The sequence below is a fragment of the Canis lupus genome, chromosome 15, assembly GCF_003254725.2.
Source record: "Canis lupus dingo isolate Sandy chromosome 15, ASM325472v2, whole genome shotgun sequence".
Classification (NCBI taxonomy): Eukaryota; Metazoa; Chordata; class Mammalia; order Carnivora; family Canidae; genus Canis; species Canis lupus.
The window spans coordinates 4,931,017-4,989,378 of NC_064257.1; the positions used below are offsets into that span (position 1 = coordinate 4,931,017).

The 58,362-nt window shown below is 48.3% G+C and overlaps 3 protein-coding genes across 4 annotated transcripts; 2 read left to right on the top strand and 1 right to left on the bottom strand.

Annotated features, from left to right (window-relative positions):
* The first annotated feature begins 13,745 nt into the window (after nt 1–13,745).
* On the top strand, nt 13,746–38,649 carry GNL2 (G protein nucleolar 2). The gene is made up of 16 exons (XM_025419875.3): nt 13,746–13,951; nt 15,936–16,020; nt 16,991–17,085; nt 18,862–19,001; nt 21,548–21,732; nt 25,503–25,569; nt 26,682–26,840; nt 27,357–27,470; nt 30,550–30,678; nt 31,386–31,490; nt 32,261–32,419; nt 33,000–33,113; nt 36,422–36,882; nt 37,134–37,213; nt 37,731–37,816; nt 38,464–38,649. Exons 1-16 carry the CDS (start codon nt 13,888–13,890, stop codon nt 38,614–38,616), a joined length of 2,196 nt encoding a protein of 731 aa, XP_025275660.3. The 5' UTR covers nt 13,746–13,887; the 3' UTR covers nt 38,617–38,649.
* Nucleotides 38,650–40,163: 1,514 nt separating this feature from the next.
* On the bottom strand, nt 40,164–46,307 carry DNALI1 (dynein axonemal light intermediate chain 1). 2 transcript variants are annotated; one of them, XM_025419876.3, is made up of 6 exons: nt 46,149–46,307; nt 45,584–45,729; nt 43,636–43,805; nt 42,562–42,740; nt 42,083–42,247; nt 40,164–40,282 (listed from the first exon to the last, which is right to left on the bottom strand). In XM_025419876.3, the coding sequence occupies exons 1-6, from the start codon at nt 46,227–46,229 to the stop codon at nt 40,247–40,249; spliced, it is 777 nt and encodes a 258-aa protein (XP_025275661.2). In that variant the 5' UTR covers nt 46,230–46,307; the 3' UTR covers nt 40,164–40,246. The 2 variants fall into 2 exon arrangements, with proteins under 2 accessions (XP_025275661.2, XP_035555098.1); XM_035699205.2 differs by having other exon boundaries at nt 46,182–46,294.
* Nucleotides 46,308–47,292: 985 nt separating this feature from the next.
* On the top strand, nt 47,293–57,976 carry SNIP1 (Smad nuclear interacting protein 1). The gene is given in 5 exon segments (XM_025419877.3): nt 47,293–47,717; nt 47,720–47,819; nt 49,061–49,163; nt 55,004–55,602; nt 56,495–57,976. Coding segments are annotated over 5 exon segments (1,191 nt in total). The 5' UTR covers nt 47,293–47,593; the 3' UTR covers nt 56,760–57,976.
* Nucleotides 57,977–58,362: the final 386 nt, after the last annotated feature.

Below are 58,362 nucleotides of genomic sequence, written 5' to 3' on the forward strand. Positions count from 1 at the left end.
GGTGGTGCCGTAGGGGAACGGGGCACTCAGGCTGTCTGGGATGGTTGGGGGCCACTGGATCCAAAGGCAGGACAACAGATAGCATGACCCTTTGTGCCACATCTGAAGTGTCCACTGGTGGCCACACGTGCACCAGGCCCTGGGCTGCGTGGTTTGCCAGGGGGAGCCAGGCAAAGACCTTGCTGTCGTGGAATTAGAAGTTGGTAGAGGTGACAGGCATGAATCAGGTGATCGTTCCAATAAATGTGTCGCTGCAAACGGGTGGGGGTAGGGGGGGAAGGCCAGGCAACCCCTGGCACATACACAGAGCTATAAAAGTGAACCAAAATAAGGCTTTATCTCAGGGAACCTTTTCAGAGGAGGTGGCACTTGAGCCGAGCTCTGAAGGATGAGTAGGAGTCAAGACAGAGGGAACGATGTTCTAGACAAGTGCTGTCTGATAGAAATACCAGATGAGCCACTTATGTAATTTAAAATTTTTTTCTAGTTACATTTAACAGGTAAGAAGAAACAGGTGAAGTAAATTTTAATTATAGCTTTCATTAAACCACATGTGTGCTAAAATGTTATCTTTTTAACATGCAATCAATATAAAAAATTATTAACAACATCTATTACACTCCTTTTTATTTTTTTCCCTAGCTCTTTAGTTACATTCCAGGTATTTTTATGCTTCAGAGCATATCTTAATTTGGATACGAAATTGTCACCGGAAATGCTCATATTTAGATTTCATACAAACTGAAAAGTTTGCTTTCCACACACTGAATTCCTGCTTCAGGAATAGTTCACAGTTTTCCAACGATTGAATTGACTATGTGTTACATTTTATTTATTTATTTTTAAATATTTTATTTATTTATTTGACAGAGAGAGAGTGAGAGCATGAGCACAAGTAGGCCAAACAGCAGGCAGAGGGAGAGGGAGGAGCAGGTTCTCCTTTGAGCAGAGACCCTGATGCAGATGCAGGACTTGACTCCAGGACCCTGGGATCATGACCTGAGCCGATGGCAGACGCTTCACTGACTGAGCCATCCAGGCACCCCTTAAATTCTAAATTTAATAACTGAAATTAGGTAACATTAACGATTCGGTTCTTCGGTCGTACCAGCTGTGTTTCAAGCACTCACCGGCTACACATGGCTAGTGGTGACTGTGTTGGACAGAAGAGTTCTGTATAGTGAGCATTGCACATGCAAATGTCCTGTGGCAGAAAGGAGCACGGTATTTAAGAAACTGAAAGAAGGCCAATGCAGCTGGAAGGCCTGGAGGGCAAGAGAGGGGAGATGATTCTAGAAAGGTCTCCCGGAGTTGGGTCTTTATTCTCAGAGCCAGGGGAAACTGCTAAAGGCTTTTAAGCAGCAAGCCAACAGGGCCAGATTTGTATCATGCAAAGATCCTGGTGGCTGTTGTGTACAAAACACGTTGGAGAGAAGCTGCATAGGGGGCTGTTGCTGTCATCCAGGTGAGAAGTGTTGGAGACACGGATTGGAGTGAAAACGGAGAGAAGTGGATAAACACAAAAGGCATTCGGAGAATAAAGTTGGCAGAGTTGGGGGATAACCGGGATGTGGAAGATGGGGAGAGAGGGAGAGGAGGCGTCAAGGACAGAGTCCCCCCCCCCCCCCCCCCCCCCCCGTTTCTGGCTGGAACACCTGCAGGGTGATGGTGTAGTGTTCTGAGGCGGGGAGCGGGTGAGGAAGACCAGTCTGGAAGGACAAGGTTTGGTTCATGTGGAGCGCGAGGAGACTTTGGGACGTCCCGGGGACCGTGGCGAGGCGATGGCGCGTCGATGCAGATGCAGAGGTAGCGTGCGCAGGGCAGGTCTGAGCTGGAGCAGGAACTGGGTGTTAGAGAAGGTCGTTAAGGCTGTGGGTTCAGAAGAGAACAGGTTGGGGGGGGGCTCAGGACTCAGCGGGGTGGCCCTGCAGGCATGAAAGGTCGTGTAATGGGGATCAATGGGCAGGGGGTGCAGGACGGCAGCAGACAAGAGGGAGCCAGGGAGCCTCGAAGCAGGAGAGAGGTGATGAGCGAGGACCTGAGGGGCTCCAGCGGGGAGACGCCCGTGGGACTTACAACACCTGTGCCCTGGCAGCCTCGGCAGGAGCCACTCGCAGCCACTCAAGGGGACAGGGATCGGGGCCACAGTTGCTTCGGGAAGTTCAGCTGAGAAAAGCCAAGCAGCCCGATGGCACTGGAAAGAGACAGGGGCCGGAGAGGGCCTTTTTTCTCTTTTCTTCTCTCTCTCTCTAAGGTGGAAAAGGCTTGAAAATGTTTAAGCCCCCCGGGAAGTGTCCAGTTTAGAGAAAGAGGTTGAATCCGAGGGAGAGCAAAGGGGGAGATTAGTGCCGGGAGGTTCCCAGCCCAGGGAAGGGCCCGACGGGAGCCATGCAAGAGAGGCTGGAGCAGGGGAGGGAGGGCTGGGGCGTGGCAGGTGGGGGATCTCAGGTGTGTGCCCCTGACACGCGTGGGGCTCTTCCCACCCATGCCGGAGAGCCCCCTCACCGCCGGCCAGGACTTGGAGCCTGAGCTGGGGCCTGGGATGGGGGGTGGGGGGCTGGGGGGTCCAGCTGCCCCGGGCCTCCCGTCTCTGACCCCGGCGCTGTCTTTGACATCTCTCTGCTTCTCCGTCTTCCGTCTCTGGGTTGGGTCTCTGCCTCTGCCCCTCCCTGCATCTCTGGCTCAGTCCTCTGTCCCCCCTTTGGGTCACCGTGTCTTTCCCTTTTCCTGCCTTGGCCTCTGAGTCTAGGTGGGCACCCCGCTGTTTCTCTCTGCTCCTCTGCCTCTCCCCTGACCTGTCCGTGTCCCAGCTGTCTCCAGCTCAGCTTTGTCCTAATGTCCCAGATCCCCTTGGTCCTCGGCCCTCAGCGTGGGGCCGTGGGTCAGCAACCCCGGAGCCGAAACCTGCGGAATCCCACTCCCCTCCTAGACCTGAAGACTCCGAATCTGCCTTAGATTCCCAGATCACCGCGTGCGCATCCAACATTTGGGGTGCATTGCCTTTAGCTTTCCTGGAAAACAACATAAAAACAAAAATTGGGATCTTAGCAGCATGGAATGGTCTGAACCCTCCTGTATGTCACCTTGGTGTCACCCTGGTGGTGCCCTGAGGCATCCCGCTCCTCTGCATCCCCCCTTGGATGTGGCCTCCCTACAGCTGCTCCTGAAGCTCTCGGCCGCTATGGAAGGGAATATAATGTGGGTGTCCCTGGGTCCTGAGCTTCCACACCTGCAGAATTCCTGGTGGGAGGGAATTCTCCTGATACCAATATGCTGGGTTCTCCCAGGCGGGACCCCAGGTCCTCCTGGATGCCTCTCACACCTGTCTCACTCTTACCCTTTCAAGACTAAGAGTGGTTTTCTGAGCTGGTGGTGGGGTGTGTGGGTTTCACGACGGGGAGCAGTTACCTGCGCATGGCCCTAGGAGCAGCCCACCTGAGGCTGGAGACCGTGAGGACTGGCCAGACGTCCTGACACCTGGTGGCTTTCAGAGCGAGCAGGTGCTGGAGAGAGGAATCCTGGCAAGGTTCCTAACCCTCTCCCGGGTTCAGGCAAAAACAGCGCCTGATTTCCTTGTGGCTGTTAGGTGTGTCCACACTGTCATTTGGGAAGTGTTAGCTCTTCCCTCTACAGGGTCGAGGATGTGCCCAGACTAATACATGTCTGGCCACCTGACCCGGTGCCAGCCCTGGTATGTGTCAGCCCACGTCTCTAGAGAATGGATTTGTTTTCCACTTCAGTATTTTGAGTGATGGAGTTGTTTTCTGTTTTTTTTTTTTTTTTTTTTTTAAGTGGTTCTCCTCCTCTCTGGTTTGTTTGGTTTGGTTGGGTTTAGAAGCACTTGAGAGGGAATTTAGGAAAACGGTCAGCTTCCCGGGCCCTGTTTCAAGTCTTTGACCCGGGGCCAGTAATTGAGGTACTGGCTTTTATGCCTTGACGCCTCCAGTTGTAGTCCAGACCAGACTGAAATAGGCAGCAGGTGAAAACCCTAGTGAAAGGTGGTAAGGAAAGGGAAAAGCAACCAGTGAGCGCAAGTTCCATGTTGGAGGACTAAAGAGATCCGTTGCGAAGGGGTTGGAGGAGTACTGTCTGGCCAGGAAAAGTGAGCAGGAGCCAAAGCCTTGTTCTAGGGGGAATAGAGGAGATCTAAAGACTAGTTGCCTCTAGGGTTGCTGAGGCCGAGCATACCAGAGCTGGGTGCACCCGCTTTGGTGTGGTGTACCTCCTGGCTCTCCCAAGGGAAAGAACCCACATGGGGTGAAGAATAAACAGGTTTTGGCTGGAGGGTTGGTTGAAGCTCCTTCAGCATCACAGACACCCTGGACGTGCAGCCGCTGATGGGGATGGCAGGCGAGCCACGAAACCCCTTTCTCTGGCACCCCTAGCCTTCCAGGTTGGTGGTGAGAAGGGTAAGAGACCCGGGCCAGTGGCTAGGGAAGGTGGCTTGGGTCCTATCCTCGAGCCCTTCCAGAACTTAAGTAGGAAATTGCGAAACTGAGCTACATTTTGAAAGAGAAAGTATGTGAAATATGGCTCCTCCCTCGCCTGTTCGCTCTCCCGGAGCTTGGTGCAGGGAGGTGGGTGAGATGGATTCCTGGCCAGACTCGGGCTGGTGTGGGAAAGAGGGTAGAGCCAAGCCCCCTGAGGGCCCCTCAGGCCAGGCCACACCAGCTTCCAGCCTTTGATTATTGATTATGGTGATTGGGGATGTGCTTTTTCCATCTGTTGAGCATCAGCCTGGCCCAAGGAGAAGGCCAGCTCCTTCCTCTGGCCGAAAAGCCTGGCTTCTGAGGGCTCCCTCTGCAACCCAATATGTACCATGGGCTGCTGATTAAATACTTGGAATGTCTTCAGGTCGAGCCAGGCCTATCCATAAAATGGGAGGCATTTTGGCAGTTCCAAGGCCCCTGGCACCCAGTCTTGGCACTAGCCCGGCTGTCTTCTTCAAGGAGCTGGGGTGGGCTCCCCGCCAGCATGCTTCCCTGGGAAACATCGAAGTGAGTTAAAGTCAACAATGAGTTCATCTCCAAAAGGAATAAGCCGGCAGCCTTCAGGGCAGGGGAGCAGGAGGAGGGAGGAACAGGGGTTTGGGGGCAGTGGAGGGGGTTAAGTGATGCTGGAACAGCCAGACCAGATCCAAGCCTGTCAAACAAGCTGGCAGCTCCAGGAACAAAGAAAAGTGCTTTCCCAGGCCAGCCCTGGAAAGCTCACTTGGCAAAGGTGGTCACAAGAAGGATGTCACAATCGCAGGGACCATGGGAAGTGTCCTCTCAAGGACTGGGAGCTGGAGCGAGACACCAATGTAGAAAGAGGCTAGGGCGGCAGGGTTGGTGGATCCCTGGGCTCTGGCTCTGCTTGGCCCCAGGCCTGTCCTGTGGGCACATGGGGATGGACACTTGGGCAGTGGAGACGTTAGAGGATGGAAGCAGGAGGACCTAGGTGCCAAGGCCAAGTGAAGATCCGGCTCATGATTGCTGAACCCAGCATTTTAATCCGAATATCTCTATTACTCCACTTTTTTTTTAAGTAATTTTTTTAAGTGTTTTTTTTTTTTTTTTTAAATCTCTGAGGGCTTTGCATTTGGATAGTGGTTCCTGATTTGAGCCATTAGGGTCCCTTCTGTGCTCTGTACCTCCGGGGGCTTGAGGAAGCCACACCTTTAATGGCATCAGGCTGTTTCGGGCTCACTTGATCCAGTGGGGCCTGGGACTGGGGAGCCAGTTGGCAGAGCAAAGCCCAAAGTGAGCCACACTCTGGGGCTGGCCTGAAGCCGGAGCCACCTCACTCTGGGCTCTGAGCAGCATCACGGCCTGCCCGGCCACCCCAGAGCTGGGCTACGAGGGGAGGGCGGGAGCAGGGCCTTCTCATTTGGGACACAAAAGCCTGGTGATGGCCCAGCAGCCGCTGCACCAGCTGAGATACTAGAACCCATCCCAGTCAGACCCTGGATCCATCTCAGGGGCTGGGACACTGGCAACCACAGCCTCAAACATATACTCGATTTTTCTCCTGGGGGCAGGACCATGGCCAATAGAGCGATTTCTCTCCTGCCCTCACACTCGTCCTCACAAGGTACTTTATTGTACGAGGTATTTGCTTACCCCGCATACTTATAATTCTTTTCCTGCCACCAAACCAACAGAACGTCCACAGACATTGCATCTCGATTTCTCACAAGCACATTCTCTTCGCATTCCCATGGATTGCCCTTCTCCTAGTTCCTTCTAAAAAAAAAAAAAAAAAAAAAGGAATGGGATCCCTGGGTGGCTCAGTGGTTTAAGCACCTGCCTTTGGCCCACCGTGTGATCCTAGAGTCCTGGGATCGAGTCCCACTTTGGGTTCCTTGCATGAAGCCTGCTTCTCCCTCTGCCTGTGTTTCTGCCTCTCTGTGTCTCCCATGAATAAATAAATAAAATCTTAAAAAAAATTTAAAAAGGAAGAAAAAAAGAAACAAACCAAACAACCCGCTCATCCATCTGACCCTACTGATTCCTCTCCATGTAGGCCACTCTCCATGTGGGCACCTGTTCTTTCTATGTGCAGCCACGGGTCCTTCCCAGCTGTGGCTCGCCCCGTCCCTATTTCCCCTGTATATTTGTCCTCTGTGATGACAGCCTGGGTGTTTTTTGAATGAATGAATGAAAAAAAAGTGAATGAATGGAAAAGTTCCCCCTTGAGTCAGTTTGTTCTCCTATTATCCCCAGAGATCATCCTTGTTGACAGGGACTACTCTTCTTCTTTTTTTTTTTTTTCCTTCTGGGAGGAAAAATAAGGCAGGCATCCACATTCATTAGGATGCTGAACCAAAAAGCGACCTGACCTTGATCTTTGTCATTTGGCCACCAGCAGTGAGGACAACCCGGTGCTCTAGGTATCTCCAGCTACTCCCATCCCCCAGCTAGTCTACTTGTCCACTCAGAACTGCTCAGCGGTGCCCGAGACTAATGAACTTCCAGACAGTGTCTTTGTCTGCATTGTTCCCTCCCCACTAAAATGTGCTCCCCACCCCCCCATGCCCTTCTCTGTGGATCTTCTGCTTCTACGTCCTACCCAGCCCGAATAATTGTGCGAAGAAGCTCCCCTTACTGCTATCTACTTCCCTCTCTGTATTCCTATGTCTGTGTACCTTTACCATACCCGTGTCTATGTCCCCAGCCATATGCTAGCTCCTGAGAGCAGGGGCTGTGGGATTCATTGTTGCACCCTCTGCTCCTACCCACGTCCCACCAAGGTGTGGGTGCTGTTGGGAAGCATGCTAATAATAACCGTGGCAAATGCATATATAGCCCTTGGCCTTGCATCACCTCACTTAATCCTCAACACAGCCCCGAGAGGTGACTACTGTGTTAACGCCCACTTGGCAGATGAATTGGTGAAGGTATATGACCAAGGGTGCACAGCTAATGAATGGTGGAGCCAGGATTGGAACTTAGGAAGTTTGGCTACACTACCGCCCCCTCCCCAGGAAATTTGAACCTCTGTAGAGAGAACCTGCTAGTCCACTAACAACGTATCAGTTCTACTCAGGGGTACAGCTCACCCCCTCATTCGAATCCCCCAGGGCAGAAAGAAAAACACAATGTACCTCCCTATTGGGATGGACAGTGTTCACTCTCACAGGGCAGAGGCAACTGGCAGCCAGCTAGAGCCAGGTACATGCCTGGTCAGTGTATACAACATACACCAGAGCCCCAGGACCAGAATGGGCAAGCTTTCCCTATAAAGAGCCACAGAGCTACTCATCTCTACCTTTGCAGTGCAAAAGCAAGGCTAGATCACGTGTAAACAAATGGTGGGACCATGTTCCAATAAAACTTTATCAACACTGAAACTTGCATTTCATGTAATCTTCATGTGTCACAAAACATTATTATTACTATTATTAATATCATTATTATTTAAGTAGACTCTATACCCAGCTTGGAGCCCAACATGGGGCTCGAATTCATGACCCTAAGATCAAGACCTGAGCTGAGATCAAGAGTCAGATGCTTAATCGACTGAGCCACCAAGTTGCCCCAACAAAAAAAAATTTTTTTCTTTTCTTTTTTTTAAGATGTTATTTATTTATTGAGGAAGGACAGAGAGAGAGAGAGGCAGAGACACAGGTAGAGGGAGAAGTAGGCTCCCTGGTGGAGCCCAATGTGGGACTTGATCCCAGGACCCGGGATCATGCCCTGAGCCGAAGGCAGATGTTCAACCACTGATCTACACTGGTAACTCCCCCCCCCAAATATTCTTATTTTGATTCTTTCAAGCATTTAAAAATATAAAGATCATTCTTAGCTTGTGGGCCACAGGAAAGCAGGCAGCTGGTAGGGTTTGGTGGGCAGGCTGCAGTTTGCTCTTAGAGATGAGCCTACTTGGTTCAGGCCTGGTGCACCAGGTGGGACGGGATGGAGGGGACACAGCAGAAACCTGAGACCCCAGGGCCTGGGCACCATGTCCGGGCATCGTAGGGATTTGCTCAGCCCTGGCTGGAAGCAAAACGGATGACTCTAAAGTCTCCCAAAGAGACCTTTTAAAGGTCTTTAAGCATTCCTGCAACCTGCTTGCGCACTGAGTCCGAAGGATTGCCTCGCCCCAACCCTGCCTCGAGATGAGGGACTGGTAGGCATGTCACTTTCTAATCAAGCCTCTAAAAAGTTATATAAACCGAGATTTTGATCTGTTCTTCTGCTGCTGCTGCTCGAAAAGGTATCCATCTTAACTTTCCTCCACACCTCAGCCTTAGTCTCTACTTCGGGAGGCAGATTTTGTTTCCAGTCTAGACTAGACCAGACAAGGGGGCAGGCGGGATGCACCAGGCCAAGGAGAACCTTAGCATCCTGCTGGGCAGGAGCCGCCTCTAGGGCACCAGTGACCTTCTGACAGACAGAGCGCCCCCCCCCCCCCAAATGCTGGTTTCACGATTCGACTTTTCAGATTCTGTAACGTGACATTATTCTTCTGGAAGCAATCCAAGGGACCTGGTTAACATTTTTAAAAAGTGTTTTCCTAAGGAAAAGGGGGAGGCAGGCAGGAGAAGAGAGGGTAAAGATTACACACAGATTTAGTCTAACGGCTTAGAATCAAAAGGATCACTGGACAGATAGACATCAAGTGTAATAGGAAACACACTGATCCTGGGGAGATGACTTAATATGGACCGTACAGTCTCTTTGGAGCTTAAACAATTACCTACGACTTGGAATTATACTTTAAATTCCCACATCGGTGTGTGTTCTGGATCCATTTTTCAGGACGCGGCCAGCAATCTCGAGTTATCTAAACCAGGCTGAAAATTAGAAGCCATTAATAGCCTCTCATAAAATAGCTTCTCAGATTTTCATAAGCAGAATATGCTGAGGGCCACAGGGATTCAGAGCTAGGAAGGAGCAAACTGCCGCTAGTTATTTTTCTGAAGCTTAATCTAGGGATCTTTTTGAAGAGCTCCTTGCCTGGCGCTAAGATGAATGCCAAGACCAATACAGACCATGTTTTTACACTTAGAAGCAGTGACCAGATACATAGTTCACGTGGAGAAGCCTGTTGAGGTTCCTGGAGGTGAGCCTCTCAGCCACTTTTCATAGCCACTCAGCCCACTGGCTGGCTCTACCCTTGTCCCCAAACTTCCCAGGCATCCTAGTTTGAAAACAGAGGGCAATTTAACCCCACAAAACTCCCAGGTAGCACATCTTTTTTTTTTTTTAAGATTTTATTTATTTATTCATGAGAGACAGACAGACAGACACAGGCAGAGGGAGAAGCAGGTTCCCATGCAGGGAGCCCGATGTGGGACTTGATCCCAGGACTCTAGGATCACACCCTGGGCCAGAGGCCAACGCTCAACCACTGAGCCACCCAGGCGCCCCGGTAACACATCCCTTTTTCTTGTATTCCCTTCTAAACCGTCGAGATTGTACGTCCAAGGGGTCTCCCTTTTGTTTCTGTACCAAGGAAACAGAACAACAAAACCCTGAGAGTCTCTTCCGAGAGCCCCTCTGTTCTTGCAGGGTCAGAGCCTCTGCTCGGGGGCCAGTGACTATTGCACATGGAGCAGCACCAGCCAGGGGCCCAACTCTTGGCCCAGCCGGTGGGGGTCAGTCCATCACGGACTCGCCAGGAGAGAGACACAGGAGACAGAGTAGAGAAGCCTCATCTCTCAGTTCAACTGAGAAGGATAAACCAACAAGCTGGCACTAATTAAGAGCTAATGGCCTGACAATGGAGCGTTGCCAAAGGATAACGACCCTTGGGCTACGGCATAAATATCAAGACATTTGGGGCTGAGCCAAGACATATATTTTCAGAGTACATTAGACACCACCGTAGCCTTTCTCGCCCTTGCTCTGCGAGAAAAGAGGATTTAAGGTAGGTGGGGAAGGAGCCGGTTGTACTTGGGCTGCCCTCTGGTCAGCTGGTCGGAAAGCCTCACGGTGACTTTGGGGAAGGAAATTGCTTTTCAGATCTCTAACTTTTGCACACACCAGAATTACCTGAGGAGCTCATTAAAATTCATATCCTACCCCCGACCCCAGCCCTGCCCCAGTGGGTTTGATTTTCAGTAGCTCTGGGGCAAAGCCCAGGAGTCTGCATTTGTAATCAGTCCCCCCATGTGGTTCTTATGCTGGTGGTCTTCAGACTTTGAAAAATGCTACTGTAGAAGCTGTGGTTACTTACTTGCCCATTAGATCCCAAAGGAAAAAAAGTTTTTTTACAGAACGAAGAAGAACATGAGATCAAGCAAGATTCTCTGCTTCCTGTGAAAACATCCACCCTTTCCTATCAGAACTTGGCATGAGGCTGTTTCAAGCAAGGTGGCATCTCCAGCTGGTTCCTCTTGTGATCTTTCATTCAGACCAACCTGTGGTTAGGGGAGCACGATTCTAGGGACTGCGGATCGAAGCAGGGTTCTAGGGTCTAGAGGAAAAGAGCAAGCAGCCCATCTGTATGGCGTGTAGCATGCCTGCAAATGCTTTCATATACCATAATTCATATGACCACGTTGTAACCTTTCAGGATAGTTAAATAAATACATCTGTTTAAAAGCTGAGGAATGCTAGGCCTGGAGTTGCATCTTGCCTCCTCTGGTCACCATGACAGGAGGAAGGAAGGTGGAAAATAGTGTCTTACAACTGCAGGGAGCAGGGTAGGCAAACCAAACCAGTACCTTTGACCTGACCTTCCTAGATCAAACGTATCATTGGCTGGGTGAACTGAGGTTGGTTGTTGGGATCGGCACATACTTGTAAAAGGGTTGATGGATCAGATTATAAAAATAGACGGAAAGTTCGTACGATAAATGCAGCTGAGTCTGAGAACAGGAGAGAAACAACCTACCATATCATCTGGGAAAATGAAACTCCTTGGCAAGACTTCACAACAGCCGGATTCAAAATTTCATAATGAAATTATGTCTCTGATCAAAGCCTGAATGAGCTCATGGGCTGATTTTTGCCATTCGTGTTTATTCTGGTTCGAACCAAATTGAGGCATCAGAAACACATTATCCTAGTCTTTTCTTCAGGAATAGGCTGTTGTATCTGCGTTTGGGGGGCCAAAGGGACAGTGTGAGGAAGAAGGGGACATCTTTGGACCCTCACTGGGCATGAAGTTGTTTCTGACTGGCTCTCAGAGACTCCCTTGGGACACCGTGTCTGGGTCAGGGCCTTTGTGGCAAAGTTGTGCTTAATATCATGACACTCATCCTTGGGGTGATAAAAGTGAATCTCCAGGAAGAGGTCTTTCCCGCTTTTGTCCATGACACGACCTGCTTTTGCTCCAGAAAGCATGTTTTTTGGTTTGTTTCAGACTCAGAGAAATAGACTCAATCATCACCCCCTACCCCCAACAGTATTCACTTTATACCAAGTTGTTTGTTTTTAGGGAATAAGCCACACCACAGATGGGAATCCACCTTCCTCCTGCCTAACCACCTATTCTCTGGCCTATCCTCAAGGCACAGTGATGGATGGGCACTTCCTGACAACTTGAAGTGCCAAAAAGAGAGGGAGGGCCTCTTGGTTGAAACACAGGCGTCTAGAGACTTTCTGTATCTTGGCTGAAGAAATAGCAACATCTAGGCTTTACCTCATTCACCCTCAGGGCAAGAAGTATTCCCATCTGCTCCTGAATAATGTTTGTGTCCTCCTGAAATTCATCCACTGAAGCTCTAATTCCCAACTTAATGGTGTTTGGCCCGTGGGAGGTAAGTAGGTTTAGTTGTGGGCGTGAGGGTGGACCCCCTGTGGTAGGATTAGTGCCCTTATAAGAAGAGGGAGAGACCAGATTCTCCTTCCTTCTCCAACCTGTGAGGACACAGTGAGAAGACAGCTGTCTGCAAGCTCGAGAGAGAGCTCTAGAAACGCAACTATCGGGCACCCTGCCTTTGGACTTCCCAGCCTCCAGAACTGTGACAAATAAATGTGTGTTGTGGGCAGCCCCGGTGGCTTAGCAGTTTAGTGCTGCCTTCAGCCCAGGACATAATCCTGGAGACCCAGGATCGAGTCCCATGTCAGGCTCCCTGCGTGGAGGCTGCTTCTCCCTCTGCCTGTCTCTCTCTCTCTCTCTAATAAATAAATAAAAAATTTAAAAAATTTTTAAAAATGTGTGTTGTTTAAAGCACTTGGTCCATGGTGTTTTGTTACAACAGACTGAGCTAAAAACTCCATCTATCCATTCCTTCATTCAGTGAATATTTATTGAGTCCTTACTGTGTGTGTCAAGTGCTATTCTAAGATGTGGAGTTACAGTAGTGAACAAACTTACAAGGCCCCTCCTCTCAAGAAACGTATATTCTAGCTTTGGAGATGCTCAATAGACCTGTACATAACATAATTGCAGCTAGTGATAAATGCCATGAAGGAAATAAAACAGAATAACTGCAGAAGGGCAGTAGATGACTGATTTGGAAAGATCAGACAGGAAAGTCTTCTCCCAGTAGAAAATATTGCCAGATAAAAATCCCAGATGCCCAGTTAAATTTGCATTTCAGATAAACTATTAGGTTTTTTTTTTTAAGTGAAAGGACCACCCAAATATTGCATGGAACATACTTGCACTAAAAATTATCGTTTACCTGAAATGCAGTGCTCGCTTCGGCAGCACGTATATATGTTTATCTGAAATGCAAATTTAACCAGGTCTCATGTATTTTTATTTACGAAATCTTGCGACCCTACCAGTAGGTGACATCCGAGCTGAGAAGGGAAAGAGCAGAAGGAACCAGCTACGCAAGTGTTCAAGGAAGAGAGACTCAGGTGGAGGGATCTAGTGTAAATGTCAGAATCCGGGGAGGGAGGGAGGTGCAAATGAGGTGAAATAGGCAGGGGCCAGACCCTGCAGAATTCTGTAGGGATGGTAAGGGGTTGTGAGTTTCTTTCAATCTCTCTTTAAGAGGGAGGATGATGATGTGCTGTTGGAGGAGTTTTTTTTGGTGGTTTTTTTTTTTCGCTGTTGGAGTTTTAAGAAAAGTGAGAAGCCCCGACTGCTACTTTGCTGTATGGTCCTCGCCTTGTGTAAGAGTTAGAGGACAACCTCAGAAGACAGTGGAGCACAAGCTCGTGCGGCCGGCCGGCCTGGGCCTGGGCCCCCGGGAGCTCGCGCGGGGCCTGGTACCCAGGCGTCAGCTTGGCGGTTGCTAGGCAGCGAAGGGGGCGGGGTCTCCGCGGGACGGCCGCTAAAGGGGGCGGGGCTCCGCCGGGGCGGGGCCAAGGGCGCGGCGGCGCGCGCCGCGCGTTCGCAGGAAGTCGCGCGGGACGCGAGCGGAAGTGACGTCGCCCGCGCCCACGTGGTCCGGCGTGGTTGTGGAAGGGGGCGCTTCGGCGGGTCCTGCGGCGCTGCGGGCTTAGTTGACCGGTCAGGGCTCCCTCGGCCTAGCGCCCCGGTTCCCGTCGGGTCGGCAAGATGGTGAAGCCCAGGTACAAAGGACGGAGCACCATCAACCCCTCCAAGGCCAGCACCAACCCTGGTACGGGCGGCGGGGGCTCCGGAGGGGGGCTCGGAGGAGGCCGAGAGGGAGGAGGGGCGCCGGGGCCGGGGGATGCTGGGGCCGAGCCGGGACGAGGTGGTGCTTTCCTTTCGGGGGCCCTGACCTCTTGCACGGCTCTCAGGGCAGGGGGGGCGGGGGCAGTGAACGCTCAGGCCTGGCAGCCCTGGGGCATCTCCAGTTGCCCGAGGTCCTGTGTGGGGCATCAGCCTGTCCCCAGTGTATTTCAGCCCCGGAGGACTGCAGCTTTCCAGCCCAGGGAATTGCTAGAAGCAAATTAGATAAAGCCCCATTACAGGGTGGTTGGTGTAGGGCAGACCCGGCTGGCGCACCTGCCTGCCCCTCTGGCTGCCTTTGACCCTTTAAATGAGAAAGGGGGGTGGGGGATTCTACATTTGGCCTTTGGAGGCAAATCCCGCCTGTAAAGGGCACAGAAAACCCTACAGATGGATACCTGGTGATCATTCCAGTAAAGATTTATTTTTTTTATTTTTTTACTTATTTTTTATTTTTTTAAGGTTTTATTTATTTATTTATTCACGAGAGAGACACAGAGAGAGGCAGAGACACAGGCAGAGGGAGAAGCAGGCTCCATGCAGGGAGCCCGACGTGGGACTCCATCCTGGGACCTCAGGATCGCACCCTGAGCCAAAGCAGATGCTCAACCGCTGAGCCACCCAGGCGTCCCAAAGACTTTTTTTTTTTTTTAAGATTTTTATTTACTTATTCATGAGACACAGAGAGAGAGGCAGACACAGAGGCAGAGGGAGAAGCAGGCTCTGTGCAGGGAGCCCGATGGGGGAACTCGATCTCGGGACCCCGGGGTCACGCCCTGGGTTGAAGGTGGATGCTCACTGAGCCACCCAGACATCCCTAAATAAGGGTGTTTTTAGAGATGTTTAGTTCTACTGAGTTCCCACGTGCAGGATGAACAAGGTGGTTTGGGGGGTGGGGGGTAGGGGGGATCCCTTCTATTGGGTTTAGTTAATAAAACTTTGTTTTTAAAAAAAGTTTTTTGAGAACTTTAGTTCACGTCGAATGTTTTTCCTGGATTGCTGATAAATTATCTGATATGCGTAGACTGGAATCTTAGACTGTTAGACCCCGAAAAGGCCTTTTAGAGGTTATGATGTTACAGGGGGAAGAGATGGAGCCAAAATTGGGGAAGTCGCTAATCACCGTTGGTTGGTTGGTTGGTTGGTTGGCGCAGCTCGTGAGCAGCAGAGCGGCCAGTGCTGGGATGTCAGCCTGATTTCTACTCTATCACTTCAGGAGTAGACAGGTGACTTGACGTCATCCCCCAAAAGGAAAGCTGGGCTAGTGTTAGCAATGCTGATTTGTCCTTGTCTTTCTCTCTGAGCCGTAAAGCAAAAACTTCCACTTTCTTTGCTGTTTATCGAACTAAAACAGTAAGAAATGAAGAAACTGGTACGTAAGGAACACTTGAGTATCAAACTTGTAGTCTCCACGATGCCTTGCCTGTAGCAGGCACTCAATCTGTTCCAACTGAGACAGGTAAGAGCCCAGATGGTAATGTAATGCTTTTGTTCAAATTCTGGCTCTGCCACTTAGTAGCTGTGCGATTTGGGCAAGGTGATCTGGCCACCTGTACCTCAGTTTCTTAGCCTGCAGAATGAGGATAGTGTATCTCGTTATAGGATTATCATATGGCTTACACGAGGTGATGCCTGTAATGCGGATCGCACAGTGCCACAGTTAATGCTCAAAATTATTAACTCTTATCAAACGACAGTCATACTGAGGATCAAAGATCAGGTCAGCTTTGTCCTACCACGTAGCTTCCAGTGATAATAATTCCGTTGGAATGATAGAGGGAAAGAGAAAGAGATTTTGCAGCCAGGCCGCAGCTTGCCTACTTTGAGTGAACTAGTTGATGTGTTTGAGGCTCTGACTGTACTTAAGCTTGGTTATCAAATAGTTTGCGGTCGGCTTCTGTCTTTCCTAGATCGAGTGCAGGGAGCAGGGGGCCAAAACATGAGGGACCGGGCCACCATCCGGCGCCTGAATATGTACAGGCAAAAGGAGCGCAGGTGAGCATTACACATTGTCCTCCTCCCCTTTCCTTCATGCCCCGGACTTGTAGCTGAGACCTCGTAACCTTTGATATTCCCACTGCCACTTTCCCCAACTAGGAGTAGTATGTTTTCAAATATCATCTTATATGGGTGGTGTTATGATAAATGGCGGAGTTTTGGTTCAAGACGTGGGCAGCGGGTGGTGAAACAGTGATTGTGTCACAAGACTGTATGACCAGTGGAGGTTTTATTCCTCACAGCTTCAGCCTCCATGGATAGCACATTAAATCTCAAGTTAAATATCCTTCAGATAGAAATCTGGTTTTTCTTTAACAAATTATATAGGACTGTGGTTATGAAAGCAGCCAGAAAACTTGTTTTTTAATGCGGAACTTTAGATCACAACATTGTGGCACTTGGAAACTCATCACGACTGTGAGTTCTGCTGAGGCAGCCTCTACCATGGGGACTTGCTGAGCGTGGCATTTTGCTAGCTGGTCTTAATTTGTTTGGTAATTAGATTCTTCATCCGTTCTGAAAGATGTGTCTAAAACACAAACGTCAATGAACTTAATCTGCCTTAGTCACCTACTCTGCTGTTTGTTTAAGAATTTTGAGTTCCAGCATAAATCACCCTCTACTTAAAATTCATTTAAACCAGTCTTCAAATAATTACCAAAAAAAACTCAAGTATGTGGTTTTTTTTTTTAAGCAAATAAACAGTAAACAGATTTTTAAACATCAGCATTATTTGTTATTCATCCAGCAGAAATCATTACGTGCTCTGTTGCAAGAGGTTAAATGACTTTTGGACAATCTGTTTCAAATGTAGATGTACTTTTGTTTACTGAAGTCTGTATTTCATGATCATTTAAAACCAAAAAAAGAAAAAAGTTCCTTTTGATGGAACGGGTATTCTGGAAACCAAGCTTTGCTCTTGCCTCTCTTCTGTCATCAACCAGAATCTGTTATTTCCTCAATTTAGGAACAGTCGTGGTAAAGTGATTAAGCCTCTGCAGTATCAGTCCACGGTGGCTTCTGGCACGGTGGCGAGAGTGGAGCCAAATATTAAGTGGTTTGGTGAGTATCATCCTCTGTCACTTTGGTGTGCTGTGTGGAAAAGGGGAGGCTTAAAAGGTATATAAAAGGCAGAAGTTTTTGGGTAAATAGAACTGTCAAGGATTATATGAGAAAGGGCTCAGAAGTACCTGTAGTGGGAAAAGTGCTAAGAAAAGTAGTAGTGGTGGTGGATTCCATAGATAAGTTGTTTTTGTAAAGAGCTCATTATTTTTAGTTGTACATAAACCCTTTTAAACAGATAAAGCCATCCTTATTGACCAGCATTCACAGACCTGAGAACTCTCTCTTAATTTCTGGTGGCCTGGAGAGATGGCTATTTGAAAGGTGCCTTGCAGATGTGTTTCTGCCTTTAACTCGAAGTGTAAGTGCATTTACTGGCAGTTGCTTTGAAATCTTTCTTTCTTTTTTTTTTTTTTTCTTTAAGATTTATTTATTCACGAAAGACAGAGAGAGAGAGGCAGAGACATAGGCAGAGGGAGAAGCAGGCTCCCTGCGGGGAGCCTGATGTGGAACTCGATCCCGGAAATCCAGGATCATGCACCGCTGAGCCACCCAGGCATCCCTGAAACGTTTCTTAATGGGGATTTGCGCTTAGTTGCAGCAGAAGGATCTCTCATGGGTCGTTCCCGGGAGTGAATTGATGGGATCAGGGCTTCTTTCTTGGAAACTCCTATCTTTGTTTCAGTCTCAGGGCTTTCTTTCAGCTTTCCCCTTAGTCCCTGCTAGGTGCATGGGCCGATCAGATGGTCAGACCCCACTGTTTGCCTGGTACTTGACCTCTGTGCTTGGCGGCAGATGGCAGCTCCGTTCACTGTCTTATATTTTTCACAGGATACCCTCTAGGAAGCTGCAACTTGGGAAAGTGTCAAAGAAAACTTTTTAGAGGGGTGTCTAGCTTGGTGGCTGTATACTGTGACTCTAGGTCCAGACCATCTGGGTGTGAATCCTAGTCCGGCCATTTCTGTGGCCGTGGGCAAGGTATCACGACTCTCTGTTCGTTCATTTCCTGTCTCTAAAATGAGTATAAAAACAGTCTGTATCTTGTAGGACTGCTCTGAGGATTACGTGGGTGGCCACATGTGCGGTGCCTAGAGTCCGGGGCAGCAGTTGGTGAGCACAGTGTAAACGCTGCCGGTGTCCTCAGCACCGGCTTCATAACCCTAACCATCTTGGGATCTGCGTTTCTGCTGCAACACGCTGTCCCATTGAATGTGTGTTTCAGGCTCCCTCACCTACAAGGTGTTCTCCAGGTAGTGTTATATAGTTTTATTTTGCTCCCTTGCGTGGATTTACTGGCTCATTTCATAGTCCTTTCAAACCCTCATAAACGTAAAAAACGGTAGCTGTGACCCAGTTCTGTGCTTCAGGATTCCTTATGTGTATCGATAGGTCTGCTGTGATTGGCTCCAAATTTCTTTGCCAGATGGAGCAGGAAGTGTAGGACATTTGTCAAATCTCAGTTCCATTCACTGATGTTGATTTTTCAGTTTCATCCAGTCAGGAAATTGGGCTTGGAAAACTCTTGAAACCTTTTGTGTGTCTGGGTTGGTGGATTAGTTCACAGTGTATGAGTGCAGGAGAGGCAGTTTTTTTGTTTTTGTCCGCACCCCCCCCCCCCTTTTAAGTTTGAAAATGGTTCCATGGGATGGATGTATCGGGTGTTTGGGTAAGCCAGAGTAATTCAAAATCTTGCTTTTCCCTGTGTCGATGGGAAGAAGGATGTAGAAGCAAAAAGGAGTTATTATTATTAAATGGCAGCATTCTTCTGTAAACCAGGAAACACACGCGTGATTAAACAGTCATCATTACAAAAATTTCAAGAGGAAATGGGCGCAGTTATGAAGGATCCATACAAAGTTGTCATGAAGCAAAGCAAGTTACCCATGTCACTTCTCCACGATCGGATCCAGCCTCACGTAAGTTGGAGGATGTCCCTGGCAATGGAATTTCTTAGGCACAGTTCTCACCGACCCCTCTCCACCGTATTCGTTTCTTGTTTTTCTGTAGAGAAGAGTGGCTTTAATGCAGTACCAGTGAGGTTTTCCCTTTGTCAGGGCTCTCACCTTAGTAGGAACCACATTGTGTCAGGAAAGCACAGTATATAGTGGATCAGAGCACAGGCTTGGGAATCAGGCCTGACTTCATCTTTGCTGTGTCCTGGTTAGGTTTCTCCGTGAGCTTTCACTTCCATGGCTGTCAAGTCCAGAAAACTTGCCTCCTTGGGTGATTGGATGCAGATGAAGCATTTGGCACATAACACCTAGGGCGCTGCCTAAATAAGAGCTCAGTGGATCATAGCTATACTAATACCAGTTGTACGTTTTTTTGGTAGGCAAACTAGCTTAAGTGGTAACTGCATCAAACTTTGGGGGAAACGTAGAGTCAGGATTGGGTTAGCAGAAGGAAGCCGTGGGTGCTGTGTACTTTCAGCTTCTGTGAGACCCTTGGAATTCCTTCCAGGGAACGAAAGTGTTCTGGTCACATTGGCTCTAAATCACTGGACTTGAAGGGTAGCAAGGACTGAATCCAGCTTGAAGTGGAATGAGTTTCACACAGAACCAAAGAAATGGCCTAATGTTTGCACGTTTTTCCTTGCATTGAATAATAATTCCCAGAAACGTAGCCAGTACATAAGCCTCAGTTCCAATGTAAGGAGGGGAAGGAAGCATTGACATGCATACATGGATTAAACAGTTCAAAGAAAATTGTTTACTCGCAGAACAAAATAAAAACCAAGGCCTGGTTATTGCCTCAGGTTTTGTCAATTATGCTTTGTTTTATGATGGACTAGAAGAATGGCGCCTATTAGTGGAATGACTGTTTTCTTTCAGGGAAACACATGAGTGTAATTCATGAGCCACAGACAAGTTGCTCATTTCCCTTGTTCTCTTTGTCTGTTCTCCCTAAAGCCATCTTTTAACAAACTATTGAATCCTGTTTATGAGAACAGAGAGGTTTCATTATGGATTTATTGCTTTGTTGCCCATTCCAGTCGTTCAGTGCTTCTAAAATTCAGGCTTACACGGCTGACCTGTAGAGCCAAGGGTCTGTAGCTCCAGCAGTCAGCTAGTATTGCAGGCGGGTGCTCAAGAGTAAGGGATGAGTTTTCTCCCTTGGCCTTGAAAAACCCCGATTTTATTTTATCTACTGCTGGTTGTAAAACTTAATTCTGAGATGGCTGCACCGTGGGGAGTCAGATCAGATATGCTTTAACTCTTAGCGACATGCACATTATAGTGGCTGTAATTCTGTAGCAATACAGCAAAAATACTGTAACTTGTTTGATCTGTGTACTTTATTGCATACTGCCTATAACTGCCTGGTACTTGTTAATGTATAGGTTTTCACGCACACATCCCGGTGTACTGTACTTTATAGGTTATTCATGAGATTTCCAAGGATTAACTTTGATCACAATTTTCCCAGTGACATTAGCACCAAGTTCCCGTGTAAAATTTGTCCCTTCTGTTTGGGGATGTTGCCTTGTTGGAGGGTAGCAGGTAAAACTGAACTAAGAGATGAGTTAGAGGATCTGAAAAGGTGACCATAGCTTGAGGATCTTTGGGAATTGGAGGGGGGCTATCAAGGTCAGAAGCCACGGGGGTTGCTCTAGCATCCATGTTTAATGGCTGGTGCCTACAGAGGAGCTTTGTACTGAGGGGCAGAGGGCTTTTTTTTTTTTTTTTTTGAGGGTATGTTCTGCCGGCTGTTCACAGTCTGTTACGTGATAGATCCTAACTCAAACTTTGACTTTTATCCTGCTTCAAAAATTCCTATGCCCGTAACTCCTTTACAGGCACAGCAAGTTCTAGTTAGTATCAGGTTCCTTTTATCACATCTAAAGTATTATTTTGGACTTTTGCTAGATGTTTTTCATCTGAAGACTTTCCATGTGCATTTAATAAAAACGTTACCTAAATTAGGGAAAATGTTATCTGAAACTAAAATGCATCTTACAAAACAAGCAATTCCTTTTAGCCATGAAAGAAATTAACTTCCAAGAAAAAGTTGGCATTTACAGTTGGTTTTAAAAAAACACACAAATTTGAGTATGATTGTCCTTGACAAAATCTGTGAGTTTGGAGAATTTTATGCACTTGTTTGAAAGCTCAAAAAAAAAGGTCAGGAAAGATAAGTTAATGTTCATCATTGTAGCCTTAATTACATTTGACTGAAGTTTATGATAAATGAGATAAAGCAGAGTTTTTGGCAAGTCTCACACAACTATTCATACTTGCTGTGACTATTTGTATTACTTTTATATTTCTCCAAGGAGGCTTACAGAACTTCACAATTAGAGAACAGGGGCTTTTGCCCTTTTAGGTATGTGGATGCAGTAGCTTTTGGTATGGGTTGAGCCTTGGAAAAATGAAAGAAGAAAACCTTTCCCGGGTCGGGTTTTAACTTTTGCTCTTGCTTGGTACCTTCCTTAGCTTCATGCAGGATTCTCTTTTCTTTTTAGAACTCAAAGGTGCACATTCTTGATACTGAAAGCTTTGAAAATACATTTGGCCCAAAGTCACAGAGGAAGCGACCAAACTTACTTGCGAGCGATATGCAGTCTCTTCTAGAAAATGCAGAAATGTCCACTGAGAGCTATGATGAGGGCAAGGATCGTGACCTGGTCACTGAAGACACTGGTGTGAGGTACAGTTTGAATGTTCTTACTGCTCTCATTTGCTCTTCTTCAACAAAACATTGTCTTTACCTTTATTTTACCTACATGGAGCTCAGTGCTTTAACTCCTTTTTTTTTTTTTTTTTTAAGATTTTATTTATTTATTTGAGAGAGAGAGAGCACAAGCAGGGGAAGTGGCGGAGGGAGAGGGAGAAGCAGATTCCCCCCCGAACCAGGAGCCTGATGTAGGGCTCGATCCCAGGACCCTGGGGTCATGACCTGAGCTGAAGGTGGTTGCTCAACCCACTGAGCCACCGGGGCGCCCCAGTGCTTTAACTTGTAGATGGGGAGTGCTCTTTTTCCCTTTAACTAGAAAAAGTCATGAAGCTGGGGCCGGACTGAAAATAATTTGAGGTGGCTTGTTTTCTCTAGGTCTCTTTTCATCCCCAAAATAAAAATAAATAAATATTCTTTTCCTTTGTTGTAATAGCAGTAGAGTCTAGGATAGACAATTTAGAATATGTAGTTAAATTAGAACTGCAACACAAAGAAACTAAGAATCCTAATCCCACTGACCATGTCATTAAATTGTTAAAATTGTCAATGTCAGGGCTGCCTTAAACAGAGACTCTGGACCACTGGGGGTTCACAGATGGCCTTTGAGTTTCCTGGGATCCTCTGAAGATAATGTGGAAAGTGTATGTACGTGCATAAAGGTGGTGGTGGTTGTTGGTCTTATATTTGTTTTGGGGAGGGGAAAAGGGTTGATAGCTTTGTCATATTCTCACAAGGGTTTGTACCCAAAAGGTGGTCAAGAATCAGTCACTGTTGTATATATGAGTCTAGATCTTTTTTTACGCTCCGTGTTTGTTTATAAATATAATACCTATGACTGTATTTTAACTTGCCTTTTAATATATTTTTCTAAATGAATATGAATAGATTTCCATGTCAGTACTTAATTGACAATCCCACTGTGGAACATTTATGCTGTTTGTAGTTTTGTCCTGTAGTAAATAAGGCTTGGGTAAAACATCAATGTGACTGAATCCTCTTAACTATTCCCCACGGATGCTTTCTTATGGGGGAAATTACTGTGTCAGAGCACGCGTGTTTGTAGGCAGCTGCCGAGTGCCCTCGGAGGGAGCTGCCCAGTGTTGCCCCTCCCCCTTCGTGAGTGTGCCAGTGCCTTAGCATTGAGGTGCTATTGCTGGCCTGCAGCAAGCAGGGCCGCCCCGGTGCTGTCCATGGCCCGTTTCCAGCTGTGCACCTCCTCGAGATAACATCAGGCCATTTGAGGCCCAGCAAGAGAGGTGGCAAGTTAATTTCTTCCTAGAAGTATTTGGATTTTGTGTGCTTCTGCTGTTGTGAATTTTTTCCTCCTCCAAAAGGTGCAGTAGATAATGGAGGAGAAGACAAGATATTTTTATTTCTGAGACACTAGGTAAATGTCGGTGAGGCTAGTAGATAAACAGATTCTCAGCCTTATCAGAAATCTGTTGCTTCCTTTGGGAGTATAGGTTATGACTCAGGTCCTGCTGATTCATTTTCATGATCTTCTGTGACATGTTGGATACCTATAGTCACACTTTTTTTTTTTTTAAGGTTTATTTGAGATAGAGTGCGCACGTGTGGGGTAGGGGGCAGAGGGAGAGAGAAACTCAGCAGGTTCCTATCCTGGACTTGGGGACTTGACCTCATAACCCTGAAATCATGATCTGAACTGAAACCAAGAGTTGGATGCTTAGTCGACTGTGCCACTCAGGGGCCCCTACCTATAGTCACTTTTAAAAATATTTTGGGCCCCTGGGTGACTCCATCAGTTAAGCATCTACCTTCAGCTCAGGTCATGACCCCATGGTCCTGGGATTGAGTCTTCATTGGGCTCCCTGCTCAGCGGGAATCCCGCTTCTCCCTCTTTCTCTGCCCCTCCCCACTGCTTGTGGTCTCCCTCTCTCAAATAAATAAATAAAATCTTCTTTACAAAATAAAAATATTTATTTTTGGAGATGCCTGACTGGCTTGGTCGGTAGAGTATGTGACCCTTGATTTGGGGGATTATAAGTTTGAGCCCCACATTGGGTATAGAGATTGATTAAAAACAAAATCTTGGGATCCCTGATTTTGTTTGTGGCTCAGTGGTTTAACACCTGCCTTTGACCCAGGGTGTGATCCTGGAGACCCGGGATGGAGTCCCATGTCAGACTCCCTGGATGGAATCTGCTTCTCCCTCTGCCTGTGTCTCTGCCTCTCTCTCTTTCTCTGTGTCTCTCATGAATAAATATATAAAATCTTGAAAAAAACAAAACAAAATCTTAAAATAGGACTTTGAAAAAGAAAATATTGTTATCTTTGAAATTTTCAAGTTTTTTTATGTTTTTAATGTATGATCTACGGCTTAAGTATTTTTAATTTAACATTTTATCAGGGATCCCTGGATGGCGCAGCGGTTTGGCGCCTGCCTTTGGCCCAGGGCGCGATCCTGGAGACCCGGGATCGAATCCCACATCGGGCTCCTGGTGCATGGAGCCTGCTTCTCCCTCTGCCTGTGTCTCTGCCTCTCTCTCTCTCTGTGACTATCATAAATAAATAAATAAATACCTTAAAAAAAATTTTAACATTTTATCAATTTATTCATCATGATTACTCTTTAATCCCCATCACCAATTTCACCCATCCCCCCTGCCTCCCCTCTGATAACCATTAGTTTGTTCTTTAAAGGTAAGAGTCTATTTCTAAGGTTTATTTCTCACTCTTTTTTCTTTGCTTGTTTGGTTTCGTAAATTCCATATGTGAGTGAAATTCTATGGCATTTGTCTTTCTCTGACTGACTGACTTCACGAAGCATTATGCTCTCTAGCTCCATTCACGTTGTCGCATATGGCAAGATTTCACTCTTTTTGCTGGCTGAGTAATATCCTATTGTGTCTACATACCACAACTTCTTCATTCATCAATTGATGGCCACTTGGGCTGCCTTCATAATTTGGGTATTATACATAATCCTGCTACAAACATAGGATTGCATATATATCTTTTCAAAATTAGTGTTCTTGTATTCCTTGGGGAGATATCCAGGAGTGCAATTACTGGATCATGTGTTAGTTCTACTTTTAACTTTCTGAGGAAGCTCCATTCTGGTTTCCACAGTGACTGCTCTGGTTTGCATTCCCACCAGCAGCCCACGAGTGTTCTTTCTCCACGTCGTTGCGAACACCTGTTGTTTCTGGAGTTTTTTCTTTTAATCCAATTTTTTTACTGTGGTATTTATCCTTTCAGTCATTTTTAAGCCTGCAATTCAGTGACACTAAGTACATCCACGTGGTTATGCAGCCATCACCGTTCCATGTCCATTTCCAGAACTCTTTCATACCATCTCAAACTGAAAGTCTTTAGTGGATAGTAACTTCCCCCTGCTTGGTGGCCACCATTCTATGTTCTGTCTCTGAGGAGTTTGACTCCTCTTATGAGAGGTACTTGATATTAAGTGCAGTCCTAAGTCTCTTTCCTTTCGTGTCTGGCTTATTTCATGACCAGAATGTCGCTGGGGTCATCCATGTTGTGGCCTGCATCAGTACTTTATTCTTTTTCATTGATGACTAATATTCCCTTGTGTATACAGCACAATTTTCATCCATCCATCCCATGGACATTTGGATATAGTCACTTTTTAAATGATGAAATGTGCTTTTGTCCTGTCTCCAAGTAGCTTTAATGCTCTTTTCCTGTGACATATGGTCAACTTCTCCTTAAACATCCTCTTTATAGGGTTCAGTTGCTCACTTTGTTTTCTTATTTAGAAATGAAGCTCAAGAAGAGATATATAAAAAGGGACAGTCCAAAAGAATATGGGGAGAACTCTATAAGGTAAGACTTTCAGTTCTTTCTTGTTGAGTGCTGTTTTTTTTTTTTTTTTTTTAATCTTTTATTTATTCATGAGAGACAGAGACATAGACAGAGGGAGAAGCAGGCTCTCACAGGGAGCCCAATGTGGGACTTGATCCCAGGACCCTGGGATCATGACCTGAGCCACTGAGCCACCCAGGCGTCCCTTGTTGAGTGCTTCTTTTGGCTTTCTTTCTTTCTTTCTCTTTCTTTCTTTCTTTCTTTCTTTCTTTCTTTCTTTCTTTCTTTCATTTATTTATTTATTTATTTATTTATTTATTTATTATTTTTTTATTTTTTGGTTTTCACGATCTTATATGAGAAAACTGATCTTGATATATGGAAGCTCTGTCAAGCAAGCACACATTCCACTGCCCATTGCATCCTCACTGCCCCTCTTCACCAAAACCAGGATAGATGTGGCTAGGCATGTAACTATTTTGGATAACTACCTTTTTTTTTTTAAATAACACTGACAGCTATGTTACATAGACCTTAGATTTATCATAAGTCATTAGAGCTGCACCTCTCCTTATGGATGAGAACCTGCATCTAGAAAGTTGAATACCTCAGCCAGCTCACCCAGCTGGTTCATGGAGGAGCCTTCATGTGTCCTGAGTCCTGGCCCAGTCATCTTCAACTGGCTGAGTTTTATGTCCACGTACTAGAGAGAATTTTCGGTGACAGAGGTTTTCAAGGACAGTCCCATAATCCAGCAGTAACATAACAGGAAAGTAGTACCCTGAAGGCAAACTAAATTGTGTAGCTTTTGATAAAATACATAAAACCTGTGATAATAGAAACTTTTAGAAGTCTAAGAAGTAAATGAGTTCATTGAATAATGAACAGTAGTCACGAAGTACGGTGGGTTTCACCTAACAAAGTTTTCCAATTTGAAATTCAGCAAGTTTCTTCTACTCACAGGACAGGAGAAGTTTTGAATTCCAATGACTGGGCATTGAGATTGGCCACAACCTACTTGTGTTTTGAAGTTCTCATTATTATTTTATTTCCCCCAGGTTCCTTTAAATGTCCTTGGCCTCCCACTTCTCATTTATACTAAAGCAAATCATTTTCACTTCTTTGAATCGCAGGTGATAGACTCCTCAGATGTGGTAGTTCAAGTTCTTGATGCTAGAGATCCGATGGGTACCCGTTCCCCTCACATTGAGACTTACTTGAAGAAGGAGAAACCTTGGAAGCACCTTATTTTTGTTCTTAACAAATGTGACCTTGTTCCAACTTGGGCAACAGTAAGTACAGCTGCTTACCCAGAATAGACAGCCAGGCTGCTCAGCTCATTGGAGGCCAAGTTACCTGTAAATAAGTCCATTTCATGGTTTTTAGAATCTGAGACCTTAAAGCACTGGACTCCTTGACATGGTAGTCCTGGAAGCATTCTCGCTGAAAACAGAACTAAAATGTGCTTCACCCACAGGGGGCAGTCACCTTCTATCCTCTGATGGCTGGTGAAGGGACTAGCTGCAGTACCCCACAGGATAAAGGGTGGTGTCCCTTCCCCTGGGGGTAGAAGCTGCCACAGCCATCTGTTACATTAATTGCATTTAGTTGCCACGAAGGCATTTTTGTAATTGTTCCATGTTTGTCAGACAAAAGATAAAGCGTTAGCCGTCATTCTTTAAAACAAATTTTTTAAGAATGACAGCTAACATTTTCCTTAGACAGCTGTATATTTGAGACAGTCTGTAACTCAGGCTCTGAGTCTTCCTGGATTATGAATAAACAAGTATCTTCTCTTCCCCTTTTAGAAACGTTGGGTGGCTGTCCTCTCCCAGGATTATCCAACACTTGCCTTCCATGCAAGTCTTACCAACCCTTTTGGCAAAGGAGCATTTATTCAGCTTCTTCGGCAGTTCGGCAAGGTACTGGGACCTTACATGTCTCCCCTGGAGGGTGTAGGTCTGGGCCTGTGGAAGAATTTCTCTGGCCGGTATGCGTCAAAAGGTTACCCACACTTCCCCCATCTTGGTAATGAGAAGTGTGTTTTCGAGAGAAGACGTAAACACTCCTAGAGCCTCAGGGTCATAAGGGATTTCAGAAAGTACCTTCCAGCTCAGCCATTGTCCCCATGGCCCCCGTCTTTGACAAGCATTACTTCCTTTCTGCTGTTCCCCTGGCACCTGAGGGTCCATCCTCTGCTTGAGGATGGGCCTCCCCATTGCTCTGTATTCCCCATCCTGGCTTTGTAAAGAGGCCTGCCCTGCTGCCTCTGCCCTCAGGCCTATGCAGTTTCTACCCCGTCCTTTCCGATCCCTGATCCAATGTCACTTTCTTGGGGAGGCCCTGCCACCAGGTCGCCCTAGTGGACGTTCACAGAGCTTCATGTTTTGTACCTGCAGCTTGGTGTTTGTGTGTCTCATTCATCCTTCCTGGCTTCTCACAAGGATGCACATCCTCTGTCCCACCATCCCCACTTCCCAGAAGCAGACACTTTCAACTTGTGGCCGTTAGTTACCTCCATTATTTTCTTCCATATTTTTAATACCTGCATACGATTCTATTTCTGATCTCTCCACCCTCCCCACCTCCACCCCGCCACCTGCCATATTAGACATTAGCGAAGTCTCTGCTGTGGAAAATAAGGACTGAGTTTTTTAACAGCCGTCCTTTCCCGGTGCATGCTCCCCCCGCTGTGTTCTCCCTGTGTCATACATCATCTGGCTAGGTTATTATTTCCTTCAGTGTTTACGTTATTATGACTGTAAAATATCAGTCACAGCTGATCCACATAGTGCTATGATTATAATTCCTTTCTAATAGAACCTTCTGTCTTCTCTGGTGTTAATTAGCTCCTTGTCGTTTGTCACTAACGTGTCACCAAATCCTCTGGCAGGGTAGGAGCTTTGAGAATGATGGGCCACCTCGCTCTAGTCAGAACTGTCTGCTCAGAGGCCGGCTGCAGTCTCCTTCCTGGGATCTCCTTCACTGTCATCCTGAGCATTTGCTATGGCTCTTTCCTGGGCTTGAGCCCTTGTGTTCATTGGGATCAAGGGATCAGGACAGGATCTTCTTTCTTGGTTTTTCTTCTTTCCTGGTTTACTCCTTCCCTTTAATGGAACATATTTTCCAAAAACTCCCTGAGAAGCAGTGCTTAGGAGGAGACCTTGCGTTTTGGAAATACCTTTATTCTGTCCTCACACTGTTTCTCCCCAGAACGCTGAGGGCACCACTGCATTGTCTTCTGGTAGCTTCTGATAGGCCATTGAGAAATCTGAGGCCATGCTGACTCCTAATTCTTTGTGGATGGGATCTCTCAAAAAAAAAAAAAAAATTCCCATTTAAAAAATTGACTCACTTTAAAGTGAGTCTTCCACTGTTTATTGAGTTTGACACTGGATGAGACTTTGTCTGATGTTCTGTATTATTTCTTGGAGATGCCCCCACCTTCCACCCAATCATCTCATTCAGGACATGGGTTTTATATCCTGGTTTAATTCTTGAATTTTCTTTTCTTTATTTTAGTGCCTTTGTGATGTTTTGCTCTATTTTATGGAAAGTTTCTCTGACTCAGTCATCTAGCCGTTCTTCAGCAACATGTATTTTACTTTTCACTTGAGAGTTGTCCTGCCCTATTCTTGTTTCACAGATGAATTGTCATCCGTTTCTGAGAATAAGGATAGTGGTTTTTGAAATTGTTTTCTCTCCTTACATTGACTGTTTCCTGCCAGGTTCTTCGTGTTTTTCTGTGTTGAAATGTCTTGGCTCTTCATTCATATTTAAGGGGGAACCGGTAAAAAAAAGCCAATGGAAGTTTTAAGTGGGGGATGGGTGTTTTTGAGCAATAGATTTCACTGTAGGTAACAAGGTAGAAACCCAATATTGTGTTGGAGGGCACCCTAGGTATCAGTGTCTATAGATCTTTGCTCTTGAATCTTTAGTTTCCCCCACAAAGAAGTCTCCCAGTCTCCAGCTCAGAGGTGTATAAGCTTGACTGCCAGGGTTCTGGGAACTCAGTGGAAGTAGGGGCCTGTAGCTTCCCATTTAGGTCTGAAAATGAAAGATTATTTTTGGAGATGCAGGGTTTCCAAAAAATCAGTATCTGGTAAGGCCCTGGGGCAGAGAAGTTGGGTGCCCTTGGGGGAGGGAGGGGTAGCACGGTGTCACTGCTCTGCAGACTTCTCACTAGTCTGGATTTCAGACTCCCTTAGTGGTAGCTGTCCCACCAGTTCCCAAGGGCTTTTGTGATTCTTTGGCAGTATTTTTGCTAGTTTTTTGTTTTTCTACCTTAGCTTTCATCTTGTAGTGGGCCAAATTAGATACTACCTCTTAGCTGCTAGTATTTTGTTAACATCGTATGTTTTTATGGGCTCATTTCCAGCTCATTCCTTGGTTTTATATCCCTGGTTCTCTGGGTTCCTATGTGTTCATTCCCATTGCTGTCATCATAGTGGAGTTTGTGGCGGGAGTGAGGCCAGTGTGAGCCCTTGGTCCACCATCTTTCATTAGAAATCTCAGCTAGTTGTAGAGTGTTGCTGAACTCTGTCTCCTTGACTCACCCAGTGGTCTAACTTCTGAGGTTACTCCTTTTTCTTCTGTCGTTTGTTTTTTGGCAATGAAAACGCAAAATGCATTGTGCAGAGAGAAGGAGGGATGGGTCTTGGGATTGCCAGTTGGTGTATCTGTGGATGGTGTTCTAAACTGATGACTAGCAAGTTCTTTCTTCCTTGGCTACTCGACCTACATACTTTTAACCTTAAAACATTCAAGAACAATAGCACATGGACAACTGAGGAAATGAGTCACCTCTGATTTATTAATAAGTGTGTGTGTGCAGCCCACTAAGATGATGTAGGTGGTGTGTGTCTAGGCTTTAGATCAGATCAAGTTCTAGTGACACTTTTGCCCCATGTTCTTTATTTTACCAGCAAAGTAACACAACCTCTTTTTCCCAAGAGATACTCGTGACTGTGTGTATGTGGTGTATATTCTTTCCTTGAACAGTTGCACACTGACAAGAAGCAGATCAGCGTCGGCTTCATCGGCTATCCAAATGTCGGCAAGAGCTCTGTGATAAACACATTGCGCTCCAAGAAAGTTTGCAATGTGGCCCCCATTGCAGGTGAAACAAAGGTACGTCTGGCTCGAGGGGTCCTTATTTACGTTGCCATATTTTATTTCCATGGAGGGTGGAACACGGAGGTTTCTGGTCTGCTTCTCGTGAATGAAGTCCAGCATGGAGAGTTTGATCTCCATGTGATAGTTTGGAACGTACCAGAGTTGTCTCTGCCCATTTTGGTAAGATTGAGTGTACTTTGTATGGCACTGTGTGCCTTTAGCATGATCTGGGAGGTGCCGTTCATATTTAAGTCTGTTTTAAATTGTCTCTCCAGCCTTATTCTTTGATAAACAAAACTAACCCAAGAATATTTGGTACCTGGGTTATCAAAGAAAATTCAGTGTTACAATAGATTCTGGCAGTTGAGGACGGACCCTGAAACCCAGAGTATTTGGGGAGCAGTGTGGTTCTACTGAAAGGAAGGGGAGCCAGTTGGTATTAAGCTTCCAAGAGTGCTTTGAAAAATTGGGGACCAGTTGATTTGATATTATCTGTCTCATTTTTAAACTCTTTGCTGGTGGGAACTGTAGTTTTAGACTCAGTGGAAGTGCCTCGTGCGTGGCCCAAGTAGAGGAGAGACTTCTAGCTTCGTGACTTGGCAGGTTGCTTGGCTTTGAGCCCTGACCCCTTCCCTTCCTAGCTTCATGAGCATCAGGGGTTTGTGAAATTAGACTCCTAGTGTTTGACCCAGGGGAGTCTCTGGTTTTTTTTTGGACTTCAGGTCTGGCAGTACATCACGTTGATGCGTCGGATATTCCTTATCGACTGTCCAGGTGTGGTTTATCCCTCTGAAGACTCAGAGACGGACATTGTGCTAAAAGGAGTGGTGAGTATTTTGGTTCTCAGAGGCTCTTTGTTTGCCTTTGAGGGGAGCATTCTGTGGAGAACACTGGATATTTTTCTGTTTCACTCATTCAGAAGACAGTTTAGAGTCCGCCCGTCTGACCAGATTTTAGGAACATGGTGCTTAGCAGGGCGGCCTCTCCCTTCCTCTGAAGCCTGCTTGGGGAGTCAGTGGAGCTGTGGGCATATCTGGTCAATGTCATTCCACAAGAGTTTGTAGTTTACACACAGGATCCAGGGGGAAGCAGGGCCTGTTTATGTTTAGTGATCATTCATCTTCGAGGGTTTATGGGCTGAGTCATTTTGGAACTCAGGCGTTTCCTCACTTGTTCCTGAATACGACCAAAACCTTTAAACGGCTCCACTTAACCTTAGCCAGGGCCACTGGCCATACATCCTGTGCACATTCCTCCCCTCTTTCCTTAAACTATCGAATTCTCTTTGTGTCCTGGGATCGGCAGGCTTTTCACCGTTTCTGCAAGTGAGTAGCATGAGACGGTCCAACTTGAGACTGCTTGTGGAACCACAGTTAGTTTGTGGTGAGCAGGGATCAGCGCCGAGTCCTGGGCTCCATGGTGGTGGCCAGCGTGCAGGGACCTTCTAGCCGACCGCGACCAGCCACCTTGGAGACCCTCCCTGCCAGGTCCCACTCGCACCACGGTGTTGAGGTCTGTTTTCAGATATTGTTACAAATGTGAACTTCACTGCTTCCATATAAACTCTGTAAGCCTGAAATTTCCTGCTAACATCTAGGTTCAAGTTGAAAAAATAAAGACTCCTGAAGATCACATTGGTGCTGTACTTGAACGAGCAAAGCCGGAATATATCAGCAAGACATACAAGATTGATTCTTGGGAGAATGCTGAGGACTTCCTTGAGAAGCTGGCTTTCCGGACTGGGAAGTTACTGAAGGTGAGCAAGGTTTTCTGAGAATGTAGACCAGCACACATGGCAGATGGGTGTATGTGGCATGGACCTTTTGTGTTTGGGGTATTTTGTGTGTCTGTTTTATTTATTTTTTCAACTTTTTTTTTTTTTTTTTTTTAAGATTTTTACTTATTTAGTTGAGAGAGAGTGAGCGCACAAGCAGAGGGAGGGGCAGAGGGAGAGGGAGAAGCAGGCTCCCTGCCAAGCTTGGAGCCTAATATGGGGCTTGATCCTAGGACCCCGGGATCGTGACCTGAGCTGAAGGGGGACAGTAACTGACTGAACCTCCTAGGTGCCTGTTTGTTTGTTTTAAAGGTTTTATTTTTAAGTAGTCTATACCCAACATGGGGCTTGAACTCACAACTCTGAGATCAAGGGGCATGCACTCCACTGACTGAGCCAGCCAGGCGCCCCCTGGACCTTTTTGTTTTTGAATGTGTTGTGTGAGCGGTATGAGACTTGGCAAGCAGATGGTGATGAACAACCGGGGGCAGCTGAAATGCCTCCACACTGGGAGGTGGTTTTGTTCTTGGAGTTTAACGGGGAGTCTTTCTGTGCATTTCAGGGTGGAGAGCCTGACTTTCAGACTGTGGGTAAGATGGTTCTCAATGACTGGCAGAGGGGCCGGATTCCTTTCTTCGTCAAGCCGCCCAATGCGGAGTCCCCTGCAGCCTCCCAGGTGAGAGAACAGGGTGGGCCCGCCTTCTGGAAGGTGTGGGTACTGACTAGGCATGGCACCTTTGATTGCCTTCCTTTATGGAGCACCTTTCTCCTTTGGGGTTTTCCTGCTCCACAATCTCCCATCCCATAGAGCCCTTGCTGTGACCTTGTTGGGGGATGGTATTTGGAGACCAGAGAGTAGATCTGTGGTAGGAGACCCGAGTCTAAATACTAGTCTTTAGGGCCTTGAACAAAGAGGGCTTTAACTGTCAGTGCTTTTTCAATCCTGTGTCTTTCCTTATGCATGAGGAACAGAGGCATTTCCAGGATTGACTTGACGTTCGCCAGGCCCAACCATATGCCAGGCATAGGCCTAGGAATCAATAACATAGCCCTCGCCCTTAAGAAGCTTGTAAAGGTGGAAAAGAGAGAGGTCAGGTGTATAGTCAGGGAAAGAAACCTTAGATTGGGGCGTCTGGGCTGGATTGAGGAGCTTCCCTTCTGTCAAGTTTCCCTCCCACTGGCTGGACTGCCACCAGGCTCCAGCTGTGGCCCTTTGCTTTTCTATTTGTAGGGTCTTCAGAGCTCTGCCAAGCCTTTGGAAGAGATGGCTTTAAGTTCTGCTTCCATACTAATCCTTTGGGTTCAGGTCATTCTGGTTCCTTCTTACCTGAACTCTGTTCCCAGGGCTTCAGTTATCAGCTAGAAGCTTCCAGTTGAATATTTTTTCCAGCATTTCAGAATCAGCATACCTGAAACTGACGTTAGCTTTCTCCCTCTCCCTCTAGAGCCCCCGAACAGCCAACAAAACACCCCCAATCCTCTTGCACGTTCTCTTTTTTTTTTTTTTTAATATTTATTTATTTATGATAGTCACAGAGAGAGAGAGAGAGAGAGAGGCAGAGACACAGGCAGAGGGAGAAGCAGGCTCCATGCACCGGGAGCCCGATGTGGGATTCGATCCCGGGTCTCTAGGATCGCGCCCTGGGCCAAACGCAGGCGCCAAACCGCTGCACCACCCAGGGATCCCCTCTCGCACGTTCTTTGTGTGTTAGGTCGTTCATTCATTGATTCGTTCATTAAGCACAAGTAGACTGAGGATCTCCTAAGTGCTGGGCACTCTGCTGGGCACCAGAGGTACTGCGGTGAAAGCAGAAGAGTCCTGCCTCTCGCACTTCTGTACATATGGATGCCCGCAGAGCAGTGCCTGGTTTTTCCCCTGATACCAAATAGATTTCGTTTCTCCATAAACAGTTGTGCAATTCTCTGGCACCAGCTGGTGGTCCAGTGGTGCAGTTCAATTCTGACGCTATCCCTGAGGGTTAGCACGGTCCCACAAGATGCCCCCGCTTCGGAGGCTAGCTGCAGATGGGGTTCCCGAGCTCCCTGCGCTTCAGCCCAGCCAGCTACAAGTTCAGAGGTTCTTGGATTTGATAATGTGCTAAAACAACTCCTGGAACTCAGCAGAGTGGCTTAATGAAGGCTCCTTTATTATGGTGGCAATAACTCAGGAACAGCCAACTGGAAGGGATGCATAGGGCCGGGCACGTGCTCTTTCTGGGCATGACGCCCTCCCAGCCCCAGTTCATTCAACCCAGAGGCTCTCCAACCCTGTCCTCCAGGGCTTCTCATGGAGGTTCCGTCACACAGGCCTGCTTGATTAAAGCGTTGGCCACCCGTGCTCACGCTCCACCTGTAGCCGTCTCGTCAGGTGCTTGGGCCTTCTGGTGACCGCAGAGGAGGCCGCAGCCACCCGGAGCGCCTGAGGCAGGAGTGTACCTGTGGGTCTGGGGCGGGGCGGGAGGCCGCTGGGTGTGAGGCAGGAGTCTGTTGTGACCCTGGGTGCACACAGTAGGGTTTTCTTGAGCTCTTGCTCTATGTCTGGCCATTGAGTTTTATTTTTTTATTCTATTATTATTTTTTAAAGATTTTACTTATTTATTCATGAGAAACAGAGAGAGAGAGGCAGAGACCCAGGCAGAGGGAGAAGCAGGCTCCATGCAGGGAGCCCGACATGGGACTCGATCCCAGGACTCCAGCATAATATCCTGGGCTGAAGGCAGCACTAAACTGCTGAGCCACCTGGGCTGCCCTGGTCATTGAGTTTTAGATCATTGGTTCCCCCGGTCTGATTTCCTTCTTTGTCTAGTAGTGGCCGAAACGCTTTCAGAATCCAAAAGCTAAAAACCTTAGCTTAGGGAAAAGGTATAAAAATGTACCTATAAATTTTGTAGGCAATTTCCTGAATTTTCTGGATTCCTCATTTACTGAGCACGTCGTGTAGCTGCTCTTGCCTTTGGAAAATCCCTAAAGTTCTGTGAGTCGCAGTTGCAGGGATGAAAGACTACAGATGTGAGGCGCCAGGATGATGCCTGCCTCACATGTCTTCACCCTTACCCCAGAGAGGCGGGGTGTTTCGAGGTCCCCTACCTCGGCTCCCTTGTGGCCTCACCTCCAGAGCTTTCCTCCAGGGGCCTCCCCCTGGCTTCTGTCCCCTGTTTAGCACTGTGCTTTGGCTCTGGGCAGTTGTGTGCTCTCCCCTGGGGTGTGCCTGTCTCAGGAGCCCCATTCCTTCCCCTTCTTAGGGAGGGAGAGGGAGTCGGCCGCCCTGTGGTGAATGGCGACGGTTTGAGCGGCTCCAGTTGGCTCGTCCTCTAGCACCGCAGCCAGGAGCCTCTGGTCCCCGAGTACCGGCTTCTGGGGGTCATGCGTGTTGGCCTGCGTGTGAGACGATGATGTGACTCTGGTGTGGGGTTTTCAGTTCTCTCCCTTAGTCCCGAGGAGAGGACTGCCTCTTTTGAGAGCAAGGTGTCAGTTCAGAAATGGTTTTTCTTGGGGGATCCCTGGGTGGCGCAGCGGTTTGGCGCCTGCCTTTGGCCCAGGGCGCGATCCTGGAGACCCGGGATCGAATCCCACGTCGGGCTCCCGGTGCATGGAGCCTGCTTCTCCTTCTGCCTATGTCTCTGCCTCTCTCTCTCTCTCTCTCTGTGTGACTATCATAAATAAATAAAAATTTAAAAAAATTAAAAAAAAAAAAAGAAAAAGAAATGGTTTTTCTTGGGCAGCCCCGGTGACGCAGCGGTTTAGCTCCGCCTGCAGCCTGGAGTGTGATCCTAGAGATCCAGGATCGAGTCCCGCATCGGACTCCTTGCATGGAGCCTGCTTCTCCCTCTGCCTGTCTCTCTCTCTCTCTTCTCTCTCTCTCTCTCTCTCTCTCTGTGTCTCTCATGAATAAATAAATAAAATCTTAAAAAAAAAAAAGAAATGGTTTTTCTTGTCTGATCCTGTCTTGTCTCCCCCATCTGCACCCCTTTTTGGCCTGGATAGCTCCCATCCTCCGTGTCGTTGGAAGTTGCGACAGACACGAGCCAAAAGAACTCAGAAGAGGAAGCCACAGGACCTATAGGTGAAGCATCAGCGCCTGTCACTGAGAAGGAAAAAGAGAACAGTCTTGGTGACACAGACTCAGAAATGCAGCAGATTCTGGCGCGGGTTCGACAGAACTTTGGCAAAATCAATGTCGTGCCTCAGTTTTCCGGGGACGACCTGGTCCCTTTGGAGATGTCAGATGTTGACGAAGAGCTTGAGAGCTTTTCTGGAGAGGAGGAGGAGCAGCAGGAGGAGGAGGAGGACCAACCAGGAGACAGCGAGGAGGAGTCTTGCCAGGAGTCCCAGGAGGAGCACGCGGGAAATGACACCAAGGCAGTTATTAAAGCCCTGGATGAGAAGATTGCTAAATATCAGAAGTTTCTAAACAAAGCCAAAGCTAAGAAATTTTCAGCAGTCAGGTACTTGTGATCTGCTCGTTCCTTGCGGAGAAACGTGTCGTGAGGACTGGGGCAGTACTTTAGGGAGCTGGAAGGGAGTTGTTGCATTTTTTTTTTTTAAAGTGACCTGTGAATTTCTAAGATGCAGCTCCCTGAAGTAGAGGTGTCACTGCCTTCCCTTGGGCTGGGGGGCAACTCTGCAGCAGCGTGGGCCCAGCCCCTGGGCTGAGGGCAGTGACAGGCGGTTTTGTTACTTTGCTTTTCTGTTGCAGAATATCCAAGGGACTAAGTGAAAAGATTTTTGCAAAATCTGAAGAGCAGAGAGTAGCTGAAGAAGTTGTAGAAGACACAGGTAAGAGTTGAATTAGTCAAACCGCTTAGGTGCGGTTTGCATCTTTAGAACTGTGGGAACTCTGATCTCTAAACCAAGAGATTGTGGGGTCATCCCCCCAGGTCCTTAGCGTAGTCGGCAGATACCCCGTTCACATGCTGTTTGTCGTACTGGTTGGATTATTAGCTTTTCATCCTGCACATTTCTTGGGGTTAATTCAGGAAACCTGTAAAAAGAGTACATTGGGAGCCTTATAATCTAGAGGTGAGTCAGCTAGATTTTTTTGTGGGAGATAGGACGGGTCAGGTATTTATTCCTTACTCCATGGACTCACAGCTTCCATGTGAAAAGTGTGTTTCTGTGACATAAATGCAAACCCTGGCGTGGCCTGTAAGGGCCCTCCTGGCCTCATCCTGCTTTACTCTGCGCTGGCCTTCTTCCTCCAACACATCAAGCTCATCCCCACCTTAGCATTCACGGACACGTTTTGAATAGACAATTCCTCTCTTTTCTGTGTGCTCATGTGTTGTGTTTCCAGCACCTACCAAAAGGGGAAAGAAGAGGAAGGCACAGAGGGAAGAGGACCATTCAAATAAAACTCGCAGGACGCTTACATCTAAGGAAGTACGTGGTTTTGGTCTTAAATATCACCCGGGTATAGAAAGTAGAGAAGAGAAATCCGTTTCCTAATAGACATGCTTTCCCACACTGATGGTCTGGAGCTGAATTCTCAGAACTCAGTCCCAAGTGACCTAGTTGAGATCAGTTGAGTAGGATCAAGAGCTGGCCCACTGGACAAAGGTCCTTGAGTCCCTGATCGCCGTCCTCAAGCATGTGGATTGCCCTCTACAAGGGTCCGCTGGTTTTCACGTGGTGAGCCGAGCTGTTGAGGCAGATGGATCCCCACCCTCTGTGAAGCTCAGGCCTGTACTGGGCTCCTCAGAGCTGGGGTGGGCCCTCTTGCGAAGGGAGGAGCTTGTTATTGGAAGTGTTCACCCCTAGATGGGAGTGCAGTAGGAAGGACTCCAGCGTGCGTGACGCTTGGACCCATGGACAGGCTATGACTTGCAGCTGTCATGAGTCAGGGTGGAGGGGCACCCTGGGGTCTGTGGGGAGCCATTTGTTCCTAGGACTGCCTCCAGTAATTGGGGGAGCAGCATGGGGGTGGAGCATGAGAAACAGAAGGGCTTGCTCTGTGACTTCTCCACAATTGATTGGTTGTTTTGGTCTCTTGGGTTTTTTTGTTTTTGTTTTTTGCCATTTTTTCACAGCGGAGGCGAGCGGCCCGGCAGCAACAGTCCAAGAAAGTTGGTGTACGCTACTATGAAACACACAATGTGAAAAATAGGAACAGGAACAAAAAGAAGACCAATGACTCAGACGGACAGAAACACAAACACAAAAAATTCAAACACAAGCAGTAACATTTCAAAAGTTTATTAAATTATACAAAAATATGCAGTTAGAAACTGTGTTCGTTTTCTTCATGCCCAGTTGGCATTTCTAAGGCCATGATGCATTTGTTCTGAGGTTTAACAGTTGAAACCCTTCACCGGTGCTAGTGAAAATACTCTCTCTGCTCCTCAAGGCGTTTAGTGATGACGGGGTCCACTGACACTCCTGCCCCTTAAATGGGCCCCCTTCGTTCCCGAGCGTAACCAGGCCGTGTAAAGCTCTGGCCCAAACAGAGATGCGGTCTACGGAGCCGAAGGGGCAGTGGTTTTATACTGGCAGTTAGCAGATTGAAACAGAAGTGTGAAAACCAGAAAGTCCAAGCGCGTAGTGCACATGGCCTGGGCTTTAAAACAGACGGGACAGCCAGTAGATGGGTGCGGTTAGGACGCACGCCTTCCTGTCGGGGAGTCCCGGAACTAGCGCATGCGGTGAACAGAGTGCTTTCCCACGAGGAGGACAGCCCCAACAGGTTAGCTTAGTGGAGTCCTGCAATCCCTTGGGACACCTGGACAGGGGCAGAGGCGGCTGTCACATCTGAGGCTAGACGTGCACGGGGCAGGGGAGACCTGGAACACGGCTCTTCCTGTGGGACCACACTTGTTCCAGGGAGTCTTGGAGCCTGAACAGCGGCGATGCCAGCTCCGAGCCCCATTACAGAGGGTCCTAGGCAGCTCCTCGGGGGAATACTGAGCAGCCCGAGGCATCGCACGGACACATCTGTGCCTTCAGGGGCGCTCCTTCCTTCATTCGGACTCCATGACGGAAGTCACTCATATCACCGCGCTGGCCCACCCTGGACAGCCTGCTAGCTTACTCTTTGGGGCCTCGGAACCTGGAGTTTAACTTAGGAATAGTCGGTGCAGTCTACAGGCCGTAGCCCCCTCCAGCAGGGAGAGCTGCACGTGAGGTGGCTCGTTAGACACCCCTGGTTAGAGGGGTGTAGGGCCAGGCTGCGGCCTTCTGCAGGGGAGCATGAGCAAACCACACGGGGCTCCTGAGCATCGGGCAGCTCACAGGGGACCTCGGGACTTGTCTTTCTTCCCGGCAAACATTTACTTTCTCAGAAGCTGTGGCTTCTACTGGGCGGCCTGAGACCCGGGGAGAGGGTGCTTGGCGGGCAGCGGGGGGACACGACCTCGGATAAACACGCAACTCACGTGAGTCCCTGGAACTGCACTGGGCGAGGGAGGGGAAAGACCTCAAGGGACGCACTGAGGCCGCAGCAGCCCAACGTCAGGTACGGGCGTATGGTGGGCCAGAAACGGGGCAGGGACGAGGCTCATCTGGCTAGAAACGGATGGTACGATGGTATGGAGCCGTGGGGGGAAGGCAGCTGCTTCACCTGCGAGTGGGGAGCGGAAAGCCTCCCTGTCTGAGTTGGCAGGACCCGGGGCTGGCCGCCCACCGCCTTCCGCTGCCCAGCCGGGGGCCTGGCTGCCGGCCGCTGCTCATCCACTGGGGCACCGGGTGACTTCTGACGAACGTGGAGGTGGTGATCGGGGGAGGGCAGGGCTGGTTCACTCAGGAAGCTAGCTATTTTTTTATTACAACGGGCTTAGGATGGGGTAGCAGTGCTTGCCGAGACCCATGTGGAAACGATCACTTCTTTGGTGCAATAATGCCTTCCAGTTGGGCCTGCAAAACAAAAAACAAACTCCGTTAGTATCCGAAGCTTGCAGCCTTCAGCTGAGAGGTGATAAAGTCCCTGGGAGGAAGAATCCCATGCTGCCCCTCCAAGCGTTTCTCCCTTCATTTCCCAGCTCCACATTTCCTAGATGAGCTGGTTTCTGGCTTTGGCATACGGTCCCGCTACATTAGAAGAAACCAGAGCTGTCCTGGTTTCCATACAATAAGGGCCCCACGTATAATACAAAGCAGTGGAAAGGAAATTGAATAAAAGTTGTTGAAATAGTGGTTTCTCATGGCTCAGATTTCAGGCCTGAGATGCTAAGTTAAACATTTGGCTCTCTGGTTCGGGATCCCGGGAGCTCTGCTGGGACGAGAGGTTTGGGAAACAGCAATTTTTCAGCCACCGAGACAACTTGACACCCAATTAGAGAAAATTGCTACCAGTAAGTAGGGAGCTGTCCATCTTGTATGTAAAGCCTAAGACACTCGGGAGTTCTTTACTCCGCTCCTCCGGCAGCTGGTAAAATAATTTACTATCCTGGTGTGTGGACAGATCTTTAAGTAGGTCTATCCTAGGGACCGCAAACACGGCTTTTATTTGCAGTGCAGCTTGGAGCCAATAAAAATAACTCCCTTCTAAAGAGTCCTTCACCCCGGGGATGACAGGGTTGCCTGTAAATGTTATAGGAAGATGCCAAGGCATCCTGTTTTGCCCGCGCCGCCGGTCTTGGAGGAGGACCGGAGGAACTCGGGCTAACGATAAAGGAAAGCGGCAGATAAGGCACGCCGCCGCCCCACAAGCTGCTGAGTAAACACAATCGTGTCTGGCTGCGAAGTTCCTGGCTTCCCTTTGTTGAACTCGGCAACAAGCAAATCTGTCATCCTGCACTCACGCTCAACACGGCCCTTCTTTATCTCAAGTGCGTGTCTCCTTGCTGCAGCCCCGGGAGGCCGGCCAGTCCCAAGAACGTAAGCTTTCTGTGAGGTTAGGGAGGAGAGGGGGCTGACACCCAGGGGCCCCTCTGGCCAGGGCCATGGGAGACCGCCGCTAACCATCAGTGGGTCCTCCATCTAGAACAAGGGCTCTCAAGCCTCACCAAGCACCAGAATCGCCCGTCAGGTGGTTGGGCTCCAACCCCAGCAGTTGACTCAGCAGACCCGGGATGGGCCCAATAATTGGGATTTGTACAAGTTCCTGGGTGATGATGCCCGTCTGGGGCCCCCCGAGAGAGCCTGGAGCCTCAGAGGCCTGGCCCCCCTTCAGCTCAGCTGGATGAAGGTGAGCCGCTGGCGAAGGGACTTGGAGGGAAAACGGCTACAGGTGAGTTCCTCTGACCACACACCTGGGGAAGGCTCCTAAGTTAGGATGCTGCTTCCCTCCCAAAGGGCCTTCCCTGCCCGCCCCAAATGCCGTGCCTCTGAGGGGCTGCAGGTGGGAAGGTGCTCCCGAGTCCGTGAAGAGACCCAGGCCACTCTGGGCTCCCAAACACCAGCGGTCACGGGAGACCAGCTCCACCTGCCGCCACATCCACCTCTCCTGGACGACGGGCAACTTCTTTCCAGGGGGAAAAGCCCATCCACTGGAGAGCACGGCTGAGGTGCTGTGGGGGTGGGGAGCCCCCTCCAGAGCCCCGCGGATGGAGCATCTGCATGGTGGGCCCTCACCCCCCCCCCACACACACACATCAGCGTCCTTCACTCCTGGGCAGCGCGTGTGGACAAGCGTCCTGACTCCTCTGTAGGAGACGGAGCCGCCGCCTGGCCCATGTGGCTGGGGGGGCTGGACGGGGACCTGGGGGCGCCTACCTTCAGCTGCTGATTCGTCCGCTTAAGGAACTGAATCTCCTCATTGTGCTTCTTCTCCTCCACCTGTCTCCTCTCGATCTCCCGCTTCTCGGTGGCCTCACACTTGGCCTTCTGCTCGTTCACTTGCCTCTCCAGATCTCTCTTTTCTGTTTCCAGTTCTGCAATCTGAGGACAGAAACCCTGGTGACCCCCGGGATGTCGCCCAGCTGACAGGGTGGTGGGAGTGCCTGGCTGGAGGGGACCTGGGGCACAGCTGTCCAACCTAAGCCCTTGCCAGGGTCTGTGCTGCCACCCAGTGGGAGGTCGGCGACTGGTATGGCACGATGGCCAGTGGCCGCTCGGAACCCAGGGGTCTCCAGGGACCGGATGGCCAGCCCACCCTCGGAGGCCAGCCTCTCGCCTGGAAGGACAACCAGGTGGCCCTGGGATGGCCGGGAGGGTTCGCGGAGGGCCGCGGCCTCATGGTCAAGCCCACTCACTTTCCTCTCCATGTCTGACTTCCCCTGCTCGGCCTGCAGCGCCTTCCTCATGCCAAATGCCACGCTGCTCTCATACAAGGTCTGGTAGGCAGCAATGGTCATGCGGATCTCGTCCCGGACTCGCAGCAACAGCAGTCCCCTCTCGGCACAGTTGATGGTGACCTCCCGGATCAGCTCATCTTCCAAAGCAACACACAGTGGGTTCAGGGGGGCAGGCGGGAGGGGCCTGCACCACGTCCACGGCTAATCACCCTTTCTGCTGTGTCCTCCCCACTGGGAGAGAGGGGCCCCAGGAGCCCGGCCATACAGCCATGGCTCTGAATTGGGCAGCTGGGGGGGCCCTCTTACCCACCCCCAGGTAAAAACCCTAGGGGGCTGGTCACAGACATCTGGCTTGTCAGTCTGAGGATGACGGCTGCTTAGAAGCAGGTGGCAAGTCTCTGTGCCCCTTGGGGTGGACGGGCTTGGGGCTGCAGACAGTAGGAAATAGAGCCTGCCCTCCCATCTCTTCCCTAAATGCTGACCTGGAGCGCCAACCATAATCATCCTCAGACTGAGGGGAGCAATCTGAACATTAGAGTCCACGTGGGCCAGTGAGTACGTGCTGGGGGACAGCCATTTGTCAGTATCGCTTAAATCTTTTGTGACTGTCCATTAGTAGCAAATGATCCTGAAGTATTTTTCTGGGTCAAAGGACTGAATGTTGACCGATGGACATAAATACAGAATGTTAGTCTTTCTGATTAAAAAACTAACATGCTTATTGTTAAAAAAAAAAAAAACAATTTTTTTTTTTAAAGGTTTAGGACGGAAGTTCCCATTTCAAACATATGCTAAGAGGTTAGGAACCAGGTGGTCAGGATGACTGGGGGATGGGGGGAAGTGGATGGATTTAGCAGTTCCTGGGGGACTCGGTGGCAGGGAGGGGGAGACCAGATGACTCCAGGATGGGGTGGGCTCCAGCTCGGGGATACTCAGCTGGGTTTGGGCCCGAGGCGAAGGGCGGGAGGTAGCTGAGGACACTGTACCCCCCACCCCGCCTCCCCCAGCCCCAGCCCGAGCCGCACCGCTCACCGAAACACTGTGAGTAGAGCTCCCTGCGTACGGGGCAGATGCCGGTCTCCCTGGCCTGCCGCTGCTGCAGCTTCAGGTCCAGCTGCTCCTGCAGGTGCACCACATCCATCCTGGTGCTGGGGGTGCTGGACACCTGCTGGATCCATAGCTGGGTGTCCTCCACCCACTCCCTGCGGCACAGACACAGCCAGGCTGAGCAAGGCCATCAACTGGAGGGTCCTCAGGATGTGAGCAGGACGTGAGGGCCCTTTGAGCTCTCGGCCTGAGCAGGAACAAGGTGCCTGGTGCACCGGAATCCTCCATCCCTCTCTCTTCCCTGGGGAGTGTATGGCTCCACAGGGCCTCTGCCTCGGAGCTGGGCCATCTCCAACCTCCTCTGGCTCTCTGAGGAATCATCGCCCATTTTCTAGATCTTACCCTCCTAATGGGTTGAGGACAGATTCATGGGCGTTGTTGCTTGATTGGAGCAGAAGGCCCAGTGAGAACTCCCCGCTGACTTGAGCAGTGGGAGACACAGGGCTCCACAAGCCTCGTGGCAGCCCGAAAGGGGCAGATATGTGCAGCGGGGAGCTTCCTGACGGCGTGCATCTGTGTGGTCCCCTCCCCACCACCAGTAAGCCTTGTGTCAGAAGCAAGGCCAGATTCCCCAGTCACCAGGAAGGGTCGACAAAGCACGCCAGCCAGAGAGCCAGAGAGCAGGGTAAGGGGATGGTGAAGAAGGGAGAAGGCGCTCGCTCTCTTATAAGGATTCTCGAGGAAGGCCCCCTTGAGGAAGTCACGTTTGAGCAAGATCTGAATAAAGAGATGAAGGGAATGAGGTGGACATCGGGGGCAGGGCATCCTTGGCAGTAAGAACCGCAACTGTCAAGGCCCTGAGGTGGAAGGGTGATGGGAGTGTTCCAGAAACAGTGAGCAGAGGCCCCTATGGCACCAGCGCACCAAACAAGAAGAAGAAGGGAACACGAGATCATGGCTATCTGAGGGGCCAGCTCATGCCGGGTCTTCTGGGTCACTGTAACGACTTTGGACTTTAATCAGAGTGACATGGAAGCCATTAGAGAGCTCCTTGCAGAAGACTGGCATGATCTGGCTTAGGATTTCAGGGCTGTTTGGAGACTGGACTGTGGGGGCAAAGGATGGAAGGATGGAAGCAAGGTTTTCAGATCGGAGGCCACCTCACTGGAGGTGACAGTGAAGAGGAAAAAGATGGTGGAAGCAGAGGGGGTGGAAAGCGGTTGGGTCTAGGATACATGTTTGAAGGTAGAGCCACAGTAATTTGACGAAGGAGAGGACATGTGACATGAGAGAGCAAGAGGAATGAAGGGTGGCCTGAGCCAGTGGCAGAAAGGAGAAGCCTGGCGATGAGCAGGTTGGGAGAGGGGGACATCGTGACTTAGCTTGGATGTGTCTGGGATGCCCAGGAGATAGCTTCATGAAGATAATGAGGGAGCAGTAAAATGTATGGGTCTGGAGTTTAGAGGAAAGGATGGGGCTGGAAACACCCATTTGGGAGCCATCAGCACATAGATGGTATTTAAAGCCATGAGCCTGGGCAGCCCAGGTGGCTCAGCGGTTTAGTGACGCCTGCAGCCCAGGGCGTGATCCTGGAGACCCGGGATCGAGTCCTGCGTAGGGCTCCCTGCATGGAGCCTGCTTTTCCCTCTGCCTGTGTCTCTGCCTCTGCCTCTCTCTCTCTGTCTTTCATCAATCAATAAATAAAATCTTAAAAAAAAAAAAAAAAGCCATGAGCCTGGGTTGGAGCCTGCAGAAAACTAGGAGATAGAGAGGTGGTCTCCGCCCTCCCCTCCCAGGATCCAGCTGTCTGGAAGCTCTAGGAATTCGGGGATGCTGGGAGGAAATGGGGATACAGGGTGCCTCTTCCTACATTCCCAAGTTCCGGGGATGCAAAGCCCCAGCCTTCTCCCAGCCACCGCTCCTACATCTTTACCTTGGGGGTAGGATGGAATTCAAGATTTCTTCTGCCTGCTTTGTAGGATCGGGGACCCCAGAAGTGGAGGGGAGCTTGGTCTTTGGTGGCTGTGGGACTGGACCGGAGGGTCCGGGCTGCTGGGGGCTGACCTTCAGTGGCCGTGCCTGAGGAGGAGGGACAAGTTTGGGCAGGAGGTGACGCAGACGGTGACCTGCACACACCCAACCCCCACCCCCACCCCCACCCCCCGGCTTGCTCCAGGTCTTCTAAAGAGCGCTCCCCTCTTCGCAGCTCACTTGCCCCTTCTCTCTTCTCAGCATAAGTTAGGTCTCAGCTGAAGGTGGAGAGAGCCTGCGGTCCCACCCCCGGCCCAAGGTCTGTATCTCCTGGAACCGCTGCTGCAGGCGCAGGTGCTCAGCGGCCTGGGGATGGAGCGAGCGCGACCGGACCAGTGTGCAGGACAGCGAGCCCCATGCACCCCGGGGCTTGCTTCCTCACCCTACACCAGCCCTCCGGGTGCCCCCCGGGTGCCCCCCGCCCCTCGGAGCCTCCGGGCTCCCCCGCCCCCCAGGCCCGCCCTGACCTTGGGGCTCCGCTTCTCCGTGTTCCGGCTCACCAGCACCGGGGTGTCGTACTTGAGCAGAGAGTCCGCAGGGGGGATCATGGCGGCGACGCGGGTTCGAGTCCGGCGGCCGCCCCTCCAGCGTGCTCCTTGTTTGCCGTCACCATGGAAACCCCCCGGCCCCCCCGCCGCGCCTCGTGGCCTGGGCGGGGCTTCGGATGGGGCGGGGCCAGCAGCGCAGAGTTCCCGCTCAGCCTCGCCAGGAATTCTCCTCCCGCTCGGTTGATCGCGGTTCCTGCCCCGCGGGTCGCCTTGATGCTCCTGGAAAACCACGCCAAACGGGAACGGAGTCCCCACGCTGCGGCTCGCAGGCCATTGCAACGAGGCGCACGGTCACCTTCGCTGGCCGCCAACTTTGTCACCTGCAGAATGGGAGCCCTGTGACTCCTCGGTGGAGGCTTGGGAATCTGCAGATTCCCAGAGGGAGGCACCTGCAGCTCCCCGGTTTCTTTTTTTTTTTTAATTTTATTTATTCATGAGAGAGAGAGAGAGAGGCAGGGACACAGGCAGAGGGAGAAGCAGGCTCCACGCAGGGAGCCCGACGTGGGACTTGATCCGGGGTCTCCAGGGTCACGCCCTGGGTCAAAGGCAGGCGCTAACCGCTGAGCCACCCGGGGATTCCCGGAGCTCCCTGGTTTTCTTTTTAAAAATTAAAAATAATTTTTTTGCTCCCCAGTTTTAAAAAGTATTTGTGTTGGGGCGAGGGGCACCTGGCTGGTTCAGTCAGTAGAGGGTGAGACGTCGATATGGGGGTGGGGAGTTCCAGCCCCACCGCTGGCTCTAGAAAGGACTTGAAAATAAAAAGTAAAAAAAAATAAATAAAAAAAAGTAAAAAAGTAAATAAATTAAGAATTCATTTTTTAAATTAAATGGAGAAGTGACAACATAACACGAAGCTCAGGACTAGCAGGGAAGATAGTAATGACTTGCCCCCACCCCCCCGGGGGGCTGTCAGTGATTGCATTTCCTTCTCTGTTTCCTCTTTTTTTTTAAATATTTTGTTTATTTATGAGAGACACAGGCAGAGGGAGAAGCAGGCTCCACGCAGGGAGCCCGACGTGGGACTCGATCCCGAATCTCCAGGATCCAGCCCCGGGCTGCAGGCGGCGCTAAACAACCGCTGAGCCACCCGGGCTGCCCAGAAGCGTCTCTTTGACGTTTAAAACTCCCGCCACCCGAGCGGCTCCCGACAGCCCCTCCCGCTTGCAGGGTCGTGGTCACGTGCTTCGCTCGCCGCCGCAAGGGTTTCTGGGAGAGCGCGCACCCGGAAGCGGAAGTGCGGGGGGTCAAGCCCGTCGTTTCCTTTAGCGAGAGGAGCGCAACGGATCTCTCTCTCTCTCTTTTTTTTTTTTTGTTTGTTTTGTTTTGTTTCCCTCCCCCGCTTCGCTCTCTGCTCGTATCTCAGCATGAAGGAGGTAAAGAGCGAGCGGGAGCGGGGCACCCGGCGGAGGCACCGCGACGGGGACGTGGTGGCGGCGGCGATGGTGGTGAAGGTGAAGCAGGAGCGCCTGAGCCCGGAAGCCGCGCCGCCCCCCACCGCCGCCCCGAGTCCTCGGGCGGGAGCGCGTCCCCGCCGGCCGGCGACCCGGGCCGCCCTGGGCACCGCGGGAGCCGAGCCCGAGGAGGCAGCCGGTAAGTGGGGGAGGCGCCCGGGATGGGGACTTGGAGGAGGGGCGGGGCTGGCGTCAGGGCCCCGTTTTGGGAGCCGAGCGCGGCTGCTCGGGTTTCATGTCAAAGGGGGTGGGGGGGGGGTGAGCCGGTGGCGCTGTGCGGGAGAGCGTTTACGGCGGCCCCTGCCTGATGCGCAGGATCCCGCCCCCCTCATCCCTGCGCCCCGCATCTGCCCGGACACCGCGCATATGGACCCGAAATAAAGGCTCCTCCGCATCTGCCCGCACATGGGCTGCCGGCCTACTAGGCCTTCCAGACGTCTGCCCCAGAAGCCCTCCGCCTTGGCAGCCCAGGCGATCCACCTGGTAGGCAGTTGGAAGAAAAACCATCTCTTGCTGGACTGCTCCGTGTATTCCTTCGACTTAAGTTGTGAGCGCGTTGCTAAAGGAAGAAAGACAGCCGTCGCTCCTGGGGCCTCGTGCGGCCTTTGCCCCGGCGAAATGGAATGGGTGTGCTCCCGCCTCGAGACAGAGTAACAAGGCCGATAAAATAGTTTCCGTATGTAACAAGTATTAAGAAGCGGCTCCAACCGGAGGTGTGAGAGCGAGCCTTGGAAGGAAGCGAGAGAAGGAAGGCCCCTCTGAAAACGTGCGGTTTGCGTTGAGACCCGAACGATAAGGATTGTCCAGGCTGGGGAAACCCATGTGCGCAAAGAAGCTGAAGCCCGGTTAATGTGATTGTTCTAGAAGTGGGAGTGCGGGGTGGGGGTGGAGAGGGGTCGTTTAGGGATCAACGGAGGGGAGAGAGGCGATCTAGAGCCGGAGGACTGACTCGCTGTCGGATTGACGTGGTTGTTGCCGGAGAGTGTCGGGAGCTATTGCTGGGGAAAGGAAAGGGGAGTCACGGGGGGTTCTCTGGGTTTTTTGGGCTTGAGAAGCAGGGTGGATGGTGATACCCGTTACTGAGATGGCAGAGGCTGAGGGAGGAAAGGGCTTTGAGGGGTTGGGAAGCAAGAGTCAGGCTCTCAGAATGCTCCAGAGGCAGCTCTGTGTGTGTGTGTGTGGGGGGGGGGGGGTCTGAAGCTCAAGGAGGGTGTCCCGGGCTGGAGAGCGGAGCTCCCCGCCTTCCTTGGTGTGAAAAGCAGAGCCCTTCACTGGATGTGCTGTTTGTATTGTTAGTAAGTAAGCCTGACACTTGACTGTGAGTGTATATGGGGGAAGGGAAATTGAGATAAAATCCTGTGTGTACCCTGCTCCGAAAAGGTCCCCAGCCAAGAGGAAAAACAAGTCCTCAGGGAGAAGAAGCAAGTCTCCTCGGAGTAAGAGAAGCCGAAGCCCTCACCACTCGACAGTCAAAGTGAAGCAGGTAAGCGGACCGAGATGTTTTGATACCAGGTCCAAATCTAGAATCTCTTACCGTCCTGACAAATACATGATCCTAGGTGTTTACCTTTATCCGTAGCGGGTGTTTCTAGAAACTGGGTTGTTGTTGTTTTTCTACTTGTTTTGTGACACCTTTTTAAAAAAATTTTGAGAATTGTTGATTTACACACTCAGCTGTTTTAAAAAATAAAAAATACAGAGGTACGTTCTTCACTGTGTTTTTCCCACTGGTAGCATCTTACAGAATTCCAGTGCAGTATCACCGGGAGGGTATTGACATCGTGACAGTTAAGATGCGAACATTTCCATCCCCACAAGGACCCATTGGGTTGTCCTTGGATAGTCTCACCCGCCTGTCTCTCATCCTTAACCCCTCAAGTCCTGGCAACTTCTAATCTGCTCTCTGTCTCTATAACGGTTGTCACTTCAAGAACATTATGTAAATGGAATCATGTAAATGGAATCATCCGTCTAACCTTTAGGGATTGGCTTTTTTCACTCAGCACATTTCTTTGGAGATTCATTCAGCTTGTCTTTGTCAGTATTTGATTCCTTTTTTATTGCTGAGTGATACTCAGTGGTGTGGTTTTAACCCTTTACCCATTAAAGGACAAGTGAGTTGTTACCAGTTTTTGGTTATTGTGTATATAAGGTTGCTGTGTAACATTTGTATACAGGTTTTTGTGTGAACACGTCTTCAGTTTTCTGGGATAAGTGCCCAGGTGTGCCATTGTTAAATGGCATGGTGATTGCATGCCAGACTGTGTTCCAGGAGGGCTGTGTTGGTTTTCTAGGGCTTCCATAACCAAATACCACAGACTGGATACCTTAAACAACAAAAATTAATTTTCTCACAATTCTGGAGGCTAAAGTCCAAGGTCAAGGTGTTAGGAGGTTTTGTTTCTCCTGACGCCTCTTTCCTTGGTTTTCGAATGGCTACCTTCTTGGCTGGGTCCTCACATGGCCTCTCCTCTGTGGGCTTGCATCCCTGGTGTCTCTTCCTCTTCAGATAAGGACACCAGTCATATTGGATTAGGGCTTTGCTGTCAACTTAATCATGTCTTTAAAGACCTTATCTCAAAAAAAGAAAAAAAAAAAGAAACCAAAAACGGATGCCTGGCTGTCTCCGTTGGTAGAGCAGTTGGCTCTTAATCCTTAATCAGGGTTGTGAGTTCAAGCCCCATATTGGGCATGGCACCTACTTTAAAAACCAAACGCACCCCCCCCCCAAATGGTTACATTCTGAGGATGGGAGTTGGAACCTCGACATATGAATGGGGGGAAGGGGCGTGATTCAGTCCATGACAGTGGCTGTACCGTTTTCCATCCCTACCTGTGTTGTGGGTGAACCACTTTCTCTGCATCCTCACCGGCATTTGGTGTTGACATTATTTTTTGTTTTAGCTATTCCAGTAGATGTGTAGTGATATCTCATTGTGATTTTATTTACGTATTTATTTTTAATTTTAAGCAGGCTCCATGTCCAACATGGGGCTTGAAGTCAGGACCCTGAGATCTAGAGTCCCATGCTCTACCAGCTGAGGCAGCCAGGCACGTCTCTCATTGTGATTTTAATTTGCGTTATCCTCCTGAGCATCTTTTCATCTTACTTGCCTGCCCTCTCTGTCTTCTCAGGTGAAATGTTTCTTCATAGTCTTTTGCCTATTTTGTACTTGGCTTTTTTTGTTTTCTTAACTGTTGTGTTTATAGAGTTTTATGTATATTCTAGATACTAGGCCTTTTTGGATATGTGGTTTGCAAATATTTCTCTCTGGTCTGTAGCTTGTCTTTTCCTTCACTCAGCAGCAGCACTTTTATAGAGTAAAAATGTTAAATTGTCATGAAATCCAGCTTATCAGCCCTTTTATGGATTGTGCTTTCAGTGTCATGTCTAAGAACTTTTTGCGTAGCCCTAGATTCCTAAAGATAGGTTTTTTTCCTCAAAGTTTTACATTTAAGTCCGTGACTTATTTTGAGTTTGTTTTTATATAAGGTGTGAGCCTTGGGTTGAGGTTCATTTTTTTGCCTATGAATGTTCACTTGCTGTGGCACCATTTTTTGAAAAAGCTGTCTTTCCTTCCTTGAATTGCTTTTGCTTCTTCACCAAAAATCAGTCGGAAATATGTGTGTGGGTTTATTGCTTCCTCTCTATTTTGTTCCATTGATCTCTGTCATTCCGCCAGTAGCACAGTCTTGATTACTGTTGCTGCATAGTAAGTCTTGAAATTGGGTAGATGGATTCTTGTTTTCTTCTTCTTAAAAATTGTTTAGCTATACTAGTTCCTTTGTCTTTCCGTGTAAATTTTAGAACAATCTTGTCTCAATCTGCAAAAAATATCTTGCTAGGATTTGGATAGAAATTGCAGGAAGTTATGTTTTGGGGAAAATTGGCTTATTATATCGAATCTTCCACTCCATGAACACTGTTCAAGTCATTTATTTAGATTTTGGATTTCTTTCTTCAGTGTTTGTAGTTTTTAGGATTTAAGTTCTCTATATATTTTGTTATATTTACACAAAGTTTTTTTTGGGGGGGGGAGCTGATTATAACTGATATCTTACTTTTTAAAGATTTTGTTAGAGAGTGTGTATGAGCAGAGGGGAGGGGGCAGAGGGAGCTGGACAAACAGACTCCCTCCTGAGCAGGGAGCCTGATGTGGGACATGGGACTCGAAACCAGGACCCCAGGATCATGAGCTGAGCTGAAGGCAGATGCTTAACCTGACACTGAGCCACCCAGGTGCCCTATAGGTGATACTTTAAATTTCAATCCACATGTTCATTGCTAATCTGTAGAAATAATAATTGATATTTCTATGTTTTTCTTATATCCTATGACCTCACTGAACTCAGCTTATTTATTCCAGGCGAGTTTTTTATAGATTTCTTGAGATATTTTACATAGACAATCATATCTTCACATAGGGATAGTTTTACTTCTTCCTTTACAGTCTGCATTTTATTTCCTTGTCTTGCCTTATTGTACTGGCTAGGACTCCCGCACTGTGTTGAATGAGAGTAGTGAGAGCAGACAACCCTTGCTTTGCCCTCAATCATTTTTTTTTTTTTTTTTTTTTTTTTGCCCTCAATCTTGAGAGACAAGGGTTCAGTCTTTTAAAAGAAACTCTATGTTACAGTGTGCAAAGAGACATTAAGAAAACAGATTTTCCTTTTACTTTGAGAGACTGTGGGCCAGCTTTATAATATCTCAAAGATAGAAAGCCAGACAGCCTTGGTGGTGTGCAGTGTGAGTTGATCAGGTGCTGCTTCAGCTATCTCAGAATGCAGCCCCCAGAACCACACCACCCAAATGGGGCCTGTCCACCACTAGTGGTGGCTTTAGTTTTTGGGTTTTTGTTTTGTTTTTTGTTTTGTTTTTGGTGTACAACTGGCAGCTCTATATCTGTGGTTTCTAAATGAAAATTTTATAATAAATTCTAGGGCTTTTAGAAGACAATTTGTCTTATTTATTACAGCCTTGATGTCTCTTCATTTGCGTATCTATGCTACTTTCCTCCTGACCTCAAATTATCTCTTTAAAAGCTAATTTCTGTGTGTTAATCAGCTGAAAACTTGGAAATGGCTTTCAAGCAAAAGGGCTTGACAGACAGTTGACAGTAAGTGACTTTCACATGGGCTAATCCTAAGGAGGAATGCACACATCCTCTGACCGGAGCATGACTTGTGCTTGCAGACATTCTCTCTCCACACCTGTGCCACCATTTAAAAAATGTTTACTATTATTATTATTTAAAAAATAAGTTTATTGATTGCATGCTCATTGTAATAACAAAGAAGTACATAAAGTGAAAAGTGAGAGTGTGGTGTATGTAGTGCATGGTTACTTCTGTTATACCCCAAAATCACAGCCCCCTCCCCCCAAATCACCTGACTCCCCATCAGCAACCATTTCAGTAGTTTGATATGTATACTTCAAGGCTCTATTATGCTTATGTTCGCTTTTTTTCCTTTATGTTTTAGTTACGCATCTCTGTTTTCCATGCAAAATTTTTAATTAAAAAAAAGAACCATATTATATATGTTATCTTACTGATAATTGAAATCTTAGTTATTTTGTGTTATCCGGTTATATATCTGTCTTTTTTTTTTTTTTTTTTTTTTTTTATGATAGAGAGGGGGCGGGGCAGAGACATAGGCAGAGGGAGAAGCAGGCTCCATGCACCGGGAGCCCGATGTGGGATTTGATCCCAAGTCTCCAGGATCGTGCCCTGGGCCAAAGGCAGGCGCCAAACCGCTGTGCCACCCAGGGATCCCATATATCTGTCTTTTAAAAAAATACTTAATTTATTTATTCATGAGAGACAGCAAGCGAGGCAGAGACATAGCCAGAGGGAGAAGCAGGCTCCCTGTGGGGAGCCCAATTGGGACTTGACCCGGGACCATGACTTGAGCTGAACACAGATGCTCAGCCACGGAGCCATCCAGGCACCCCAGTTTGTCATATTCTTTTCCATAGTTTTCACTGATTTTGCCTGGTCTACACATTTTTTAAATTTATTTTTACTTACTGTTTTGTGAGAGAGAGCACACAAAAGTGTGCGAAGCAGGGCGGAGGCGGGCAGAGAAAGAGAGTCTCCTGCAGACCTCCCCACGGAGGGGGCTCAGTCTCACAACCCTGAGATCATTACCGGAACAGAAATAGAGTGGGACGCTTAACCTACTGAACCAGCCAGGTGCTACATCTTTAAAATGAAGACTGAGAATCAGTTGGTTGTTGGAATAGTGGATGTACAGAGCCTTATGGGGATTAGAATACAAGGGAGTTGAGGGTGATGACCCAGAGTCTGTGGCTTCTTGTAGTGACTCATTTAATCAGGGATAAAGGGAATCATGAGATTAGTCCTGGTCAGTGGTGGTGGCAAACTTGGGAGTATCTTAAGGTCGGAGGAATGAGCATCTGATGCTTGTCTTTGGAGGCTAGGAAGTCTAGAAAACTTGAGTTCTGCTCTGAGCAAGCAGTCCTGCACTTGACACCTGTGTGTAGCAGGGATAAGGCCTTGGGAGCAGGGGAGGCAGTGAGATCTCAATGCTCAGGATTTCCTCTTTACCCTTTCCAGGTGGGGTAGCCTTGCTCATCGTGTGTAGGGCTCCCTCTTGAACTCTGATGCTTTGGTTATCAGTAAGGATAAGCTTATTATGTTCGTGTGTTCTTTAGATATTTATTTCTTAGGAAAATTGTTACTATCCTTGCCAATTTTTTTTCCTGTTGAATTGTCTTTCTTATTGATTTATTTTTTTACTATTAATAGATGTTATTATGTTGCATTTTCTACCAGGCTGATTTTCAATACTGAGTCTTTTTCAAGAAACCATAGTATGTTTATTATTTTTTTCAGATCTATCGGCAAATTTTTATAGGTTTCTTATTACATGTCTTGGATATTTCTTAAGTGTAATACTAGTTATTGAACAATTTCTGTTAATTGTTGCAATGAGATCTTTTAATATCATTACATTTTCATTTTGATTTAAGAGAAAACTAGCTTTTTTTCTTTACATGTTTATCTTGTACATGACTACTTAACTCTGTTATATTTTCTGTATATGCTTCCCTATAAGTGTGCCCCAGCTCCTCTTGTTTCTAGGGCTCTGAACCTGGGCTTGCAGCATTAGAGCTGTAGTCGGGTGACAGCATGGAAATAGTCTATGTAGCCTTGCAAGGGAATATAACTATCACTGCTAACCTTATTTCTGTCGGATATTTTGCTCTAAATGCCAAAGTCCAAGTCCCAAATGGGTTTTTGAACGCAGTTGTTCAGAGTGTGGACTGCCTTATATATACTGGATCTGTTTGGATTTCAGGAACGCGAGGATCATCCCCGGAGAGGACGTGAAGAACGGCCGCACCGGGAACCATCGGGCCAGGAGCACAGGCGGGCTAGGAACAGTGACCGCGACAGACACAGGGGCCATTCCCACCAGAGGAGAAGCTCTAACGAGAGGCCTGGGAGCGGGCAGGCTCAGGGACGGGACCGAGACATTCAGAATCTACAGGCTCAGGATGCAGAGCGGGAGTTTTACGATGCCCGACGACGAGAGAATCGCCAGAAGAATGAAGTTAATGCTGGTGGTAAGGAGTCTCAGGAGTTGGTTCCTCGGCCTGGTGGCAACAGTAAGGACAAAGAGGCACCCGCTAAAGAAAAGCCAAGCTTTGAACTTTCTGGGGCACTTCTTGAGGACACTAACACCTTCCGGGGTGTCGTCATTAAATATAGTGAGCCCCCAGAGGCACGTATCCCCAAAAAACGATGGCGCCTCTACCCCTTTAAAAATGACGAGGTGCTTCCTGTCATGTACATCCACCGGCAGAGCGCCTACCTCCTGGGCCGGCACCGCCGCATAGCGGACATCCCAATTGATCATCCCTCCTGCTCCAAGCAGCACGCAGTCTTTCAGTATCGGTGAGTCTGTTTGCGGGAAAAATCAGAAGCGTGGGCAGAGCTGAGAGTTTCAGGATTACTGACATTTGTGTACATGTATTTGCAGAAGAATCCCATATTCAGATCTAATCTTGGTCTTAAGAGTACCGATCTAACTGCCCTTTGAATAATCACTTCCATTTCTCTGAAAGCGTCGCATTTGGTGTCAGAAATCCAGATTTTGAATCCTGCCATTGCCACTGCCACCTTCCAGGTGTTTGGCCTGGGCAAGCCATTTTCTGGGCCTCAGTTTCTCCCTATCTCATAGGGCTGTTTTTAGGGTTAAATGGAAGTGTACCTGAGAGTGTCTGGCATGTGTGCTTGTTAATCTGTATTTGACAGTTTGTGTAGGACATCTGTTACTGTTTGATCCTCACAACACTCCTATGAGGAGGACAGGTCACTTGTTAATATCCCCATTCGACAAGTAAGAAGACTGAAGCTCAGCAGAGCCTAGTAAATGATCTGGTTCAAAATTAGCTCCCTTGACTCTGAAGTCAAAATCCACTGCTTTATTCTCATTGGGACAGGAGCTAAAATATGTTGAAATACTGGTGAAAGAAGCATTATCTTGGTTGTAAACAACACAAATATGTATTTTCTTAATCGTGGCAAGAGATCTTGGATTCTGATTTTTAAACTTTTGGTCTTCCATGACTTTCCCCTACCCCCTAGCAAGCAGTTCTACTAAGTATATTTACTTACTTACTCCCAATTTCCAAATCCAGGGCCGTACTTGCCCCTTGGTTTCCTAGAGTTTGGACTTGAACTGTATCAAGCCAGATAATTTATATCATCTTGGTTGTGTTAGCGAAATGTTGGATGGTCTGAAATGGGATTTTGCTCACAAGTTTCTCTCTTTTATCTCTGCTAGGCTTGTGGAATATACCCGTGCTGATGGGACAGTTGGCCGAAGGGTGAGGCCCTACATCATTGACCTTGGCTCAGGCAATGGAACGTTCTTGAACAACAAGCGTATTGAGCCACAGAGATACTATGAACTAAAGGAAAAAGATGTACTTAAATTTGGGTTCAGCAGCAGAGAGTATGTCCTGCTTCACGAGTCCTCTGACACCTCTGAAGTAGACAGGAAAGAAGATGAGGATGACGAGGAGGAGGAGGAAGTATCTGACAGCTAGCAAACTAAGAAACAGCCCAAACTCTTGAGACCCTTTCTTTCTTTAAAGGTTTTGGGATTGACTCAGAGCACCATGGTGCTCTCTGTATTGCCTCTTATTGCCTTAAGTCTTTCCTCTGTTGCTGACCATCTTATGTTATAGTATAAGAAAACTGACTTCTATTTGGTTGAACTTTTTTCTGTGGCACATCAGCCCCTTGCCTGTGGGCATTTGTTTTCAGAACAGTGTCACCAACACATCATGTTTCAGTAGAAGCATTGTGGCTTTAGTTGGTGCTTTCAGAACTGCCGCCTAGGAAACTACAAACCCTTGGTTCAAGGGGCATTGTGGCTTGTTCTCTTTGTACAGTTACTTTATTTATATAGTTGTTAAGCTCTGTGGACTGGGTTTGTTTTTGTTTGTGGGGCAAACCCCTGAACAGAGAATCCTATACTAAGCTTTGGTTGTCACCAAAACAGCCTCCAGTATATACCAAAGCTTTGACCTGGTTGAGCTCTTGAGTCACAGAAGTTGATTTTGCACTTCATTTTTGGGGGGGTGGGAATTTACCACATGACCTCATTATTGACTGTTGGACTTAAACAAATGCTTTATGGAAACTGCTTAAGCATACGACTGTACAGGAAGGAAGATCCTGGCTACTGCCAGTGGGTGCTGATTTAACGTCACAAGAGGCCGAAATGGGTCATGGATCTGTTTCCTTGTGAGACAATTCTGATTTTTCCATAGAGCATGTGCATAACAATTTTGATCATCTTATCTGTTCAACTTTGCATTTTTATTCAAACATTATCTCTTTCCTCTTTTCAAAACAGTGGCATCTATGTAGCAGGGTCCTTGTTTTATTCTAACTGCATTGTATATGTGTAAAGGAGGTTGTGTAGTTTACACATTTCATCTTTTTAAGAAATGTTCAGAGAGGTTGTATTTACCTTCCCAAGGCTGGAAAGCAAGGGAGTTGCCCTATTTCCTAATTTCCCATCAGAGGAATATGTGTAAGTAGCAAAGTCGTAACTACTTACATATACTGTGTGTATGTGTGTGTGTGTATACATAAAAGTGTGAGTGAAAGAACTGCATATACTGATTTTCATACGAGAATGTTTTGTGATGTAAATGTAATACTACATTATAGGCAAAGGCCTCCCTGCATTTGAAGAGCAGGTTTTCATTTATATGTATTTTTGGGATAAAAAATAATAAAATTTGTAAATATAGCCCCATTTCAAAGGGTTATCCTTTTCCTGGCAGAGAGGACCATGTGTCTATAGGTTCATTTGCAGCTACAGGAATCTTTGTATCAGTATTTTTGAGGTAAAAATAGGTCATTGCAGAGAGGGTGTGCTGGGGCGAAACCAGGAAATGGGGAAGTAGGGCCAGTGGCAGCTCTAGAAGCCAGACCCTCACACGTCGGTGAGTGCTGGTCCTGTTGAAGCAGAAGCGTTTTCACAATTGGCAGTGAAGAGGTTTTCCTTTCCAGAATAGTCCTTTGGGGCTGGTTCTAATAGCAGGTCTTGCACCACTTGATCCCTGGTCCCTGCAGGGTTGCTCTCTGATGGGGGGGAAGGAATGTTGTGATGCAACTTGGTGCTGCTGCCCCCAT

What these genes read in the sequence shown, in the direction of transcription:
- GNL2 (XM_025419875.3), top strand. Translation starts at nt 13,888, where the DNA reads ATGGTGAAGCCCAGGTACAAAGGACGGAGCACCATCAACCCCTCCAAG. An exon ending in TATGGGGAGAACTCTATAAG is followed by an intron (nt 25,570 to 26,681) that starts GTAAGACTTTCA and finishes TTTGAATCGCAG; the next exon opens with GTGATAGACTCCTCAGATGT. An exon ending in AAGAAATTTTCAGCAGTCAG is followed by an intron (nt 36,883 to 37,133) that starts GTACTTGTGATC and finishes TTTCTGTTGCAG; the next exon opens with AATATCCAAGGGACTAAGTG.
- DNALI1 (XM_025419876.3), bottom strand. Translation starts at nt 46,229, where the DNA reads ATGATCCCCCCTGCGGACTCTCTGCTCAAGTACGACACCCCGGTGCTG. An exon ending in GCTCTACTCACAGTGTTTCG is followed by an intron (nt 42,741 to 43,635) that starts GTGAGCGGTGCG and finishes TTGCTTTGGAAG; the next exon opens with ATGAGCTGATCCGGGAGGTC. An exon ending in GGACGAATCAGCAGCTGAAG is followed by an intron (nt 40,283 to 42,082) that starts GTAGGCGCCCCC and finishes TTTGTTTTGCAG; the next exon opens with GCCCAACTGGAAGGCATTAT.